At 40.1% G+C, this 72,089-nt stretch overlaps 3 protein-coding genes across 7 annotated transcripts; 2 read left to right on the top strand and 1 right to left on the bottom strand.

Moving 5' to 3' along the window:
- Nucleotides 15,252–40,167, top strand: LOC109234118 (CBL-interacting serine/threonine-protein kinase 24-like). 5 transcript variants are annotated; one of them, XM_019399968.1, is made up of 18 exons: nucleotides 15,256–15,560; nucleotides 15,980–16,056; nucleotides 17,900–17,972; nucleotides 18,313–18,548; nucleotides 18,957–19,019; nucleotides 19,166–19,237; nucleotides 20,135–20,242; nucleotides 20,332–20,406; nucleotides 20,524–20,577; nucleotides 28,514–28,639; nucleotides 34,691–34,780; nucleotides 36,885–37,007; nucleotides 37,440–37,487; nucleotides 37,595–37,714; nucleotides 38,722–38,838; nucleotides 39,338–39,394; nucleotides 39,495–39,569; nucleotides 39,680–40,167. In XM_019399968.1, exons 4-18 carry the CDS (start codon nucleotides 18,384–18,386, stop codon nucleotides 39,773–39,775), a joined length of 1,389 nt encoding a protein of 462 aa, XP_019255513.1. In that variant the 5' UTR covers nucleotides 15,256–15,560; nucleotides 15,980–16,056; nucleotides 17,900–17,972; nucleotides 18,313–18,383; the 3' UTR covers nucleotides 39,776–40,167. The 5 variants fall into 5 exon arrangements, with proteins under 5 accessions (XP_019255510.1, XP_019255511.1, XP_019255512.1 ...); XM_019399965.1 differs by having other exon boundaries at nucleotides 15,252–15,560; nucleotides 20,332–20,577; XM_019399966.1 differs by lacking the exon at nucleotides 15,980–16,056 and having other exon boundaries at nucleotides 15,252–15,560; nucleotides 20,332–20,577.
- Nucleotides 41,553–48,594, bottom strand: LOC109234695 (EPIDERMAL PATTERNING FACTOR-like protein 8). Its single transcript, XM_019400761.1, has 2 exons — nucleotides 48,483–48,594; nucleotides 41,553–41,788 (listed from the first exon to the last, which is right to left on the bottom strand). Exons 1-2 carry the CDS (start codon nucleotides 48,592–48,594, stop codon nucleotides 41,553–41,555), a joined length of 348 nt encoding a protein of 115 aa, XP_019256306.1.
- On the top strand, nucleotides 50,157–52,538 carry LOC109234694. Its single transcript, XM_019400760.1, has 4 exons — nucleotides 50,157–50,546; nucleotides 50,601–50,872; nucleotides 51,032–51,168; nucleotides 52,390–52,538. The coding sequence occupies exons 1-4, from the start codon at nucleotides 50,157–50,159 to the stop codon at nucleotides 52,536–52,538; spliced, it is 948 nt and encodes a 315-aa protein (XP_019256305.1).

Raw genomic sequence — 72,089 nt, 5'->3', positions numbered from 1 at the left:
ACCGGATGTCGACTTATGTGTAAACAACCTCGAATTTGAATTTTTATGGTTCAGTTAGCTCCGTTAGGTGATTTTGGAGTTATTAGCGTGTCCGGATTGTGATATGAGGCCCGTAGTAGAATTAGGCTTGAATTCGCGAAAGTTGGAATTTCGGAATGTCTGATCGAGGGTGGACTTTTTTATATTGGGGTCGGATTGGATTTCCAGAAGTTGGACTAGGTTCGTGGTGTCATTTATGACTTGTGTGCAAAATTTGAGGCCAGCCGGAAGTGATTTGATAGGTTTCGGTGTCGTCTGTAGAATTCGGAAAATTCGAAGTTCATCAGGCTTGAATCCGCGAGTAATTCGTGTTTTTGATGTTGTTTGAGGTGATTTGAGGGCTCAACTAAGTTCGTATGGTTTTTTGGGTCTTGATGGTATGTTCGGTTGAGGTCCCGGGGACCTCGGGTGAGTTTCGGGTTGTTAACGGATCATTCTTGGACTTTGGTTGATAGCTGATGTCTGTTGCTGCCTTCTTTCCGGTTTTCACTTACGCATTCGCGAAAGGAGCCTCGCATTCGCGAAGAGTGTTTGTGCGCTGGGGAGATTTTTTTCTTCGCGTTCGCGAAGGAGAGGACGCGAACGCGAAGGTGTGGTTGTGTGTACATCGCAAGCGCGTGAGTGGTGTCGCGTTCGCAAAGAGGAGTGAGGCAGCTGGGGACCCCCAGCTCATTGGTCTACGCGTTCGAGAGGAATGGGTCGTGTTCGCAAAGGTTAGAATTTGTAAAGCTTCGTGTCCGCGAAGCGTTGGTCGCATTCACGAAGAGTAAAGCTGAGGGGCAGTATGAGCTGGTCTATGCGAACGCGAGAGGACGGTCGTGTTCGCAATAAAGGCGTGTCTGGCAGATTTGAATGATTCAAAATGAGGGTTTCGAAATCATATCATAAAATTGAAGTAGCAGCTCGGTAGAAGGCGATTTTTGAAGAGATTCTTGCGTAGGTGATTGGGGTAAGTGATTCCTATCTAATTTTGGTCAAATTCCATGATTATGTCTTTAAATCCACCATTTAATTTGTGATTCGGGGTGGAAATTGGGGAAAAAGAGGAAGTGTTCTTGAGATGGATTTTTTAGGTTTTGAATGGGATTTTGCTATCGGATTTGAGTAAATTTGGTATGGTTAGACTCGTGAGTAAATGGGCTTTCGGTTTTTGTGACTTTTGTCGGATTTCTAGATGCGCCCTCGGGTCGAATTTGGGCCAATTTCGGATATTGGCTATAATTTAGTACTTTTCTTGTGGAATTGCTTCCTTTAGCCTATATTGATTGTATTGTACTGCTTGTGGCAAGATTCGGGACATTTGGAGGACGACTCGCGAGGCAAAGGCCTTTTGGAGTAGAGTCTTGCTCGCACTGAGGTAAGTAACAGTTATAAATCTGGTCCTGAGGGTATGAAACCCTGGATTTTTGTGTCATGCGATTATTTTGGAGGTGGCGCACATGCTAGGTGACGGGCGTCTGGGCATGCATCGTGGGGGATTGTGACTTGGTCCATCCCGTGAAACTATAAAGTCGATTAGCTTACTGTTAACTACATGTTCCCTCTGTTTTATGGAAATTTGACTTCAATTCATGCTAGAAATCATGTTTAGGCCATATGATATCACTTTTGGGAGCCATTGAGGTCGTGTACTTGTTGATTTAGCTGCTATTTGTCGTCATGTACTCAGTTGTGATTTTACTTGCGTATCATATCTCTGTCTCTTCTTGTTCCTTGTTGATACATGTTATTATCTCTGTTTGGGCTGATTTATATGATTTCTGAGAGCCCGGGGGACTGGAGAGGTTAGTGAATGAGATAGGGCCTGAGTGCAAAGTTGTGAGCTATGTGAGTGTATATGGATCGGGTTGCACGCCGCAACAAGCCTGAGGGCTGAATGTGTATGGATTGGGTTACACACCGCAACGATCTTTATGGCTACTTGTATATTATGGATCGGGTTGCACGCTGCAACGAGCCTTATGGCGATTTATATATTGGATCAGGCTGCACGCCGCAGTGATATAGCGCTTGGGTTGAAGGAGCCCCTCCGGAGATTGTACACCCCCAGTGAGCACAGGTACCTATTGAGTGTGAGTAATGAGGGCTGAGAGCCGAGTGATTGAGCTGTTGAGGGGAGTTGAGAGACTATTGCCCTGAGAGGTTGTACTTGCTTTCACATGTTGTTGCACTTAGTTGCTGTCTATCATTTGTTTCTGAAATCTTTCTAGAATATTCTGTATCCGATTTTCTCTACTTGTACATGAAACTGTATAAAACTATTTTGACTTAAATTGCCGGATTTGAAAGGATGTCTACTCCTTATTGAAATTACTGAATTTGAACTATAATTGTGTAGCTCGTCACTATATTCAGTTCCTTATTTATTATTATTACTTACTGAGTTGGTTGTACTCACGCAACACCCTGTACTTCATGTGCAGATCTAGGTGTTTCCGGTCACGGTGGACGTTGATCTCGTATGTGGTTGAGTATTGGAGATTTACGAGGTAGCTACCGACGTTCGCAGTCCTTGTCTCTCCTTCATTGTTATCTTCTCTTTTTTGTATTGGTAGTTTGACACAGACTCTTGTAGACATTGTTTCTAGGCGGCTAGTTGTTTAGATGCTCATGACTTTGTAACACCCCGATGTTGGGGCTATCTTTCCGCACTTGTATTTTAAGTTTAAACCCTGTTTTCGAAACTTGGCATTTATTTACGAACTTTTGGTTTATCTTTTGCACAATATTGAAAGTGTTTTGAAAAGGTCGGCTTGCCTAGTAACATTGAAAGGCACCATCACGACAGGTAGGGTTTGGGTCGTGAAAAGTTTGTATCAGAGCCTAGGTTACATAGGTCTCACGAGTCATGTGCAGGTTTAGTAGAGTCTTGCAGATCGGTATAGAGACATCTGTACTTATCTTCGAGAGGCTGCAGAACCCTTAGGAAACTTCACATTCTTGAACTCTTGTTGTGCAAATATGTTTACTCTGGAAACTAAACTTCAGTTATTCTATTCTCTCACAGATGGTGAGGACACGTACTACTGGGCAGGACGGACAACCACCAGTACCACCAGTTAGGGCCGCGGGAGGTCGAATTCGCGGTAGAGGCTGTGGTAGGGGCAGCACCTGCAGATCCACCCATTGCCCCAGTTCAAGATGAGGTCCTAGTTGTGGATGCGCCGGCGGGACCAGCTCAGGCACAAGCTGTGCACATCGTCATTCTAGGCCTTTAGGAGGCCTTTGCTCATATTCTAACCGTGTGCACCAGTCTTGCTCAGGCGGTCTCTGTTTCTACTGAAGCAGCCACTTCTCGGGCCGTGGGAGGTACTCAGACTCTTGTGCATCATTTGTCGGCCGCAGGTGATGTAGGGACTCCAGACACCGGAGTCACTACCAGCCCAGCCGGTTGTAGGTCCTCAGGACTATGTGGTTCCTGTCATGCCTGATGATAAGCAGCGTAGATTGGAGAGGTTTGGGAGGCTGTAGCCTCCATCTTTTAGTGGTGCAGAGGGAGAGGATGCACAGGGCTTCTTGGATACCTGTGAGAGGATGCTCCGTTCTGCAGGTATTCTGGAGACTAATGGGGTCTCGTTCACTACCTTTCAGTTATCTGGAGCTGCCTTCACCTGGTGGGAGGCTTATGAGAGGCGTAGGCCGGTCGGTGCAGTGCCGCTTACATGGCAGGAGTTCTCCATTCTCTTCTTGGAGAAGTATGTGCCATAGTCTCGTCGAGAGGAGCTGCGTAGACAGTTCGAGTAGTTGCGTCAGAATGATATGACTGTGACGCAGTACGAGATGAGATTTTCTGAGTTAGCCCGTCATGCTGTTTGTTTGGTTCCCACAGGCAGGGAGAGGATCAAGAGGTTCATTTATGGCCTCACATTTCAGTTGTGAGTGCTTATGACCAGAGAGAGGGTATCTGGTGCTACGTTTGAGGAGGTTGTCGACATTGCTCGGCAGATAGAGTTGATCCGCAGCCAGGAGCGGGTTGAGAGAGAGGCCTAGAAGTCTCGTGGATCGGGTAGTTATTCCGTACTTGTATTTTGAGTTTAAACCTCATTTTCGAAACTTGGCATTTATTTACGAACATTTGATTTATCTTCTGCGCAATATTGAAAGTGTTTTGTAAAGGTCGGCTTGCCTAGTACCATCGATAGGCGCCATCGAGACAGGTAGGATATGGGTCGTGATACACTACTTCGTCGAGGTTAGGCTCGGCACTTACAGAGTACATGGGATCGGTTGTACTCATACTAACCTCTGCATGTCTTGTGCAGATACTGGAGTTGGTCCTAGCACTGTTCAGTAGCTTCTGCTCGGATTCAGTCGCTGATGGACACTTGAGGTACGGATGCACGGCGTCCGCACCCCTGAAGTCCCCTTCCCTCCTATCTTTACTGTTTTATTGAGTTTCAAAATAGTGTATTTTTTCAGACCATATTTGTAGCACTCTAGATGTTCATGTACTCATGACTTCAAGTTTTGGGTTAAGTTTAGACTTCGTTGTTCGGTATTTTGTTTACTCTACTTCGGACTTATATCGTTATCATTGTTAATATCTTGTTATAAATTGTTAAAATCAATTAATTTTCGGCTTCATATCGACTTGTCTAGCAAGTAGATGTAACCATCATGACCCTGAGGTTGGGATTCTACGTCGTGACAAGTTGGAATCAGAGTATTAGGTTACTTCGGTCACACAAGTCATGAGCAAGCTTAGTAGAGTATGGAGGATTGGTACGAAGACGTTGGTACTTATTTTCTCGAGGCTATGGAATTTTAGGAAAAATTTTACTTCTTTCTTTCTCTATCGTGCGATTTTGTTTTATCATTGACGTTTGAATTATTCCGTTCTTGCTCTCTCGTAGATGGTGAGAACACGCACAACATCTACAGTGAGGCTGGATCCAGAGCCCCCTATTGTAGCTACTACCAGGGGTAGAGACCGAGGTCGAGTCAGAGATAGAGCTCAGCCTAGAGCTCGAGCAATAGCACCCATAGTAGAGCCTCAGATTGATCATGAGGAGGAGATCCCACCTCAGATCGTACCAGTCGGACCAGCTCAGGTACCGTAGGGATTAATAGCCACTCTAGTGCTTCATAACGCTATAGTCCTCTTGGTGGACCTTATGGAGAGTGTCCAGACCGGTTCATTTTCAGTGGCACCAGTCGTCTCTCAAACTAGGGGATGAGCACAACCTCTTGCTACTCACACTCTGGAGCAGATGGCTCCCCTATCCCAGCAGCCTAGCCAGTCGGGGTAGTTTAGCCGGTTGTTGCCGCCTAAGCCGGGGATAGGCTCGCTATGTCTTCTGAGGCCTTTATGAGGGTGGATAAGTTTACAAAGCTCTTCCCGATTCACTTTAGTGGTGCACTTTTTGAGGACCCACAGGATTACTTGGACTGTTGCCACAAGGTATTGCACAACATGGGTATTGTTGAGACTAATGGGGTTGACTTTGCAGTATTCTAGATGGTCGGTTCTTCCAAGAGATGGTGGAGAGATTAAGTGTTGACCAGACTCGCTAGTTTTCCTTCACTTACCTGGGATCACTTTTCACAGCTATTTCCAGAGAAGTTCATTCCTTTCATTCTGAGAGAGGAGTATCCCCTCCACTTTCAGCGCCTTTAGCAGGGTGGCATGACTGTCAGCCAGTATGAGACCCGATTTGTGGACCTAGCTCCCCCTACCATTGTCTTACGCCCTACTGAGAGGGAGAGAGTGAGGAGATTCATTGATAGGCTCACTTTCAGTATCAGGATACAGATGGACAAGAAGACTGTAGATGGTATTTCTTTTCAGAGGGTCGTAGAGATTGCAAGGCGGATCGAGATAGTCCGTGGTCAGGAGAGGGGGCGGTATCAAATAAGAGGCCTCGTTGTTTTAGAGGTTTCAATGACGCCTCATCTGGAGGCAGGGGTAGTTTTGGTAGAGGCCATCCTCCCAAGCTATTTCAATCAGCACTTCAGGCATCCTACGGTGTTTCGAATAGTCGTAGTTATGTATCTGGTCCTGGAAAGCTAGCCTGCAGTGCACCATCAGCTCCAATTAGTACGCCTCTGATCTAGAGCTACCACGGTGGTTATCCAGCCCGTCCGGGTCAGTCTCAGCTTCAGCAGCAGGGAGGTGTTTTGCATGTGGGGTACAGGTCACCTTAGGAGGTATTGCCCAAGATTGTCGAGCAGTATGCCACAGCAGAGTTCTCGTGTCATGGTCCCAGTACCACTTGCTTCACTGCCCGCTCATCTAGCTAGAGGCGGCGGCAGGTAGGCTGCCAAAGGTGGAGGTCAAGCCATTAGAGGTAGAGGTCAGGCCGTTAGAGGTGGAGGGCAGCCAGCTAGAGGCCGTCCGAGAAGCGGAGGCCAGGGTAGTGGGGCCCATCCCCATTTTTATGCATTCCCAGCTAGACCTGAGGCCGAGTCATCTAGCGCTGTTATCACAGGTATTGTTCCAGTTTACCATAGAGATGCTTCTGTTCTATTTCACTCGGGTTCTACTAATTCCTACGTGTCATTCTATTTTGCTTCATATCTAGTTGTGCCTCGTGATGCTTTGAGTGCTTCTGTGTATGTGTCCACCCTTGTGGGAGATTTTGTTGTTGAAGACCGTGTCTATCGCTCGGGTGTGATTATTATTAGAAGTCTTGAGACTAGTGAAGATCTCCTACTTCTTGATATGGTAGACTTTGATTTTATTTTTGGCATGAATTGGCTGTCACCATATCATGCTATATTGGACTATCACACTAAGACGATAACCTTAGCCATGACCGGGTTGCCTCGATTAGAGTGGAGAGGGACTCCTGGCCATTCTACCAGCAGGTTTATTTCTTATATGAAGGCTCAACGTATGGTCGAGAAGGGATGTCTAGCTTATTTGGCCTATATCCGTGATTCTAGTGCGGAGGTTCCTTCCATGGATTCAGTACCAGTTGTGCGTAAGTTTCTAGAGGTGTTTCTTGCAGATCTATCGAGAATGCCACCTGATAAGATATTGACTTCTGTATCGACTTGGCTCCAGGCACTCAGCCCATTTTTATTCTACCATACCATATGGCCCCACCTGAGTTGAAAGAATTGAAAGAGCAGTTGCAAGATTTACTTGATAAGGAATCATTAGACCTAGTTTCTAGCCTTGGGGTGCACTCGTGTTGTTCGTGAAAAAGAAGGATGGTTCAATGAGGATATGTATAGACTATCGACAGTTGAACAAAGTCATTATCAAGAACAAGTATCTGTTGCCGAGGATTTATGACCTATTTGATCAGCTTCAGGGTGATAAAGTATTTTCGAAGATTGATTTGCGGTCTGGCTACCATCAGTTGAAGATTAGGGCATTAGATGTCCCTAAGACAATTTTTCGGACTGGGTATGGGCATTATGAGTTCCTAGCTCTTTTGATGTAGAAATTATTATAAATTGAGTTATTGGATTGTTTATGTTAATTAAAACTGTTTGAGAATCGGGTTGCACGCCGCAAAAATGATAATCGATTGGAATAGTGGAATAAGAGAGGATTATGATATTGATAATGATGATATGGTGGGATAGGGTTACGCGGCGCAACGGATTTTATACTTGGTACTTGATATTGATAAATGATAATATGGAGGGATCAGGTTGCGTGCCGCAATGGATTGTATACGTGGTACTTGAGATTGCTAGACGGATCGAGATGGTTCATGGTCAGGAGAGGGGACCGGTGTCTGATAAGAGACCTCGTCGTTATGATGGTTTTAGTGGTGCCTCATCTGGAGGCAGGGGTACTTTTGGTAGAGGCCATCCTCCTAGTCCATTTCAGTTAGTGCTTCAGGCATCCCATGATGCTTCGGGTAGTCGTGGTCCTTATGTATCTCATCTTAAGCAGCTAGCCTATAGTACATCATCAGCTCCTATTAGTGCAACTCTGATCCAGAGTTATCAGAGTGGATATCCAAGTCGACAGGGCCAGTTCCAGGGTCAGCAGTAACAACACTCGAGGGCTGGTTATACTTGTGGAGATCCGAAGCACCTTTCTAGATTTTGCCCCAGGTCATAGGGCGGCATGCCACAACAGAGTTCTCGTGCTATGGTTCTGGTACTGGTTGCTTCATCGCCAGCTCAGCTAGCTAAAAGGCGGGTATCAGGATGCAAGAGGTAGAGGTCATGCCATTAGAGGTGGAGGCCAGCCAGCTAGAGGCCGTCCGAGAGGCAGAGGTTAGAGTTGTGGGGCCCAATCCCATTTTTATGCATTCCCAGCTAGACGTGAGGCCCGTTCATCTAACACGGTCATCACAGGTATTGTTCCAGTTTTCCATAGAGATGCTTCAGTTCTATTTGAACCGGGCTCCACTTATTCCTATTATTATCTTACTTTGCTTCATATCTGCTTGTGCCTCATGATTCCTTAAGTGCTCCTTTGTATGTGTCCACGCTTGTGAGAGATTCTATTGTTATAGACTGTGTTTATTGCTCATGTGCGATTACTATTGGGAGCCTTGAGATTAGTGTAGACCTCCTGCTTCTTGATATGGTAGACTTTGATGTTCTTTTGGGCATCGATTAGCTATCGCTTTATCATGCTATATTGGACTATCACGCCAAGATGTCGACCTTAGCCATGCCGGGGTTGCCTTGATTAGAGTGGAGAGGGACTCATGGCCACTCTACCAGCAAGGTTATTTCTTATGTGAGGGCTTGGCATATAGCCGACAAGGTATGTCTAGCTTATTTGGCATATATTCGTGATTCTAGTGCGGAGGTTCCTTCCATAGATTTAGTACTAGTTGTGCGTGAATTTCCATGGGTATTTCCTGTAGATCTTCCGGGGATGCCACTCGATAGAGATATTGACTTCTGTATTGACTTGGCTCCGGGCACTCAACCCATTTCTATTTCACCATACCGTATGGCCCCGCCTGAGTTGAAGGAATTGAAGGAGCAATTTCAAGATTTACTTGATAAGGAATTTATTAGACCTAGTGATGTCATTTGGCTTGACAAATGCCCCAGCAGCGTTTATGGATTTGATGAATCAGTTATAAGACCTATTTGGATTCTTTTGTGATCATCTTCAATGATAATATCTTGATCTACTCCCGCAGTCAAGAGGAGCATGGGCGGCATCTTCGGGTGGTACTTCGGACCAGGGTGGTACTTCGGACCCTGAGAGATAGGTAGTTGTACGCCAAGTTTTCAAGGTGTGATTATTGGACTCGGTTGCCTTTTGGGACATGTTGTATTTGCCGATGGCATTAAAATGGATCCTAAGAAGATTGAGGCAATTTAGAACTAGCCTAGACCTACTTCATCTACAGAGATTCGGAGTTTCCTAGGTTTGGCAGGGTTATTATCACCCGTTCGTGGAAGGGTTTTCATCCATTGCAACCCCATTGACTAGATTGACCTAGAAGGGTTCCCCATTCAGGTGGTCCGATGAGTGTGAGTTAAGCTTTCAAAACCTCAAGACTGCTTTGACTACAACCCTAGTGTTGGTGTTGCCCAGAGGTTCGGGATCCTATACTATGTATTATGATGTATCGCGTATTAGGCTTGGTGCAATATTGATGTAGGATGGCAGGGTGATTGCATACGCGTCTCGGCAGTTGAAGGTTCATGAGAAGAATTACCATGTTCATGACTTGGAGTTGGCAGCGATTGTTCATGTATTAAAGATTTGGAGGCATTACCTCTACGGTGTATCGTGTTAGGTATTCACGGATCATCGGAGTCTGCAATACTTGTTTAAGCAAAACGATCTCAACTTGAGGCAGTGGAGGTGGTTAGAGCTGTTAAAAGACTATGATATCACCATTTTGTATCATCCTGGGAGGGCCAATGTGGTGGTCGATGCCTTACGTAGAAAGGCTATGAGTATGGGTAGCCTTGCATATATTCTGGTTGGTGAGAGAGCTAGCATTAGATGTTCAGTCATTGGCCAATCAGTTCGTGAGGTTAGACGTTTCGGAGCCTAGTCGGATTCTTGCTTGCACAGTTTCTCGATCTTCTTTATATGAGCGCATTAGAGAGCGTCAGTATGACGACCCTCATTTGCTTTTCCTTAAGGACACGGTGCAACACGGTGATGCCAAGCAGGTTACTATTGGAGATAATGGGGTGTTGCGGATGCAAGGTCGGATTTGTGTGCCCAATGTGGATGGGCTTCATGAGTTAATTCTTGAGGAGGCCCACAGTTTATGGTATTTCATTCATCTGGGTGCCACCAAGATGTATCAGGATTTGAGGAAGCATTATTGGTAGAGAAGAATGAAGAAAGATATAGTTGCGTATGTGACTCGGTGTTTGAATTGTCAGTAGGTGAAGTACGAGCATCAGAGGTCTGGAGGTTTACTTCAAAGAGTTGAGATTCCCGAGTGGAAGTGGGAGCGTATTACCATGGATTTCATTGTTGGGCTCCCACGGACTTCGAAGAAATTTGACGCAGTATGGGTCATTATGGACAGGTTGACCAAGTCGGCAATTTCATTCCAGTGGCAGTTACCTATTCTTTAGAGCGGTTGGTTGAGATTTATATCCGCGAGATTGTTCACCTGCAAGGTGTGTCAATGTCCATTATTTCTGATTGAGTACACAGTTCACATCACATTTCTGGAGGGCCGTACAATATGAGTTAGGCATATGGGTTGAGTTAAGTACATCGTTTCACCCCCAGACGGACGAACAGTCCGACCACAACATCCAGATATTGGAGGATATGCTTCGCGCCTGTGTTATGGATTTCAAGGGTTCTTGGGATCAGTTCTTGCCACTTGTGGAGTTTTCCTACAACAACATCTACCAATCAAGTATTCAAATAGCTCCTTATGAGGCATTATATGGAAGGTGGTGTCGTTCGCCAGTTGCTTGTTTGAGCCAGGAAAGGCTCGGTTGTTGGGTACCTATTTGGTTCAAGATTCCTTGGAAAAGGTCAAGATGATCCAGGATACAGCTCATTCTAGGCAAAAGAGTTATGCCGATTGTAGAGTTTATGATGTTGCATTCATGGTTGAAGAGAGGTTTTTGCTCCGGGTTTCACCCATGAAGGGTGTGATGAGGTTCGGAAAGAAGGGCAAGTTGAACCTTAGGTATATCGGATCCTTTGAGATTCTTGAGAGAGTTGGTGAGGCGGCCTACAAGCTTGTATTTCCACCTAGCTTATCAGGAGTTCACCTGGTGTTTCATGTTTCCATGCTCCGAAAGTATCACTGTTATCCGTCCCATATATTATATTTCAGCTCAGTCCAACTGGACAAGGATTTGACTTACGAGGAGGAGCCGGTGGCCATTATAGCACGGCATGTCCGGAAGTTAAGGTCTAAGATTTATCCTTTTGTTATAGTGCAGTGGAGAGGTCAGCCGATCAAGGCAGATACGTGAGAGTCCAAGTCCCATATGTGAAGTAGATACCCACACCTTTTCACTAGTCCGGGTACCTTGCTATGTCTGTTAAAGGACACACGTTTGTTTTAGAGGTAGAGAATGAGATGCCCCGATAGGTCATTTTGAGTTTTAGCCTCCATTTTCGTATTTCGATCCCTTGATTAGCTCCTTTAGTGCTTATCGATTTACATGCACAATATGTGTCTTATTCCAGAAAATGTTTATGTGAAAAACTAGGAAAAAAATATGAATTTTAGCCTTAAAAATGATTTGAGTTGACTACGGTCAATATTTTGTGTAAACGGATCCAAATCGGTATTTTGACGATCCCGCAGGGCTTGTATCGTGATTTTGGACTTGGGAGTATGCCCGAAATTGAATTTGGAAATCCCTAATTTGTTTTGACGTGATTTGTTTAAAACTAGTAATTTTGAGGTTTAAAGAATTTCGAAGTTTGACTGTAGGTTGACTTCATAGCTACCGGATTTGGATTTTGATTCCGAAACTTAGTACAGGTTCATTTGGTGCAAAATAGAGTTGATTTGATAGGATTTGGACGCTTGGTTATGAATTTTAAAGTCCTTGAGTTTCTTTGAAAAATCCATGCATTTTGATGTCTAATTCGTAATTCTAGGTATTATTTTGGTGTTCTGATCGCGCGAGCTAGTTCGTATGATGTTATTACACTTGTGTGCATGTTTGGTTTGGAGCTCGAGGGGCTTGGGTGAGTTTCAGATAGGCTACGGATCATTTTTGGACTTAAGGAAGTTGCTAGTTTGCTGTTGTTGGTGTTTGAAGCTTTGTGCTTCGCGATCATGAAGGTACTCTCGCGATCGCGAAGGGGAACTTGGGGTTGACGTGGATCCCTTCATCGCGAACGCGATGGCATGGTCGTGAATGCGAAGAATTAGAGGGTTTTCCCTTGGCGAACGCGACCAACCTCTTGCGAACGCGTACAATTATGGGGCCTGGGAAGGGAGCTTGACTGTTACTCTTTGTGAACGCGATCATTGGACCGCAAACGCAAAGGCAGGGGGAGTAAGCCTTCGCGAACTCGAAGTGTGACTTGAGAACGCGAATGCCTTTGGCTGCTGCTGCTTCGTGATCGTGTCAGGTCCTTCGCGAATGCAAAGAAGACTTGATGTCAATGATTAAATAGGCCCAAAGTCGGGATTTATCCCGTTTCTCACTATTTTCAAGTTTGAGCTCGGCCTAGAGGTAATTTTGAAGATGTTTTTCATCCCAAATTCATAGGTTAGTAGATTTTAACTTGTTTCCTTATATTTTCATAAACACCTATTGATTTTAACCTTTAATCTATATTTTTTCATGGTAGAAATTGGGAATTGTGAGGAATTGAGATTTAAACCTTAAATTGAGATCGGATTTTGAAACTAATCACATAACCAGTACCGGGGTGAATGGGTAATTGGGTTTTGGTCCGAATCTAGTGTTTTGACCAAGCAAGCACGGGGTTTGACTTTTTTCAAAAATATTAAAGATTGAATCTTATTCACTCGTGGGTAGTTTCTAAAGCTTATCTTGAGTTATTTGAACTATATTTGGTTAGATTTGATTGGGTTGGAGGTTAATTCTAGAGGAAAACCTGCGATTGAGCATTGATTTAGTTGCGGGGTGAGGTAAGTGTCGTGGTTAACCTTGACTTGAGAGATTCGGACTTGTTTGTCTATTTGGTACGTGTTTTATGTATGGGAACAACGTATATATGAGGTGACGAGTACCTATGTATTGTCATTGAGTTAAAGTATGCGGGTGAAAATTGATTCTGTATATTATATTATTTCATTAATTGTGATATTCATGGTTAGGTTAGATTATTACTTCTTTGATTAATCGTTTTGTATTTATTGCTTATTTCAAAGTTGTTGAATATTTTTGGAAGTTGAAGTTTGATATCATGGCACCATATTTGAAATTAAATTATCCTCCGCATTGTTTAATATTCGAATTCATATTATTGCATGGTGAGGACGAGAGCAGAAGCACGAAGGATGATGTCGTGCCATTTCATTATTATTACATGGTGAGGAAGAGAGTAAAAGCACGAAGGGTGATATCGTGCCATTTCATTCATATTATCATCATTATTACATGGTGAGGAAGAGAGTAAAAGCACGAAGGGTGATGCCGTGCAATATCACTTTTATTATTGTTACATGGTGAAGAAGAGAGCAAAAGCACGAAGGTTGATGCTGTGCCATTATATTTATATTATTGCATGGTGAGGAGGAGAGTAAAAGCGCGAAGGGTGATGCTGTGCCATTTTCATATCATTGATCTGACTGATTTCCAGTTTTGATGATTTACTTGGTGATTTCGTGATTTCATACTTGTCATACTTATTATATCTTCCCCTTTTCGCATGTCCCCTCCCAGTTAGTTCCTTATCATTTTCTGTTATTAATGCTACTTTATATACACTTGTACAGGTTTATTTACGTAGATATCTTGTCATAGCCTCGTCACTACCTTGTCGAGGTTAGGCTCGACACTTACGGAGTACATTGGGTCGGTTGCACTCATACTACACTTACTACACTTCTTATGCAGATACTGGTATTGGTCCTAGCGGTGCTCAATAGCTTTCTGCTCGGATTCAGTCACAGTTAGAGATTTGAGGTATAGTTGCACGGCATCCGCAGCCCTGAAGTCCCCTTCCCTCCTGTATTTACTATTTGATTGAGTTTCAAAACAGTTGTACTTTGTTCATACCTTATTTGTAGCACTCTAGATACTTTAGGCGCACTCATGACCCCAAAGTTGGGATTCTGGGTCGTGGCATACTCATACTATACTTCTATATATTTTTGTGCAATTCGGATCCGAGTACCTGTAAATCACCCGAGGGAGCTTGGGAGATGATGCGGAGATTTTGCTGTGAGATGCCTTTGCTTGAACCACACGTCCTTTTTTTTGGTTTTCGCACCCGATATCCGGTACCCGCATTGGAGCCCGACTATATCCGGATACGCGCCGCATAGGGCCCTATTCGGGGGGAAGCGCTCCCTACCAAGGATTTTTTTCATACCCAGGGCTCGAACTCGAGACCTCTGGTTAAGGGGAGAGCAGTCCCATCCACTGCACCACATCCTTTGGTGGTGAATCACACGTCCTAAAAGACATTTTTATGTGCCCAATTTAACTTGCAATTTAATTTTTGTGTCGCAATTAATAGATCATTAAGATTTTATTGTCCAATTCACTAAAAATTCGATGAATGCAAAGTATACTAGGATTAAATTGAGCCTATAAGCAAACCCTTATGACATTGACATTCGATGTTGAATTCTTAAATGGGAAAAATGTGAAGTTTCCCATCTTTTGAACCTTCATAAGTGCTTAAACGAGTGCCTAAGTTAAACCGAGGCACAGCCGGACCCACACGAAGTAGCAAAGTCGTCAGGGGAAATGAGAAAATCAAATTGAAATTTTTTAAAGCATGTAGCAGCATCGGCCAGTGCTGAATAATCCATTTCCTTTTTAGTTTGTGACCTTTTCTAAATTTAAGAAATAATTTTAACTTAAATTTCCTATTTTATTCATAATAAGAAATTTTATAGCCATACAAATTTTATGGCATATTACCTCTTTTCATTTTTTTGAGCCGAGGGTCTTTCGGAAACAACCTATCTACTCTCGCGGATAGAGATAAGGTCTATGCACACACTATATTATCGGATCCCACTAGTAAAATTTTACCGAGTTGTCGTCCTTGTTGTTGTTGTTATAGACACACAAATGATATAACATATTTAATGCAACAAGTTTTAGTGATCTTCTTAAAACTTGTTTCATAATTCATATAAATTAAAATGGCCAGAGTACTTTTTATTTCACTTTGTTATATTGAGTAACATAGTTATATAAGGTGTCACCTTTAAAAATATCATTTTCTCCCTTCTTTCTTTTCTGTTCTTCTGTCCTTTTTAAACGAAGAAATCCACTTTTCAATTTACTGGTATAGATTCATACAAAGTAGGGAAAACGAACAAGAAGAAAAATGATATTTGACCTGTTAAAATTAACCACTTTTTGATTCATTTCTAGTTGACGAGATTCGCCAGTTCAAAATTCTCCAAATAGCTCGGAGTTCGGATTTCTCGCTTTCCCGGCGACTGCTCCGCCGCCTGTTCTCCTTTTCCGGCTATGCTCCCCCCGTAAAATTCTCCTCTCATTTACTGCTAAATTCATTATTATGTTTACTCTTTCACCATTCAGTCCATATAATCTCCTTGTATTCGCATAGCTATTCAAATTCATTTCCGGTCAAATTTGGATGCATCAATTTTATTAAGATTGTTATATTATTTATGTTGGTCAAACTTTAGATATCAGTTCAATATAATGTCTGTGTATGTTTTTTTAGATCATAAACAGTTCAGTAAACATTGAAGAAGCTTACGATCAGTTTAATTTCTTTAACCTTTTTCAGTAGAAGTTGGAACTGCGACATTTTCTAGGTTGTTGTTTAATTTTAATCCTTTTTTTCGTTGTTTATGGTTTATAATGAGCTAATGTACCAGTTGGTTCAGTTAATATTGTTGATCAGTAAAAACTTTTTTTTTTTTTTTTTCAGTTGAAACTACAGTTTTTTGACTAGCTTGTGCGGACCTCGACTATTCCACCGGATATCTGCTCCTCCCACCATCACAGGTACTGGATAACTCTATCCACCAAAGCTAGGAAGAAATTACATAGTATTTTTCGTTTCCACTTGGATCTGAACCTGGTACCTCGTGGTTCTTCTGTCTCTTCATTTACCACTAGGCGACACGGTGCGAAACTGCAGCTTTTTTGTAACAATCTATGAGTAGCTACACAACTCATTTCATCTGCCCATCATGTAACAATTAAGCAAACTCAACAAAACTCAAATAGAAATACATGCCATAACCGCCACATCACATAGTCAGCTGCTACTCTACAAACCCGATGGTAGAAAGTATCCCATATAACTATAACTCTTCTGGGTGACACACCCGTATGATGCCTTGATTTGTATAAGCAAATCTGACCCGCCGTAGAATACACATTATTTATGGTTCTACCAGTAGACACCTAAACTGATTCCACATTCTTCTGAAGTAGTAATAAGCCTTCCACAAGCCAACAAAGACCCATTCTAACTCTCACTTATCAACACACAACTGCGAACATATATATGCAAATCCGTTTCATCCCAGTCACTAACTACACCACTTGTGATCAGCTAGATAAGCTTAAACCTCGGGAAACCTAATGCATTGAATCTACGAATCCTTAAATCTCTATAGTCTTTACTCAATTTGTCCATTATCCCGATACACAAAAATAATTCCAACAACCTCTTAAACCATACTCCTCAAATCAAGATCTCCGAGAAGGATATATTACTACACCTAAGCAGATCACAACATACCAAATACTATAATCCACAAGCTTGAATAAGCACAAATCTTCTCAAGTCACCCACCAAAGATGCCTACAACCAACTTTCTGACTATTGACCATTACCAAAGTGATAGTCTCACCTCTAGAAATTCAATCTCTAAACTCCAAAAGTTCAAGATTCCTCATCCTAATGAACATGCCTGCTCAAACACAACTCTGAAGTCACGCCTGCTAGCATCTCCAAAACCCCTATATCCACAGATCCTTCTATGTCAGGCAGCTAAAATCTAAACCTCAATGACTGACCATCACATAATTGCCGTAACGCTTAGTCGAATTATCCATAGACCCCATGTGTAAGCATCCTCTACAACACATTCCCTTTCTTGGTGATACTGGATGGTGTGCCACATGGGTACTTTCCAGCTTTTCGAGGGCTGTAACAAGGGTTCCAAATCTAGCCTATTGATTTTAGCTGGTCACTACGAGCTGACTCGTCGTGAAATTCACTTATTCTTAGAAAAATGATGTGTGCTAGCCTTCCCTACCATCAGTGTATCCGCTTCCGGAGCTTATTCTTTATAAACTACAAATAGTACAAAGGAAAAGACAAGGCTGCTCCCAGATCGACAGGGGGTTCATTGCTTTGATTCATTTTCTTTTCTTTTTTCGCTCCCCCGGGAAAAGACTTGTCGGAAATCGCTGGTGGTTGGTCCGGAAAGAAATGGGACTTTTTGGGCGTAAAAGTGCTTCTCTTACGATATTTCGATTTGGATGAAAAGAGTAAAGTTACAATATCTATATGTTGTTCAAAACTATCTTACTTTGAAAGGGGTAGTCCCAAAACATCGTAAAGGATTCAATAAACGTCTTGAAACTTAGTAACACAAAACAATTCACTGAATGGTTGTTGGCTCTACCGGAGGTGTCTGAAATCAACAATGTGTAACCGCTCTGTACTACTATGCCCCATAAGCAACTCAAATCATCTGCGCTAACTCAAAGCTGTTTAATTTTAATCCCTTTTTTTTTTGGTATCATGTTTATGGTTTTTAATGAGCAAATGTAGCAGCTGGTTCAATTAATATTGTTGATCAGTTAACTTTTTTTTTTTTTTTTTTTGCAGTTGGAATTGCAATTTTTTTTCTTGCGCGGACCACGACTATTCCACCGGATATCTGCTCCTCCCACCACCATAGGTACGGATAACGTTGCCCATTAAGACTTAGGATGGGAAGAAATCACCTAGTGTTTTTTGTTTGCGCTTAGATTTGAACATGAGACCTCATGATTCTTCTCTCTCTTCATTGATCACTAAGCCACACCCTTGGGTTCGAAACTGCAGCTTTTTTTTGTCGGTGATTTGTGTCGTATTCTACAATTTTATATGTATGCATAAAAGCTGATAAGGTAGTCCTTATGTGTGAGTTCGAGCCTGTTTTGAAGATTCTCTAGATAATTTAATTTAAATACAGTAAAATGTTCTACAATTTTTTTTAATTGTTTATTTCTTCATTTTGCCTATGACTACATTGATAGGTCTTCACAAGCTAGTGGTATAGTTGGTTCAGTTAAAGAAGTGACTCCGTCTGTCGGATGAGAAGTGAGAGATGAAGAAAGTCAAGAGAAAGCTTGGGAAGTATGAGCTTGGCAGAACTATCGGCGAAGGTGCTTTTTCCAAAGTTAAGTTCGCGCAGAACACTGAGACTGGCGAGAATGTTGCCATCAAAGTCTTGGCGAAAAGCACCATTCTCAAGAACAAAATGGTTGAGCAGGTATTGCAATATACTTTCTTTTCTTATATTAGGTCTAAGTTTGAGTTTATTGCCTTTAAAGATCAGAATTTGAGAAAGCAAAGTTTTTTCAGAATTGACAAATCAATCTTTTCAAAGCCAAGTTTAGATTCATGAATCTACTTTGTCAATCTTGAGTTAACTGCTTGATGAGTAACCCTGTCTCCCAGGAAGTGGATGGATCCTAAGTCTGTGCTTTAGTTGTTTGACTAACTTGAGGTACTTAAGAAGTAAAGCATTTGCTGTATCATTTTCTTTTTGACTATCTATGCTTTGTTAAAGATGATTATCTGGCTATGAGGACTTAATATCTTGGAGTTTTCTCCTCGTTCTTCATATTTTGCCTCTTTTTCAGGTCAATCTCTTGACTTCTTTGGTCTGGTTTTGCAGATCAAAAGAGAGATATCTATAATGAAAATTGTCAGACATCCTTGCATAGTTCGGCTTCACGAGGTAAAATAATTCAAGAAGCCTAGTATGAGTACAACTCTTTCTCTATCTCTCCCTTTCCCCATCTGTCTGTAGTATGTTAAATTTGTAGTTTCATTTTCTTAATTTTTCTATTGAGATGTTTATTGCTTTTGTATATTCATTTATAGGTTTTAGCTAGTCGGACAAAAATATATATCATTATGGAGTTTGTCACTGGAGGAGAGCTTTTCGACAAAATTGTAAGATATTTCCAGCATTTTTTATATATATATTGACTGAATATCTACTCCTGGCTTGGTGTTAGTTATTCTTAGTGTTTAGCGATATTATACCTTGGTAAAGTTTTGTTGGATAATGCTTCATGATCTATAAGTAAGGGCTATTTTCGAATCTAGATTGATGTAGATTTTGGGAGTTAATCAAATCAACTGAGTGAATCCTAATCTGTACATACAAAGTAAAGATTCGGGGATTATCTTCCTAAGAGAAAATAATAGAAGCACGGATCCATTATCATGATCTTCATAAAAGCTATTTGACAAGCTACCCATATATAGATCTTTCTTCTGTGTTAGCATGCATACTTGTGCTTCCGTTTTTTCAATAAAGGTCCCAGGATCCCTTCTCTAACAACTAATAGTTTTTGAGATTGTGATACGTTTTCTATTGTTAATCCAAAAGGTTCATCTTCAAGAGTTTATACTAGTTTTATCTTACCACTCTAATTTTAGTCTTTGGTTAATGGGTGGAAATGATCAATTTGTTAACAATAGTTTAGCTTTATTTCCGTCTTTCAGAGAGTTCAAGGATGTTTTCTAGCTAGTCAAAGTCCAGTGATTGAATTTTTTTTCATCAGATCCGGATAGTTGATATGTAATACCTCAGACATGCTAGTTCTAAACATTAGTACACAATGGTGGTTGCAAGGAGTACCAAATAGATCTATACTGTTGGGTACATGCTGATTCTTAGTCGGTCTTCCTTTAGGTGTTTCCATTTTCACTAACTCTGGTACTGTTCATGGACCTTTGAACCTTTTCTTTCTTATCCGCCTTCTTCCAATGTTGATTATTAAGAAGTGATTTTTTATCTTTATCATGCCTCTGCCTTTCATGATAGTTTTGCTGGATTTGTAGGTTCATCAAGTTAGGCTCCCTGAAAAAGAGGCTAGACGATACTTCCAGCAACTCATAGATGCCGTTGCTCACTGTCATAGTAAGGGTGTATATCATCGGGATCTGAAGGTCGGCAATTGCTATATGGGGAATTTGTTGTGGGGATATCCAGTTTTAGCATTAACCATTAACATTTGTTGCTCTTCCTTGTTCTGTAGCCTGAAAATCTTCTTCTTGATTGCCAAGGTAACTTGAAAGTTTCCGATTTTGGACTTAGTGCATTGCCTCAACAAGTAAGTAGAATCTCATTTTTTAGTTGCATTAGATTGGCAGAGCATACTATTGTTTTCTTGATTTTCCTTGCGAAAATGAAAGCTTCTAAAACGGCACTTTATCGAGATTTCAATCAGGGAGTTGACCTCCTTCATACCACTTGTGGGACTCCAAATTACATTGCACCTGAGGTACGATGTTTATCTATTTTGAATTCTTTAAATCCGTTGTGACAGTTTGATGAGTGTTGCTTCCTATTTGGGATACCCAAAAGATGATTCCTCATTTAATTGGCCTGCTAGCCTCCATAATACTCTTCTCATCTCAAATTATTTAAATTTTAAATTGATTGGTTATTCTCATGCTAAATTTACTACTGGGTAGAGATATGATGTCATTCCTGCTTTAATGATGCCATGCGATAATGCTGTCATCATGTATTGCTTTAACCTTAAGCTTGAGAATAGTATGCTTGCTGAACAAACATTTTCAGCTTCCTTATGAGAAAGTGGCGGGATTTGTTAGCATAATTTCCTATGTGCTTGTTGCTTTTCACATTCTTTTAGTCCTTTACTGAAACCTAGAGGGTGTTTGGATTGGCTTATTTTAAGTGCTTATTAGCTTTTAAGCACTTCTTTAGTTTGTGTGGTGTTTGGCAATGATACAAAAGTGCTTAAAATCACTTACTTTTAGGCGTAAAAAGTACAAAAATAAGCCAAAAGCCAAAAGTTGGGTATTACCAACTTATGGCTTTTGGCTTTTAGCTTAAAAGCTACTTTTTATAAGCCAATCCAAATACCCTCCTAGTCAGTCTGTCAATGCTTACGACAACCTTGCTCGTGTTTGCCGACTGGGATTCCATATCAGCTTCATTCCTTCTCAATATCATAGGGGTCATCTGTGGGATGTATATTTCTTTGTAGGATTACTTAGTTTCCCTGCTGTCTATCTCTAGGAATGCACAATTTCTCTTCTTTGTAAAAATTAAGTCTTAATTACTCCTCTCAACTCTATAATATACTATGGATGTGTATATATATAAATATATATAAATCTTCAATCAATTCTAAAGAGTGCCATTGACATGTGTTCTGTCTACAAGGAGCTTGAATTACGGTGAAGCCAAGAAGAGCATTCGTATCATTCATTTTACTTTGTCCCAGAACTTATTTACCTCTCATGGCTAATCAACTTTCATTTGTTTGTAGATTTTGAGAAGAAGAAAAGGCTTCTTATATTTCTATATGTGTTTACATCCCATGAACAAAGAAATTTATACAAAGCTCTTAATGCTAATTAAGGAAGTAAAATAAATCTATACAATCAATCCAGCTATCAAATCAAATAAAATCAGATCTCCTAAATATAATCAAATCTCCTGAAATCATGCTAATCAACAATCTCCTAAATCAAATCTCCTTGAATCATGAACAGTCCCCCTCAAGTTGGTGCAAAGATGTCGCACATGCCCAACTTGCAACTTAAAGTATGGAAAGTTAGCTTGTTGAGACCTTTGGTAAACACATCAGCTAAGTGTTTTTCTGATAGCACATAAAACAAACTTAAGACACCAGTTGTAACTTCTTTTTGATGAAGTGTCGATCAATTTCCACATGCTCTGTTCGGTCATGTCGGACTGGATTATGAGTTATGCTGATGGTAGCCTTATTTTCACAGTGCAAGGAAAGTTTTCATTTTTCAGACGGTCTTAATTCCTAGAGTAGCTTTTGTAGCTAAAGCAAGTCGCAAACACCCTAGGCTATAGCTCTATATTCTGCCTCTGCACTTGATCTAGCAACTACACTTTGCTTCTTGCTTCTCCAAGTAACCAAGTTTCCTCCTACGAGCGTATAATAATCGGATGTAATTCTTCTGTCATCTAGAGATCCAGCTCAATCCGCGTCTTTAAAGGCTTCTATTTGGATGTGATCATGTTGGAGAAAAGTAGACCTTTCCCTGGAGTAGATTTCAGATACCGCAAAATGTGAAAGACAACTTGCATATGAGTATCTCGGGGATCATCCATGAACTGACTCACCAAGCTAACTGAATAGCCTATATCTAGTCTAATGTGAGAGAGATAAATGAGTCTTCCAACCAACCTCTGATATCTCTCCTTATCAACTCACTCTCCAACTCCGCTTTGTAACTTGTGATTGCTTTCAATGGCGATTCTGCGGGTCTGCAACCTGTCATACTAGTTTATTTCAAGAGATCCAGAATATACTTCCTTTGAGAAATAAAGATTCATCTTTTTGATCTAGCAACCTCAATTCCCAAGAAGTACTGCAATTTTCCTAGTTCCTTGATCTCAAATTCATGTGGCAACAACTTCTTCAATCGAGCCATCTTCTCTTTGTCTATCTCTTGTCATTACTATGTCATCAACATAAACTATGAGAAGAGTGAGTTTACCCGTTTGATGTCTTATGAAGAGAGTATGATCAACATTGCTTTATTGGTAACTATGGCTGTCCAACGGGACGGGTTGGCCCGGCCCATCCCAGTCCCGGACCACTAAATATTAAACGGGACTGGGCCTATATTAAACGGGACATGGGATGGGACGGGCTGACCATTTTGTCCCGGTGGGCCGGCCCCTTAAGGTCCCGACCCGTCTCGCCAGCCCGCGCGATTTTTTTTCTTTTTTAAAAAGAGCTACTGGCCAACGGCATTTATTAAATTACACTTTGGCCTTATTTTAACTATAAATACCCCCATCCTTCTTCATTTTTCTCACAAAAATCAATCATTCTTTCTCAAATTTCTTACATTCTATCTATATTCTTCTATTAATTTTCTCATAATTAACTACGTTTCAAGTATTTGGGCAAGTTTTTGGAGCAACTTTCAAGCTTCAAATTAGTTCGTCAAGTATTTGGAGTAATTTTTAGGCAATTTCTTCAAGTTTCAATATTTAATCACGGTGCATTCGTTCCATCTTCGAATTTTAATATTTAATTTTTGCATATAATTTTAGTGTTTAATTTTTGTGTTTACTTTACGTGTTTTATTTTCGTGTTTCAATTTTGTGTTAACTTGTCTAATTTCTTTTCGTATTTAAATTATGGCTCCTAAAAAGTATTTGGCATAACCAACCCATTTAAAAAAAGTGGTAAAGATGCTAGTTGTAGTAATCCTAATCCTGATCCTTCTCCTAGAATCAGAAAACATATAGATAAAATGACTCATGTTGATGCAACTTCATTTACTCAACCCCTCGTATTTTATAATATTAATTCGGGAGTACAACTAGATCATGAAATTTTACAAAGACAATTTGGCAATGATATTTTTAACGAGGAAGAAAAATTAGATGCAGCACCCACTAGTCCAGCAACACAAGCTCAAACTCAGAGTCAATCTCGGTTTGGAGCTTTACCCCCGTACCTCCTGTAAAGGGTAAGGCTAAGGCTGGACGTACGAAAACATCACTTGTATGGAATTCTTTTGAACATGATAAAGTCAATTTAGTTGCTACCTGTGTAAAATGTAAAGCACGATTTGCACATGAAAAATCAGGTGGGACGGGGTTTGACCAGGCACTTACTTAAAACACACAAACCTTTATGGATACAAGCTCAAATAGATGCCGGAAAAATATCAGATCCTAGCAGCGGTACTGGCGCTCCTACTGGATTTGGCGGGAGTTCTAATTTTGTCTAACGACAATTTCAACCTACTTCTGGTACTATATTACGTCCTTATAACAAAGATAGAGATCGTGAAAATTTAGCAAAAATGGTCGCTGTCTGTGGCTTACCTTTTACTTTTCTTTCTCACCCTGCTTTTGTGCATTATATACGAGAAACTTATAGTCCCGCTTTTCAAGGTTTTCCTAAGACCACAGTTAGAAATGATGTTTTTAAATTTCAAACTGAATATCTTTAGTATATTCGTTGTGTATTTTTTCACTTAGTTTGTGAAGTGTCTATCACATCTGATAAAGATCGTAGTCCTAATGGTAATGATTATTTAACTGTTACATATCATTGGGTTGATCATCACTGCAACATGCAAAAACTTATTGTTGGTTATAAATTTGTTGATTCAAAACACACTGGAGCATATATTGCAACTATTGTTCTAGAAATACTTGAATTTATGGGCCCAATGATAAAGTTTTAACTATCACATTAGATAATGCTTCTGCTAACACCACTGTAGCAAATAGCTTAAAAGCTAGAATTTGCCCAATTAATCCAGAAATTTTCCATGTTAGATGTGCATGCCATATTTTTAACTTGGTTGTAAAAGATGGTATTAATTTATTTTTTGATGCTTGTGGTAAAGTACAACATGCTTGCGGCTCTAGTTTTCGTGCTAATAAAGCGAGTAGAATTCGTGAGTTTGAAGAATGATGTGCATATGCTACTAAGAGGTCTAGTTCAAACAGAACCCTTCCTAGAAGGTAGCTGCGTAGATAAGGTGTTATTCAAAAGACTTGTATTTGTATGTGAAATTTGAAACTTTTATTAATAAAATAAAAGGCTTTAGCCTTGAAATTTTTATGAATTGTCTTACTTAGTTACTTTATAGCTTGAGATTATATTAAATAAATTATAGGTCTATTATAATTACTAAACTATTTCGTTACAAGTCTTTTATTTTAATATTTATAATTCTTTACTTAGTTTCTTTATAATTTATTAAGTTTTAAGTTTATTATAAAAGTCAAAAACACTAGCCGTTGCAAACTTTAAAAACTTAGTCATTGTCAACTTTAAAAAAATAACCGTTGCTATCTATAAAAAGAATAACCGTTGCCAAATTTAATGCTTAAATGTTTAAATGAATTTTTTTTTTAAAAAGGCCCACTTAGGGCCTACGTCCCGTCCTATCCCGTCCTATCCCGCCCTGTTTGTTAGTGGGATGGGATGGGCCTACCGGGTCGTCCCGTTTAAAGCTCGTCCCGTCACCGTCCCGGTTAAAGTCCGTCCTGTCCCGATAATTTCGTCCCGTCCCGTCCCGTCCCATTGGACAGCTATCTTGGTAACAGAAGGAGATCATTGCTTTGCTGAATCTATCAAACCAAGTTATTGATTCAGTCCGTACAAGGCTTTCTTCAATCTGCATACCTTTCCTTGACTTTGTCCAGTATCAAATTCAGGAGGAATCTCCATATACACCTCTTATTCTAAGTCTCCGTGAAGAAATGCATTCTTCACATCAAACTGTTGCAAGTCCCAAGCAAGATTAGCTGCACAAGATAAAAGAATTCTAATATCGTTCATTTTAGCAACAGGGGAAAATGTCTCTTGATAATCCACTTCATAAGTTTGAGTGAATCCCTTAGCCACCAATCTTTTTTTGTATCTTTCAATTGAACCATCAGTTTTGTGCTTCACAGTGAAGACCCATTTGCAGCCAACCAACTTCTTGTCGGGTGGTGAAGTGACAAGTTCCCAAGTCTCCGTTTTTAACATGGCATTCATTTTTTCAATCATAACTTGCTATCATTTAGGATCTGCAAAAGCTTCCCTCCAATCTAGGAATAGACACAGAAGAAATAGACAAGGCAAAGGCTCTATAGGAGGGAGACAAAGAATTATTGGAGACAAAATTAGATAAAGGGTGTTTGGTGGTGCAAGATATGACTCCTTTTCTGTGAGCAATAGGCACATCTAACTCATTAGGAAATGTAGATGACTCACCAGTAGAAGAAGGTTCAGCCTCGGTAGATTGCATGATGGTTTTTTCTGCTCTATTTCTCCTTTGAGTAAGTTTTCAAATCAAGCCTATCCAAAAGCCCAATAGTCTCCCCTGAATTCTTTCTCCAATTTCACTTTTCCCTGTGACAATGTCATCAAGAGGTCCAGTAATGGAACTAGGTAGAATCACCTCTTCCTCCTTACTACTCTCCCCCTTAAGAGGTGATGAGGTAATACTGTAATAGGGCTCAGATTCTCGAAAGGTACCATCCATGCTAACAAAAAATCTCCTAGGGGGAAGATGATTACATTTGTAACATTTCTATGTTGGAGAATACCCAATTAAAACACACTTTATAGCTCTAGGATCAAGTTTCCCAGAATTTTTAGTGTGGACAAAGCAAACACACCCAAACACCTTTGGAGGAACAATATATTTATTCATACCCTTTAAAGCTTCCAAAGGACTTTGAAAATTGAGAGGTTTAAGTGGCATTCTGTTGATAAGGTAGGCAGCCGTTAGAATAGCATCCCCCAAATAAGATTTTGATAGATGCATGGTGAACATAAGAGATCTTGCTACTTCTAACAAATTCCTATTTTTTCATTCAACGACCCCATTTTGTGCACTAGTGTAAGGACAACTAGTCTGATGGACTATTCCATTGGACTCCAAATAAGCACCAAATCTTTTATCCATGTATTCGCTGCCATTGTCAGTTCTTAAGATTTTTATTTTGGCATCAAACTGAGTACAAATCATCTTATAAAATGACTGAAAACAAGAGAAAACTCCACTTTTGGCTTTTAACAAATATACCTAAGTTATCGTAGTGCAACAATCAATGAAAGGGAACAAACCATCGAGGCATCGACTACCGGACAAAGAAACAGTTTGGTAGGACCTCATACATCAGAATAAATAGTAATAAACAGAGTTGTCCTTCTATTATCACTCATATAATAAGAGTTTCTAGTATGCTTGGCATATTCACACGCATTAAGAACAAAGATTTAAATCGAGTCCATGAAAACAAATCGGGATATAACTTCTTCAAAATAAAGAATGATGGGTGTCCTAACCGTTTATGCCGTTGTATTATTTCTTGGTTGACATCCTTACTTTCCCCAAAAAAGGCTTGACCAAAGTTTTGAATTCCATCTAATATATACAAGTCATCACGTAATCTACCACTGCCGATCTTTTTTCCTATTTGAAGATCCTGAAAAATACAATGATCGGGAAAGAATTCGATTTTACAGTTTAGAGCTTTGGTGATAGCACTAACAAATAAAAGATTGACAGGGAATTCAGCGACATGGAGCACGGATGATAGTTTAATATTAGGAGTACAAACAACAGAACTTGTTCCAGAGATAGGTGTTAAAGAACCAGTGGCTATTTTAACATTATCTCCTTTGAGACACGGAGAATAGTTTTGAATGCCTTTAGAAGAGCATGTCATGTGTCTTTGCACCAGAATCAACAATCCAAGAATTAAGGTGAGCAGGAAAGGCAGTACCTGATTGCACGTGATTGGATGTGGCACCATTAGCGGAGTTAAGTTTGGCTATGAGGCGACGAAGAAGCTAAGTTTCATCTGAAGACAAGATTTCTCTAGAAACCGTCTCCTTGAATGTCTCCATAATTTTGCCCAATTAGAAGGAAATCTTAAGAAAATTGCTCAAAAATAATCTGCCTTGCTGGAAACCAAATATGTCTCGATGGAACCTGAACATCGATGAACGGAAAAATCAAAATTGGTAGGGACGGGCTTGGAATGTTCTAGCGACCCCAATAGAAAAGAAAATTCCAAAAACAAACCTGACCAGAAGGAGTTTGTGTTGCGGGCAGCCACCAAGAGAGAGAAAACTCGACCTGTTTGATAAAAACGGAACCCTAGTGCTGTGAGGGAGATAACTCACCTCAAAAAGGAAGCAATGACTCTGATACCATGTAGATTTTGAGATGAAAAAAAGGCTTCTTATATTTCTGTATGTGTTTACGTCCCATGAGCAAGAGAATTTATACAAAGCTCCTAATGCTAATTAAGGAAATAAAATAAATCTATATAATCAATCAAGCTATCAAATCAAATCAGATCTCCTAAATATAATCAAATCTCCTGAAATCATGCTAATCAACAATCTCCTAAATCAAATCTTCTTGAATCATGCTAATCAGCAATCTGCTAAATCAAATCTCCTTGAATCATGCTAATCAACAGTTTCTAAGTTGAGGGTGAATCTGAGTTTATAGTTCTTTTCAGAGTCCTGTTGTAATATGCTGTAATGTGTGTCTTTATCCATCTTTTCATGTAGTATCGTAATTTCTGTTGGTTGTTTAATATACAATCCACCGGGATTCTGTCAATTTGTGAACACAGTTTGGATTGCTTGAAACCTCTTTCTTCAACAAAATGCAATTAAGCTCATTCTGCTGTATCTGACATATTAATTTTACTTAATGCTTCAGGTGTTAAGTAACCGAGGTTATGACGGTGCTGCTGTTGATGTATGGTCCTGTGGTGTCATCCTTTTTGTCTTAATGTCGGGATATCTTCCATTTGATGAAGTAGACCTTCCTACCTTGTTTTCAAAGGTAGATGCCGTCTTGCATATGTAATGAGATAAATGGTTCATAAATGTATTGTGTGAAGTTATTTTGCTTTATGCTTTATACAGCGGGAAGATTCTAACGGGTTTTAAGGGATTATATTAGGGGCAATTGTTGCTCTGTTTCATATGGATAAGTCTGAGGATTCTAGGTTCTTCCTCTAGAGAACTCCTATTTGTTTTGATAGAGAAATTATAGAGTATAGTTACATAACTGAACTCAACTAGTTTTGATATAAGGCATAATTGTTGTACTGAGGGCTAATAGGTTGTAACATATATGAAGTCTTCTTGCCATTTTCTTATTCATTTCTTTGACCTCTATCAAGCATCAACTGCTAAGAGTAGTTGAGAATTGTGAAGGGTAAGCTCTATGTGATTGAGTGAGTCTCGAGGACTGGCTTTGCCAGGTGATTATGGTTTAATGACTTTCAGTTTGTGTCTCCATGAGTCACTTACTTCTTTGCTTATTACTTGCTATTTATCTGTTACCCCCTCTGTCCGATTTATGTGACGGTGTTGACTAGACAAGGAGTTTAAGGAACGAACGAGACTTTGACACTTAATCTAAATATCTGTAAATTATCAAAACTTCCCTTGCTACCAACAATTAAATGAGAGATGATAAGGGCTCAACATGTCCTTTTATCTTTCTCTCTCCTGATGGAAAATCAGTTTTTATTCAGGTAGGTCCTAACATGTCATGTCAATAAGGGCGGGATAGAAGTACTATCATTTAGGGGTTGTTTGGTTTGAGGGATAAGGATATTTAATCCTGGTATAAACTTCGGTATTACTTATACCACATCTGGTTTCCAGTATAAAACTTTGCATTAGTAATATAATGTCTGTATAGCTAATACACTTTTTGTTTCTGGTATTAAGCTCCGAATGAGTTATGGGAAGGTTAATATTGGAAACCGAATGCCGTCTTACTAGCATAAGTGTAACTTATATGTGAATCTGTATCATTTTATATGGGATAGAAGGAATACATGTAATAGCAATATATAAGAATATCTAAAGGCATAATGCCTTTAAATTGATAATCCTTACATAACAATCCCCGCATTATTATTCACCATGTGAGAATGCACGGGAGAAAAATCTATTATTGATTAATTATGACAATGATACAATGAACCCTATATATATACAATACATGTCCTACTCCTAATACATATGGGATTAGGGTTATTTACTACTATTTATACAATGAAACTAACACTCCCCCTCAAGCTGGTGCATATAAATCATATGTACCGAGCTTGTTACATATATAACTAATACGAGGACCAGTGAGGGACTTGGTGAAAATATCAGCAAGCTGATCCTTCGACTTCACAAATTTTGTAGCAATATCTCCCGAGAGTATCTTTTCTCTAACAAAGTGACAGTCAATCTCGATGTGTTTAGTTCTCTCATGGAGCACTGGATTTGACGCAATATGAAGAGCAACTTGATTATCACACACAAGTCCCATCTGACTAATCTCACCAAATTTCAACTCCTTGAGCAACTGTTTGATCCAAATTAGCTCACATGTGGCCATAGCCATTGCTCGATATTCTGTTTCTGCACTAGACCGAGCAACCACATTCTGTTTCTTGCTCTTCCAAGACACCAAATTTCCTCCTACTAAGACACAATATCCAGACGTAGAACGTCTATCAGAAGGTGATCCTGCCCAATCAGCATCTGAGTATCCAACGATCTGCTCATGGCCTCGATCTTCAAACAATAAGCCTTTGCCTAGAGCTGATTTTATATACCGAAGTATGCGGACAACTGCATCCCAATGACTATCACAGGGAGAATCCATAAACTGACTCACAACACTCACAGGAAAGGAAATGTCAGGTCTAGTCACTGTGAGGTAATTTAATTTACCAACCAACCGCCTATATCTTGCAGGATCGTTAAGAGGCTCCCCCTGTCCTGGCAGAAGTTTAGAATTCGGATCCATCGGAGTGTCGACAGGTCTACAACCTGTCATTCCTGTCTCCTCAAGAATATCTAAGGCATACTTCCGTTGTGAGATCACAATACCTGAGCTAGACTGAGCGACCTCAATACCCAGAAAATACTTTAATCTGCCCAGATCCTTAGTCTGAAAGTGCTGAAAGAGATGTTGCTTCAACTTACTAATACCTTCCTGATCATTGCCGGCAATAACAATATCGTCAACATAAACGACCAGATAAATACAGAGATTTGAAGCAGAATGTCGATAAAATACAGAGTGATCAGCTTCACTACGAGTCATGCCAAACTCCTGAATAACTGTGCTGAACTTACCAAACCAGGCTCGAGGAGACTGCTTTAGACCATAGAGGGACCGACATACAAGGCCACTAGACTCCCCCTGAGCAACAAAACCAGGTGGTTGCTCCATATAAACCTCATCCTCAAGGTCACCGTGAAGAAAAGCATTCTTAATGTCCAACTGATAGAGAGGCCAATGGCGAACAGCAGCCATGGATAGAAAAAGGCGGACTGATGCAATTTTAGCTACGGGAGAGAAAGTATCACTGTAATCGAGTCCAAATATCTGAGTATATCCTTTGGCAACAAGACGAGCCTTAAGTCGATCAACCTGGCCATCTGGACCAACTTTGACTGCATACACCCAACAACAACCAACAGTCGATTTACCTGAAGGAAGAGGAACAAGCTCCCAAGTAACACTCGTATGTAAAGCAGACATCTCGTCAATCATAGCCTGTCGCCATCCGGGATGAGACAGTGCTTCACCTGTAGACTTAGGAATGGAAACAGAGGACAAAGATGACACAAATGCACAATGGGATGATGAGAGACGATGGTAACTTAAACCGATATAATGAGGATTAGGATTAACTGTGGACCGTATACCTTTTCGTAGTGCAATCGGTTGATTAAGAGGAGACAAGTCCGCAGTATTAGCAGGGTCAGGTGCAGGACGTGAATCAGCTGGGCCTGATGCTGGGGGCGGACGACGATGATAAGTCAGGAGTGGTGGAGCTGTAGAAGGTTGAACTCGACTAGGTGGTGGCACTGGAGCTAGAGTTGGTGGAACTGGACTAGGTGGTGGCACTGGAGCTAGAGTTGGTGGAACTGGACTAGGTGGTGGCACTGGACTCGGTGGTGATACTGGAGCTATAGGTGGTGGCACTGGAACTGGAACTGTAGGCGGTGGAGCTATGGAGGAAGATGAATGGGAGATAGGGACTGAATCCCCAAAAGAAGGAACAGGTAGCACCTCAGAAATATCTAAGTGATTAACTGGACCTGTGAAGTATGATTGGGTTTCAAAGAAGGTAACATCAGCAGACATAAGAAATCGATGAAGGTCAGGAGAATAACATCGATATCCCTTTTGCGTTCTCGAGTAACCCAGAAATATGCACTTAAGAGCACGGGGAGCTAACTTATCTTTTCCTGGAGTAAGGTCATGAACAAAGCACGTACTCCCAAAGACACGGGGTGGAAGAGAGAACAAAGGTAAGTGGGGAAACAGGACAGAGAATGGAACTTGATTTTGGATAGCTGAAGATGGCATACGATTAATAAGATAACAAGATATAAGAACTGCATCCCACCAAAAACGGAGCGGAACATGAGATTGTATGAGTAGGGTACGAGCAGTTTCAATAAGATGTCTATTCTTTCTTTCAGCTACCCCATTTTGTTGGGATGTGTACGGACAAGATGTTTGATGAATAATCCCATGGGAGTTCATAAACTGCTGAAATGGGGAAGACAAATACTCTAGGGCATTATCACTATGAAATGTGCGGATAGAAACCCCAAATTGATTTTGAATTTCAGCATGGAAGGTCTGGAAAATAGAAAACAACTCAGATCGATTTTTCATCAAAAATATCCAAGTGCACCTGGAATAATCATCAATGAAACTGACAAAGTAGCGGAATCCTAAGGTAGAGCTACCCCGACTAGGACCCCAAACATCTGAATGGACTAAAGTAAAAGGTGACTCTGCTTGATTGTCAAGACGCCGCGGGAAATGGGAGCGGGTATGCTTACCAAGCTGACACGACTCACACTCTAAAGTGGACAAGTGAGATAAGCCAGGTACCATTTTCTGAAGTTTTGACAAACTGGGATGTCCTAACCGTTTATGTAATAAATCTGGTGAATCAGTAACGGGAGAAGTTATTGGAGGAAGACAAGATGTGAGTCCATGTGATTTTGCAAGGATAAGTCCACCGGTACCAATGATCCGCCCTGTACTGCGTTCCTGTATAAAAACAAGGTCATAAAAAAATAAAACATCAGATTTAAGTGATTTGGCTAAGCGACTAACGGCTATGAGATTAAAAGGACTACCAGGAACATAAAGAACCGAGTCTAAAGGTAAGGAAGGAAGTGGACTTGCTTGACCTATTGTAGTTGCCATGGCTTGAGACCCATTGGCCATTGTGACTGTTGGAAGAGATTGAGAATATGAGATACTAGTGAAAAGAGATTTGTTACCAGAAATATGATTAGATGCACCTGAAACAATGACCCAAGACTCAGAAGGTGAAGATTGGGGGACACCAGTCATGCTACTATTTGTTGGAACAACGGAGGTTAATCCTGAAGATGTCTGTTTACGTGCTTTGTACTGAAGGAACTCAATATAATCCGGTAAAGAAACCATCTGGATTGGATTTATTGCATTTAATCCAACGGATTGTGAGTTAAAGGCTTCAGGTACGAATTCCATTATAATATCGTGCCGGAAAAAGCAGGAAATTGTTGGGGATCACTGTTCACGCCGAAAAAATCACTGTAGCTCACCGGAGAATTCCAAAGTTGTCGGAATCTGTCCGAAATAGCACCAATAGACTCGGAATTGTAAGGAGATGAAGCTGTTCTGAAGAAACTTTTTCAAAATCTGACCGGAAGGGGTCTCACGCGCCGGCGCGTGGGACAGACGCGCCGCTGGTGGCAGAGCTCCGACAAGCGCGTGACGGCGCGTGGCTTGCTATTTTCTGGTGATTTTTTCTGGGGTTTGGTCGGATCTCTCTTTGGAACCTTGTGGTGGTGTTGGATTTTGCACAACACTGATAATTAGTGACTTTGACGCAATTAGTCACTTAGGTCACCGGAAAATTGCACGGTGACTGAGTTCTTTCTTCCCGGATATCGCTGGAATGACGCACAACGATAAATTTCTCACGGTTGCTCTGATACCATGTGAGAATGCACGGGAGAAAAATCTATTATTGATTAATTATGACAATGATACAATGAGCTCTATATATATACAATACATGTCCTACTCCTAATACATATGGGATTAGGGTTATTTATTACTCCCTCCGTTCCAATTTATGTGAACCTGTTTGACTGGGCACAAAGTTTAAGAAAAAATGAAGACTTTTGGAATTTGTGGTCCTAAATAAGTCAAAAAGGGGCCCAGAGTATTTGTGTGGTTATAAAAGCTTCTCATTAAGGGTAGAATTGTAAGTTTAAGCTAAATTGTTACCAAATTTAGAAAGGGTTCATTCTTTTTGGAACGGACTAAAAAGGAAATAGGTTCACATAAATTGGAACAGAGGGAGTACTATTTATACAATGAAACTAACACACCATATAACAATCCATGCATTATTATTCACCACTAACAATCTCTACATTACTATTTACTAGTGAAACAACCTTTGTATTATAATCTCTGCACAATTAAATGCAAAACCAAATGACCCTCATAGTCTCCAAATATGGAAAAGCGTCAATTTCTTGGGACAAGCTAAAATGAAAATACTGTTACATAAAATGGGTAAGGCTGCGTAAAATAGATTCTTGTGGTCCGGTCCTTTTCCGGAACCCGCGCATAGCGGGAGCTTAGTGCACCGGGCTGCATGCATGAAAATGGGATAGAGGAAATATAATTTGTTCATTTGTGTTCTTCTTTTAGTTATTTCCATTTCAATTATTTTAAAATTTTATGTAGTTGCGGAACTGAAAATTTTCGCTGCTTCCTCATTATTCTGAGCATTGCTTTTGTGCTCCATGAAATTTCTAATTGGCTTTTCTATTGATGCAGATCAATGCAGCTGATTTCTCCTGTCCTTTTTGGTTTTCTCCTGGTGCAGTGTCACTGATAAGAAAAATTCTTGACCCAAATCCTGATACTGTGAGTGTAGAGATCACCATTCCATCTTATAGTTATGGTATCACATTGCTTCTTTGTCGCTCAGAATAGACTTGAAGATGGTAGGCCACCTAGAATGGAGATCTCCCCCTGCACTACAGACATGTTGTTTACGTAACAACAACAACAAGCCCAGTATTTTCCCACAAGGGGGGTCTGGGGAGGGTGAGATGTACGCAGCCTTACCCCTACCCTAGAAGGACAGAGAGGCTGTTTCCGATAGACCCTCGGCTAGAGAACGGATGACAAAAGTAATGGCAACAAGATGGAATAACAACGAGATAAAAATACTGAAATCAAGAAAGCAGTTAAAATCTAGGTAATAATAGCAATCTATGAATAAAAGGATAACATACAACACTAATGCTAGCAAACTGGGAAAGACAAAAGAAATACGCTCGACTACCTACTAGCCTTCTACCCTAATGCTCGGCCTCCACACCCTCCTATCTAGGCTCATGTCCTCAATCAACTCCAGTTGCGCTAGGACCCGTCTAATAACCTGGCCCCAAGACTTCTTAGGCCTACCTCTATCCCTCCTGATACCCACTGAGGTTAACCTCTCGCACCTTTTGACTGGGGCTTCTATACTCCTCCTCTTAACATGCATGAACCATCTCATCCTCGTCTCCCGCATCTTTTCCTCCACAAAAGCCACTCCCACCTTATCCCGAATAACTTTATTCCTAATAGTATCCAACCTGGTATGCCCACACATCCACCTTAACATCCTCATCTCAGCTACTTTTATCTTCTAGACATGAGTGTTCTTGACCGGGCAACACTCTGCGCCATACATGATACAACATAGTTGGTCTAACTACAACCTTGTAGAACATAGTTGAAATTTCGTCCGGAGTAGTGCGTCCTTCTTATTGTGTTTTGATGAACCATTGACTAGACTTCATCTTTTGTCCAATAAAAAAAAAGTTAAAAATGACCCACAATTTATGGACGCCTTAAATACTAAATCCAGCAAGAAACTTTAGCTAGATGGAGATGGTTTGATTGTTAGAGATGCATTTCGTGTCTATTATAATTCATCCTTCATGCTCTTCTTTCAATTCTTTGTCCTCCTTATGTTTTCAGCTTGTTATTAAACGTGCTAAAGCTTGACTCTATATTGTTCTTTCTGATCTCTTTAGGGAAACTAAATTAAATTATTACTGTGACTTGTGAAGGATAAATCTCTGAAGAAGTTTACCATGGTTTTTAATGCTCAAATATGTCTTTCTTGATCCAGTAACCTATTTCCAGACCACTCTACTATTGATCACTCACAAATCTGAATTGCTGAGGACAAAGCGGAAGTTCCCTTTCTTCCCCAAGCAAACTTGTGCTGGTCACCCCTTTCTGCCGCTTCTTTCTGCTCTTTTTTTCCCACCTAAACCTTTGTTCATTTTCTACCAAAGCTATATCACATGCTTTAAATGATGCTCACTGTTATGCTTATTAAAATTAGCAAACTAAGTACAGAATACCCCCACTTGAAGTGAAGTAGAATGTTTGTCATATCCAAGTTATTTTTATCAAGAGGAGAAGATATGCAGTTAATGGACATGATTGATTGAATGAAACAATTAGGATGTTGTGATACAGAAAAATGAAATGCTGTCAAAAGATACTGCAAACTTGCTTAGCTGCTTTCTGCCTGGATAATCTATGAAAATGTAATACATCTGGAGGGTGAATTCTCTTCTTAAAATCATTAATCACTTATGCAACACATCACTCTTTTGACGGGGCAAAGCTCTTTTTCCTAGTAAAGTACACATGAATTGTTTGGGTTTAGTTGCTCGTCTTTACTTTAAGCTTACCGATACATTACCTTCTCAAACCAAAAAAAAAAAAGAATCTCTCATGAGTTCTCAGCTTACAGATCCTTCTGATAATTGCATATGTAAGCCATACTTTATGCATGCCTACTGAGAGTTTCCTGTTTCTGTTCAATAGAGTAACTCTATTACTTTTCTCATCAGTCTTTTCTCGGTAAATTTGAGAAGTTACAGTATGATTTTTGCAAACTAGAGCAGTTTTGATGTTTCTATAGCCACCATCTATGTTAATCAGAACCATATAAATGCAGCGGATCAAGATTAAAGGGATAAAAAGAGACTCTTGGTTCCGAAAAGACTACTTGCCCTTCAGGGTTAAAGATGACGAACAAGTGAATCTTGATGATGTCCGTGCTGTGTTTGACGATATTGAGGTGGAATTCCATTTTATTATTATGGCATATTTATCAACTTTCATTGTATATTTTGGATGATAAGTATAATACTCCCTTTCAATCTATGTGTCCTACTTTCCTTTTTAGTCCATTTCAAAAAGAATATCTCTTTCTATCTTTGATAAGTTTTTAGTTCCAACATTTACATTTTACCTCAAGGTTCAAAGGTTTTTTTGGTATGTTATACACACCTTTAGTTGAAGACTACAAGATTCAAAAGTCTTCTTTACATTCTTAAACTCCATGCCTAGTCAAACTAAGACACAAGATGGAACAGAGGGAGTATTGAATTTAAGAGAATTCTTATAGTATCAAGATAGATCCAATGATAACTGATGACTCCGTATTGCAATATCCTCATCTATTCTGTGTGGCTAAATTTAATATGCTGTTGCATCTTCAATTTTGCAGGGGGAACTTGTAAGCGAGAAATCTGTTAATAGTGATAGTAGCCCCTTGGTAATGAATGCATTTGAGATAATGATGCTTTCTTGGGGAGAAATTAGCAATAATTCTCATCTATGCTGTGCCTAAATTTGATATCTCTTGCATCTTCAATTTTGCAGGAGGAACTTGTAAGTAAGAAATCTGAATATAGTGAGGGCGGCCCCTTGATAATGAATGCATTCGAGATGATCACACTATCTCAGGGGTTGAATTTAGCAGCCTTATTTGACAGGCGTCAGGTACAGTGATTATTTCAGTGAACAAAAAAAGGTCGAGCAAACCTTAGTTTCGTGTCATGCAGTCTTTCTGTTTCTTCCTACTGCATATATCTGTTGTTCTTTCCTTCTCTTTTCTTTTTCCTGGTTTTTGCTTTAAACTTTTCATTTGTGCAATAAGAGAGGGGGTTGATGGAAGCTGCAAAGGTTTCTTCTATAATTTCTTTAGTGTAGTGTTTTCCTTTAAGAAGCAAGCTAGTTAGCCTCTCTCTGTGCGTATGTTCTTTTCTACTTTTTTCTCCCTTTTTTTGTTGATTGGATACATGCGACATGAAAACATGCTTCGTAGTGACCAACCATTTGTTTATACGTCGTCTTTCATGATATATACATGATATATGACTGTTTATTTGTTAGGAAATAATCTGTCTATGATAATCTGGAATAGCTCATAATCCTGGGAAGTCTAGTTAGTTTTTGAGTTTCTCCCCACTTGGAAAAGGGGGTTCGCCTAGTGCTTCATCTTTCTAGACAAGGTTTTGCAACTTCTTATGCTAACTGAGAACAGTTGACTTGCTTCATTTTTTTGAAATTGGTAACAATGTATTAATCAGCAGCACAAAGATAGCTCAGGAAACCATATTTACAAGTAACTATATCCTGCTCGGCTTACAGGGATTCTATGACTTCTATGAGCGATTCAGCTTGTCAACATACTTTCTTTACGTCAAAAGTGAGATAACAAAATACAAATCATCTTAATCTTCTGTAGTGAGCAGCATCTATCTTCGAAATACCTTGCTTTCCATACTGTCCACCAAATGCATGCTGGGACAATTTTCCGCCATTTCTTCTGTCTCACACTGCCACTTGCATTGTCCCAGCAACTCAACAGACCCTTTGTAGTCCTAGGCACACACCGTTTGAGTCCAATCATGCTTAGGAACAGCTGCCATAGTTGATCAGAAGCCCCCCAGTGTAAAAATAGATGACTGGTACTCTCTGTTAAATGACTTGATTCATTCTTACAGGATTATGTCAAGCGTCAAACTCGATTTGTTTCCCGCCAACCAGCTAATATCATAATATCAACTATCGAAGCAGCAGCATGGTCGATGGATCTCAAGGTCACCACACATAATTACAAGGTAAATATTCTTCACCTCCATATGATACAGTCGGATTCATTCTTTGTTCTAACTACTAATAGAATCGAAGAAATGCTATAATAATAGACAAACTCCAAGTGAGCTTGCTGAAATTGCTGTTTCCAAATCCAGATAAAGAAAAGGGTTGTAATAAGTTAATAGACGACTAAATCATTAAAGTTTGATGTTTTACACTGTAGGCACAAACTCTACGTTTGACTTTTTAAAGACCTCGTATCTTTTGACAGTTAATTGTTACCAAATGTGAGCTTCCCTCAGACATGCTTTAAGATAACAAACTTATCCCGAGTAGCACATTTCATCTTTCTGCAAATTAAACCCAATGTCATAACGCTAATAGGTTTCTGTCATTGATTGATGATTTTCTGGGCTTTTGGGTTTTTAGATCACTTTTTCTTTTAATCTCAAAGGTTGCATGGTGTGAGTTTCTGTTTCCTTGAAGCTGGTTTAATTTTTGTACTGTTATATTCTTTTGCAGATTAGACTTCAAGGCGTAAGGGCAAATAAGGCTGGTCCATTTGCTGTTGTACTGGAGGTAACTTGTGAACTAAACTACTCATGCAGCTGCTCTTTAGTGACGTTTTATTACCCGATTCCTCTTTCATTTTTGACTGTTTTTTCCTTTAATTTGAAAGGTTTTCCTAGTTGCGCCATCCCTTTATATGGTCGATGTTCGGAAGGCTGCTGGGGAAACCCTTGAATACCATAAGGTCTGCTTCTATCCTTGTAACTTTTGCTAAAGCATTGCATCACAATCATTAAATTTAGATTTTCTAATGAATTGCACAAAGCTCAGAACAAGCCATTAATCTTTTTGCAGTTTTACAAGGAATTCTGCCAAAAAATTGATAATATCATTTTGAAACCAAAGGAGGGCATGGGAAACTCTAGTCTGGCCAGAACAATGACTTGCTGACCCAAATAACTGCTAAATGAAGGGGGAAATGAACTGATACGTGAGTTACCTCACTAAAGTAATCCAAGAGAGAGGTTCAGTGGAGAGAAATGAGACAAACCCCCCAACTCAGTGTACCTGTAAGCAGTATTATATGTTAACAAAATACTTGAAGCCTGCAATCCCCTTTTCTCGTATACCAGATTGTTGTGTTGGTATAATATGTCTGTTGTTATAGATGTTTTTCTTGAAGTGTTATCCAGATCCCCCCCCCCCCCCCCCTTTTCCACCCTGGGTCCTCTTGGCCCCTGCAAAATCTTTGTAACTGCATACCCTGTTGTTAGTGTTTTGACTTTGTATATATTTTCTAGTGTTTTCTAGTGTGAACTATTCATTTTAATAGTTAGTTCAACTGAATATAAATGACTTTAGCTGACGACCGTAGAAGGAGATGGATCCACTGCATTGGCCACTGGTTCCTCCATTGTTTGGTTTTGTGGACAATAATTTTTGGGATTAGTCACTTGTTGAATTTTAGGTAAAGTTGTCATGTGACCAGGAGATTACGGGTTCGAGCCCTGGAAACAACCTCTTGCTGAAATGCAGGGGCGTACAATCCACCCTTGCGGTCTGGCCCTTTCCTGACCCCCGCACAGCGGGAGCTTACTGCGCCAGGCTACCATCTGGTCACTTGTTGAATCAGTATGATATTCTAGGGTTTGATATTGATTCTTCTAGTAACTGATAAACATCTTTAGAACTAGTTATACCTTTTTGTGAATGCTATTCATGCCCGTAATGGAACAAAGTAGATGGTTTTTTCCCGTAAGTAAGAGGTTTAATAATAAGTACTTTCATCTTTTAACCTACTGTTTCGGGTGCGAGTCATACTGAGTAGGAATAATGGACGGTTGTTAAAATAGAAAAGAAGCATTCCACTATGTAATTTCCCCCATCTTAAAATTCTATCTTCTCTCAAAGAGCAACTTTTACACAAATATCTTTTAAAATTCTATCTTCTCTCGGGGTTGTTTGGTTTGGAAACAAGTTATCCCATAATTAATTTTCTCGGAATTAGTTATTGCGCCTTCCCATGGGAGAAAAAAAATACTACAATAGATAATTAATTCCGGAATTAATTATACCTCAATTTTATCCCAACTAAACATGGGATAAATTCATCTCAAATTTAATTTCAGGACTAGTTATCCCTTATCCCTCTCACCAATTGACCAACTTTTACCCCAATTAAAGAAATGTTAGACAGAGGGGTGTAATCGGCAGATAACACTATTTCACGGATTAGACGTTCTTTACATGCTTTATCTATGTTTTCTGATCATCTATCACAAGTCAAATAAAGTGAAAAAATACACACACACACAGCAACTTAGACAAGTTCACACTAGAAAATACTTTACCAGTGTACCTTCTTCTCTAAATTAAAAAAGAGAGTAAAAGAACAATAAAAGAAATATACATGTCAAGTTATTGACCGAAAGTTGAAAGGCTCGCGTAATGGGTAAAGTTATTGCCACTGGCCATGAGGTTAGGGGTTCGAATCGTGGAAACAGCCTCTTGCAGAAATACAGGGAACAACTGCGTACCATAAACCGTGTGGTTCGACCCTTCTTCGGATCCCGCGCATAGGGGAGCTTAGTATATCGGGCTGTCCTTATAAGTTACTAAGTGAAAGTCGTGTATAAAATGATTGCATTAACACCAAGAAATTGTTTACAACTTTACCTTCTACTCTAAGTTAGAAGAGGGCAAAAAAGAATTACTATTAAATGACATATCAAGGTTGAAAATACTTAGTTCCACATTTGCATTTCCATGAGAGGAGATAATAGCCTTCATCTTCTCTAGTGTATAATGTCTTTAACGATTTGCTAACTTTCCCAGAAGTAGAAGTATGTGGAGGAATGACAAGTACAGCCATGCATGGTCTGCAGCCTTTGCATCTATTTACACACTTTGGTGGACTTGATCCCAACATTACCATTCTCATTTGCTTCCTTTCTCCACTTCTCCCTATAAACAACAATTTCAATTTTTTCAGATAAGCTCACTACTAAAAAAAAAAATAGGAATTAGCGATGGATAAAATTGTAGCTAAACAGAAATATTTGTTACTAATTTGATTTAGCGACAAAATATCAAAAGAATTAATAATTTGCCCAAATCATACTATAAGAAAATACTACTCAATTAATAAGCAATATGCAGCTTTCTAAGTGCCTATCCCAAGACTAGTAGATAAAGAAGATTAAGAGATAAGTACCCTTTACAAATGCAATGAATGAAAGAAAAAGAAGAATTCTATGGAAAAAAATTGAAAGAGAGAGACAAGAAGATTATGATCGGTTTTTCCTTAGGTTCATGTTTTTTTTTCCTCTCTATTGTTTTACCTGATATAGAAGGAAGGAATGTGAGTGAATAGATGAGCATCAAAATTACAGAAATTTTTAGTCCTTTTGAGTAGGACATATTAATGGTTGATGAAACCATCACTAATCTTGTCCCAAGCTTTCACAACATGAAAAATCAAACTCCCCCTTTCACACAAAGTGTGTTTTGAGTGTTGGGGAGAATTTAGTAGTGTCTCACTCTGTATATCTATATGATTTTGTGATTGTTTCTAAAAAGACAAAAATAGAGCTTTATGAACAAGAAAGGGGCCCCAACACTTCCATAAGGTGTGCCAGGTCAATGAAACTAGTGAAAATCAAAGTTCAAATTCTAAGAGAGAAAAAAAAATATTGTATAACTGCTTTCAAAATAATAGTGAAAAAAATATTATATATATATATATATACACACACACTCACACATTCTGTATGTTATATACAAAAATTATGGAGTATAAATTTTATATACTTTTTCAGCTACCAAATATAAATAGTTTTTGGCACGAGATGTTAGGTGATTTTGTCGTATATGCTTAAACTTTGATAGATAAAGTTTAGTATAGGTACTGGTGGAATGTACCAAATACCTAATAAAATAGTTGAGGTGTATGCAAGATTTATCGGACATTATGAGGGGGACTCAATGCATGCAAATGTATTATTCAGCTGTCAATAAAGTGGGTAAAAATTAGAAAAAAATCAAGATTTAAATTTCAACAATGACAAAAAAATGGATCTTTACACAACTAGCCGGTTATATTAATTGTTTACTCTTTCTAGCAATATACATAGATTATACATTGATTATACACATCTAATACATAAATTATGCATATATTATACATTCATCGGCTATAGTTTAAGTGGTAGGGAAGGCAACTATTTGGGTTAATTCTTTACAAAAAAAACTTGATGGTTTCTTCTCATTTGTCTAATGTTTGGCTGACAGAGTTATTTTAATACGTGTATTGATAGGATGCAATAGGCAGCAACAACAACAACAACAACAACGGCCCAGTATAATCCCATAAGTGGGGTCTGGGGAGGGTAATATGTACGCAGACCTTACCCCTAACTCGAGGGGCAGAGAGGCTGTTTCCGGGAGACCCTCGGCTCAAGAAAGATAGGATGCAATAGGCATCAAATATAATAGTCGACGTATGCACAAATTGATCAGAATTATTATAAAATAAAAATAAAGGGGGGCCATCACAAAAAAACTTTGATTTCCGAATTGAGAAAACAGTATTAATTTTCAGAGTGAATGACAGGAGTGAGAATTTGAAGCAACAGGTTCTCAAATTATTGAAGTACTTTTTTTCACATAGAATTGTCCAATCCTCACTTGGATTCTTGTTTCTTTCCTTTGATTGATGTCTTCTTTTTCTCTTTGCTATTTCTTTACCATACAAGGACATGACATTTGACTAAAGATAGCAAAATTCAGCTATTTTTACAACTGGCTATATATTGGAGTATGATGTAAGATTACAATATAACTGTACAGTTGTTTTTTTCTAGCTTTTATAAAAGCATACAGTTTTAAACAGTAGTTTTGAATGTTGTCTCTATTTTTGTAATTTATTTTATGATATACTAAAATATTGCATGTAATTATTGCAGGCTTTCAAAAGATGTCTGCTCATTTTACCCAATGCTAGAAATATTCCAACATTGCTTAATAGTAACTATTTGGCTTCAATGTTGGAGACAAGGGATTTTAGATACCCTTACACATTTTTAAGTTTTTTTTTAATTATTCAGTACTTCGGGTTAATTTCACGTATGATAATTGAACTTTACTTAATATAAAATAAAGTCATAAAATTATATGTTTCACATTAAGTAATTATACTATGTGTGAATTGATCAGAAAATACATATGACCGGAGGGTAAAATTTCTGACACCGGGTTATGACGTGTCACTTGTCATGTTTGTGCTTTTGCCAGTTTGTGAATTACACATAAGAAGATGAGAAAATATATTAGCATGCGTAAATTTTAGCTAACCGTATTTTAAAATCATTAAAGAAAACAAATTAAAAGATGCAAGCTCATTTACGCAATGCTATAAATATTCCAACCTTACATAATACTCCCTCCGGTTCACACTAAGTGACCATTTTATTTTTGATACAAACATAAAGGAAATACGAACTCTTGTTGATATTCCAACATTGCTTAATAGTTAGTAGTACTTGATTTATCAATGGTTCTCTTGTTGTTCATAAAAATGGAAAAGCATTTTTGGCTGCAGTGGTGGAGACAAAGATTCTCCCTTGAGAAAATTCTTTTAAAATTTTATATTCCATCAATTTTAATGAGTGATTGAGCTTAGCTATAAGGGAGTTAATTTTATCCATGGTCATTGAACTTTTGTGTTTGTTACCCAAAAGTCACTTTTCTTTTTTTTGTTACATAAAAATCATTCAACTTTGTGTTCATTACACAAAAATCACTTTTCTTTCTTTTGTTACACAAAAGTCATTTTACTTTGCTCTAATTATCACAAAAGTCACATTTGTACTTGAAAAGTCTATTATGCCCTTGGTATTATATAAACGCCTTCATATTTATGTAATACATTCTATATTATATACTATATAATATATTTTTAACTATGTATTTTATTTATAAATAAAATAACTTAATATTATTTTATTTATTTATTTTATAATATATTCATATATTTAATTTTTTCTTAACGTTAATTTTCAAAATATATTAGTAGCGTTATTAAATTTGTCAGTAACTTTAATATATCTAGTAGAGAAATAAATCGGCAAGTATATTTTCGTGAGAAAATTCGCAGGTAAACAAACAAAGAAAATGAGGAACAAATCATATGTTAATCTGAAGGAAAATCCCTAGATACTACATGCGATTTTAGCTGGGGATATTTTCTTGGGGATTTGCCCGGGCAATTGATTATTTGGGAAATTACACTACTAGAAATTCGAGAAAAATCGTCTAAAAAAATCGACCAAAGTTGGTCGGTAATGGCCAATAACCGTCCAAAACGCGACTATTAACGTGTGGCCAGTATTTTGAAGGTCGGAAGGGCATACCGACTAAAGTTGGTCAAAAATTACCGACCAACTTTGGTCGGTCAATTAAATTCAAAAAAAAGAATTGCTGAAAAAATGTAACTTTTTAACGCTACTGATATATCTTAAAACTTAAAGTTAAGAAAAAATTAAATAGACGAATATATTATAAGAATAATAAATAAAATAATATTAAGTTATTTTATTTATAAATAAAATACATAGTTAAAAATATATTATATAGTATATAATATAGAAGGTATTATATAAATACGAAGGTTTATATAATATCAAGGGCATAATAGACTTTTCAAGTAAAAATGTGACTTTTGTGATAACTAGAGCAAAGTAAAATAATTTTTGTGTAACAAAAGAAAGAAAAGTGACTTTTGTGTAATGAACACAAAGTTGAATGATTTTTACGTAACTAAAAAAAGAAAAGTGACTTTTGGGTAACAAACACAAAAGTTCAATGATCATGGATAAAATTATCTCGCTATAAGGTATAAGCTGCCAATTTTAGACATATTGAATTAAATGTTGGGCAACTTACATATTTGGCTGGTCAGTCAATATATATATATATATATATATATATATATATATATATATATATATATATATATATATATATATTTATATATTTCCTCTGTTTCAGTTTACCTTTATAAATTACTTATAACTACAAAAAATATATGTGCCTCATTTTATACCACAAGTTCAATTCTTTTTTTTCTTAAACTCTGTATCCTGTCAAATAGTATATATGTTACTATTATTTTTGGAAACGGCTATACTGTGTAGTTTTCCTTAAATATTGTGCTAATAACGATTTGTAATCATAATGCGCTCAACTTGGCGAATTAATTTGTGCAAGTCAAGATTAACATATTAATAGTTATTAACTATAAAGGAGAATACAAATTGATAAAATCATAATCATAACTATTTTACTGTCAATACACTATTAACCTCTTATTATGGTTTTAATTCACACCTCTCATATACAAGTAATAATTTCTCCCGACAATATCCCAATTCACAACCACAAAACTGTTTCGAAAATTTGTCCAAGAAATGACATCTGATATGCATCCCTATTTTTTGACTTTCTGAAAAGGTGAAGCAAGATGCGAAGTTCACAAAGAATAATAGTTAGAACAAATCGCTAAAGAAATGGTAACAAGGTGGACCTACAAATCCAGTCCATTGAATCAAATCTTTGAAAAATGACATTGTATAGTCATTCTCAAAATAATAACCAAAAAATATATATATTTTGAATATTTTTTGCATATACATTTATGTATGCTATATACAAAAAAATATATAAATTTTATACCTTTTTCGGCTACTGCATATAAATAGCCTCGGCCGTGAGATAAAATTAATCTTTTCCTTGAATCTTTGCATTATACGGAGATGTCAACGATGATATGCAAGAAAAAAGTACAGTAAAAATATATCAATTCATCTCTCCATTTTCTGTGAAAGGGGGGACAGAGAGCATAATTTCCTTCCTAACGGGGGATCTTTTTCTTTTTCTTTTTTGTTTCGCATTTCTCCAAAAAAAAAGGGACTAACTCTAAGGATGCATATATTTAAGTAAGCAAACCAATAGGAGGAAAGATTACAGCTGGTCTAGGAGTCGAAAGAGCTCAACTGACTTAAAGCTTGTTTGGCCAAGCTGCCTGATAATAGGCTAGATTCATGTAGTTTAGCAACCATTTACGCCCTAACTTGGCTATGCTTCACTGTTATATGAAGATTAACTGTCAAAAGATAGCTCTAATTATGAATTTGTGTTTTGCAGGAGCAAGTCTTGATTATGAGGAAATAGGACAGTGTTTGGAGCTAATTTAAAGCAAGGAAAGCCACTCGGAGGTGAATGCGCGTGAAAGAAGAAAGAAAAAAAGAGAAGAAAATGTTGATCCCAGGAGTGCGGGCCAAGCGCAGCCGCGCTCGAGCAGTAGAAGCCTGGCAGAATGGATTCCAATATGCGCGGTCCATGCGCACCCGCGCTAGTTCTTCGAGGAATTTTAATATCAGGGGTAATTTTGGAATTTCGTGGGCATCCAGCTCGCCCAAAAATAAGAAAAGAAGGTTTTTATAGTTTTGTTGAAGGCAAGAAGAGGCAAGAGGAAAGGAGGAAAATTCGGCATCGATTCTATCTTTCTTCCTTTTGTATTGATCATTGATTATGAATTTTGTTGTTGTGATTATGAGAACAATTATGCGTAGCTAATTATTTAGTCTAGGGTTGATGGAACCAAGTGTTAGATGAAGTTTTAACTCAGTTTTGTTATAATCGAGTCGGGTTTATTATATCATTGTTCAACTATATTTTGTATGGTGATTAATTGAATGGGCCCTTGATTAATGTGTCTAATCGTGTTGTGTTGCTTGAGAAAGAATACTAGGTTAGATTGTTGTTGAACAACACCACTTTTGGGTAATTGAAGAGATTCATTACTTGAATTTAAAAGTGGGGTTAGAAATAATGAAACTTTGGTGGAATAATTCAGAGCTGCATAAATTATTAGCTAGAGTAGTTCGAGAGAATGCTCTAGTAAATTATCATAGTTGATCGAGAGATAATTGCGGTAATCCATAGCTCATAATCCTCATAGAGTATTACGGCGAGATTATAGCAAAAGAGTTAAGAATTAATCTAGCAATTGGAAAAATCAATGCCCTAGATCTCTCTACCATTGAATTATCTTTAATTTGGAATATTGTTAGTTTTAATATCATTTTGCTTTAGTTAAACAAATCCCATTATTTATTGATACAAATCTTGCATCCGGGAATTGTTTGAGCTTGCACTAGCATCACTAAGAGTTGTAATAGATAGGTTAGTTCCCTGAGGATTCGACTCCAGACTTGTAAACCGGATTATATTTGCAATAACCGCTTTGTCTTTTATAAGGCATAGTTGGGCGTGATCAAATTTTGGCGTCGTTGCCAGGGAACTAGCGTGATTATTTATTACAACTTAGAAGTAGTGCTAGAATTATTAGTTTAGATCAATTTTCTATGGTGTTAAATAATTTTTCATTGAAATTCTCACGTTTGAACTCTTGTGTGATTCAGGTGTATGCCTAGAAATTCTTCGAGGACTGGTGAACTGCTTGAAGGACTCTCAGACCCCGAGAAAACATTCAGGGCATTAAACCGTGACAACAAGAAGAACAAACAATCACAACAAACACACCAACTCGCAATTGAAATGGACAACAGGGAAAACATCAATGCAAATGATCGGGCACCTCTTGTGCCAAACGAAGGAATGCCAAATGAAGTAGTGGTGGTACCTCTTGTGCCAGAAGCTGCACTATATGATTGGGCACAGCCAACAGCTGATAACCTGGCCATCGCCATTGCTGTGCCCCAAATACAAGCGGAGACATTCCAGATCACCAACAACATGCTGCATCTTCTACGGAATAAGGGATTGTTCTCCGGGTCACACATTGAAGACCTTCAACAACACCTGAAAAATTTTCTATCGATTTGTGTGACCCAAAGGCAGCCAAATGTGACCCCAGAAGCCATCAAGCTGTTACTGTTCCCGTTCTCTGTGACCGGGGAAGCTCAGACTTGGCTTAATTCGCTCCCAATATATTCCATTGCCACTTGGGAGGAATTAGTCAAGCATTTCCTGAACAAGTTTTACCCGCCCAACAAGACTGCAAGACAGATTGATGAGATATTGCAGTACAAGCAGAAGCCCACTGAGACCTTGCAAGAAAGTTGGGAAAGATTCAAAGGGATGCTAATGAAGTGTCCCCACCATGGTATTCCAGACCAGATGCTCGGCCAGAGATTCTATATGGGGTTCTATATGGGGTTAGCAGACAATTTAAAAGCCAATGTAGATGCTTCAGCTGGGGGTGCATTCTTGAGCAAGACATTCGCAGAGTATAAAATCCTTCTTGACAAGATGGCCCAGAATTCGGGGTGGATGACGAGAGGTACGACCCTGACACCAATAGTGCATTCAGTTCCTCTTGACCCCAAATAATTCACATGCAGAGAACATAGACACACTCATGACTCAGATGAGTATACTGACAAAGAAGATTGATGAGATGGGTACAAAGCAAGTGCATATCGTTGACACAACAAATGGAGGACTGTGTACACCTTGCATTAATCAGTCTTATGTGTGTTCATGGAGTGGAGAAGGTGATAACCAAGGGTTAAGAGAGGATATGAATTATGTCAATGATTTTGGGGGTCAGAGGCTAGGAGGACAACAATGGGGGCCAGCACCCAACCAACAATACAGACCGAACATGCCACAACCTGGGAGTATGCGGCCCCAAGGCCAAATGGTGCCATATCAGAGACAACAGGGCTATCAACAGCAGCATCAGCAATAGTTGACATATCAGCCACCTCATCAGCAACAGGACAGCAACATGGTAGAAATCACGGGTATGTTGCAACAACTCATTGGAACAAATGGTAAGATGCAGGAAAAGTTGGCAGCGCATGACTCAGCAATTAAGGGTATTGAAACTCAACTGGGGCAGCTGTCCATGGCCTTAAAAAACCGCCCCCAGGGAACATTGCCAGCCGGCATGAACATTAACCCCAAGGAGCAAAACCCAAATAAGCTGATGGTAGTAAGTCTCCGGAATGGGAGAGATTTAGACAGGGAGCAAGAAGTTGCTCAATCCAGAAGAGAGACTACACCGGCCACTCCATTTTCATTAGAGATAGATGAATCAGCAGAACTCACTGAAGTGGTGGTTGAACAGGCTCAGGTTGATTAGGGTAAGGCTAAAGAAAGTGAACAAGTTGCAGAACAGGTGGTACCTCTTATGCCACAAAATTCCAACAAAGAACAGCCAGCAAGCAATGGACAAAGAGTGATGCCTGCACCATTCCCTCAGAGACTGGCAAAACAAAAGAAAGAAGATCAATACAGGAAATTCATGGAGATGCTTCGTCAGATTCAATTGAATATACCTCTGATGGATGCTTTGAGGGAAATGTCAGTCTATGCAAAGATGATAAAGGACCTGATGTCACAGAAAATTGACTTTCAGGACCTGTCCACAGTAACTCTGACACAGACATGCAGCGCGGTAATGACAAGACACATGGCTCAAAAGATGTCTGATCCAGGTATCTTCATTATTCCGTGTACTATTTGGAGTTATGCTTTTGCAAAAGCATTATGTGACTTAGGATCCAGCATAAACTTGATGCCTTTGGCAATATATACAAAACTGGGCATTGGCAGAGCTAGACCGACTTCGATGCTGTTGCAACTGGCTGACCGCACAGTTAAAAGACCGATGGGGATTCTTGATGATGTGTTGGTACAAGTGGGAAAGTTTGTATTCCCTCCAGACTTTGTTATTCTGGACTACCAGGCAGATGAGGAGATACCCATCATTCTGGGGCGGCCATTCTTATCCACTGGGAGAGCATTGATTGATTGTGAAACTGGGGAATTAAAAATGAGGTTGAAAGATGAAGAAGTAATATTCAACGTTCAACAATCCATGAGGAGACCCAGTGAATATGCAAATTGCTTACTAGTGGAAGCTGTGAATGTGATCCTGTATGAAGAAGATGAGACCCTGAATGCCAAAGATCCATTAGGAGCTTGCTTGACAAATTTAGATGAGATGGATGGTGAAGGGTTGGCAGAGTGGGTCATGGAACTCGAAGGCCAAGGATTCTAGAAGAGGGAACCTCAGTTCGAGCCCCTTTATTTAGAAGAGAGAGCTACACCACTTGCAAAACCATCAATAGAGGAACCACCACAACTGGAGCTGAAACCGCTTCCAGCCCACCTCAGGTATGTTTTCTTGGGTCCCAATTCTACTTTTCCTGTTATTATATCATCTGGTTTGCTAGCTGTGCAGGTAGAACAAATACTAGAGGTGTTGCAAGAATGCAAAACTGCCATTGGTTGGACCATGGCAGACATAAAGGGTATCGGCCGGGCCTTCTGCATGCACAAGATTCGTCTAGAAGAAGGGCACAAACCTTCCAGGGAACATCGACGAAGGCTGAACCCGAATATGAAAGAGGTAGTGAAAAAGGAGGTAATCAAGTGGCTGGACGCGGGCATTATCTTTCCCATCTCTAATATCAGTTGGGTAAGCCCCGTCCAGTGTGTACCGAAAAAGGGTGGAATGACAGTTGTACAAAATGAGAAGAATGAGTTGATCTCAACTCGTACAGTCACAGGGTGGCGGATTTGCATGGATTATAGGAAATTAAACGTAGCCACCCAAAAGGACCATTTCCCCTTGCCCTTCATTGACCAGATGTTGGACAGGTTAGCTGAGCGATCCCAATTTTGTTTCTTGGACGGATACTCGGGGTACAATCAGATCTCAATAGCCCCGGAAGAAAGAGAGAAAACATCCTTCACATGTCCATATTGCATCTTTGCCTTTCGGAGAATGCCCTTTGGACTTTGCAATGCACCGGCCACATTCCAGCGGTGTATGTTAACCATTTTCACCGACATGGTCGAAGACATTATGGAGGTGTTTATGGATAATTTCTCCGTGGTAGGGGATTCATTCGAAGATTGTCTTCACAACCTTAAAAGAGTGCTCAAACGATGTGTGGAGACAAATTTGGTGCTAAACTGGGAGAAGTGCCATTTTATGGTACAAGAAGGCATAGTGTTGGGACATAGAGTTTCCAAAAAGGGTATTGAAGTACACCATGCAAAAGTTGATGTGATTGAGAAGCTCCCAGCACCCACTTCAGTGAAAGTAGTGAGAAGTTTCCTTGGGCACGCCGGATTCTACAGGCGGTTCATCAAGGATTTTTCAAAAATTGCTAACCCCTTATGTAAGCTGCTTGAAAAAGACCAGCACTTTATGTTTTCTAATGATTGCAGGTTAGCATTTGAGGAGCTGAAGAAGAGATTGGTGACTGCACCCATCATTGTTGCACCCAACTGGGAGCAACCATTCGAGCTGATGTGCGATGCCAGTGATTATGCTATAGGAGCGGTTTTGGGTCAGCGCAAGGAGAAAATTATGCACCCAATTTACTATGCAAGCAGGACGCTTAGTGGTGCACAGCTGAATTACACGGTCATGGAAAAAGAAATGCTCGCTGTAGTATTTGCCTTCGATAAATTCAGGTCATACCTGATTGTCTCAAAAGTTATTGTTTATACTGACCATGCAGCCATTAGGTACTTGATAGCAAAGAAGGATTCAAATCCCCGCTTGATTCGCTGGGTTCTGTTGCCACAAGAATTTGACCTGGAGATTCGTGACCGAAAGAGGACAGACAACCAAGTAGCAGACCACCTCTCGAGGTTGGAAGGGGCATAAAAGAGAACGGAGGTTGAAGATATCATTGAGACATTCCCGGATGAGCAATTACTTGCTGTGACAATGGAGGAGGCACCATGGTATGCTGATATTGCTAATTACTTAGCATGTGGTATTGTACCTCATGATCTCTCCTCAATTCAAAAGAAAAAAAAATTCGTGATTGTCGGGCATATTATTGGGATGAACCTCTATTGTTCAAAATATGTGTTGATAACATGATCCGGCGGTGTATCCCCGAGCAAGATCAACCCTCTGTTTTGCAGGCTTGCCTATGGTAGACACTTTGGAGGAATTCGGACAGCAATAAAGGTGCTGGAATCAGGCCTGTATTGGCCTACATTATTCAAGGATGCCCATGCTTGGGTCAAAAGCTGTGATGAATGTCAAAGAACGGGCAACATATCCCGTCGTCATGAGATGCCAATGACCACAATACAAGAGGTGGAAGTGTTTGACATGTGGGGGATCGACTTTATGGGGCCTTTCGTCAGCTCATACGGTAACAAGTATATACTGGTTGCCGTTGACTATGTCTCCAAGTGGGTCGAAGCAGTTTCTCTCCCAACCAATGATTCGAAAGGGGTGACCAGTTTCCTAAAGAAAAACATCTTCACACGTTTTGGCACCCCCCGAGCCATAATCAGTGATGGTGGCTCTCATTTTTGCAATAGAGCGTTTGCACGCCTGTTGGAGAAGTATGGAGTTCGCCACAAGGTAGACTCACCATACCACCCACAAACAAGCGGGCAGGTGGAAGTGTCCAATATGGAAATCAAAAGTGTCCTCTCAAAAACAGTGAATGCAACAAGAACTGATTGGGCAAAGAAGTTGGATAATGCATTGTGGGCATACCGCATAGCCTTTAAAACTCCAATTTGTATGTCACCATACAAGTTGGTATTTGGAAAGGCATGCCACCTTCCAGTTGAGCTCGAACACAAAGCACTGTGGGCATTGCGGCAGCTAAACTTAAACATGGAGACAGCGGGCACCAACAGAGTTAATGGGTTGCATGAGCTTGAGGAATTTCGGTTCCAGGCATTCGAGAGTGCTAGACTATATAAAGAAAGGATGAAACTGATGCATGACAAGCATATCTTGAATCGAAACTTCAGACCCGGAGAATTAGTGCTGCTATATAACTCAAGGTTGAGGTTGTTCCCGGGTAAGTTGAAGTCCTGATGGTCAGGACCGTTCAGAGTGGTGCAAATGTTCCCAAGTGGAGTTGTGGAGATCGAATCTGAAGATGGGACGAACAAATTCACAGTGAATGGGCAGAGGTTAAAACATTACCTTGGAATGACTGAAGAAAAAGGGGACAGCGTGGTGATAACGTTGGAGGAGCCCCAATACACAAATCAGGAGTGATGACATGAGCATGCGTCGTGCCGCGACGTTAAATCAGGCACTGCATGGGAGGCAACCCATTGACTTGTTGTAAATGTCGTGCCACGACATTACCTAAGGCGTTGGTTGGGAGGCAACCCAACGCGTAGTGATTTTAGTGTAGTTAGAACTGTTATTTGACTGGTTGTAAGTACTAACATATGCAGGTGAGCTTAGGCGAATGATAAGTCCATCTGAAGCTAAAGGAGTGGTAAAAAAAATTGAGAAATTTCGAGGCACGGGTGTGCGGCCGCGCATGAACCCCGCTCAGACCGCGCATATGGCAAAGTATTCTGCCTCAAGTTTCCGCCCAGGAGCGCGACTGCGCTCAGACCGCGCATATGGCATAGTATTCTCTTTCACAAGCGCGGTCGTGCTCGGACCGTGCTTGTACCGTTTCGCCTGCCACTTGATTTTCAGCAAAAAAAAATTATTTTTTTCTTTTACTTCTTTTATTAATTGTTTTGTCTTTTAATTGTAATATACTAATTTATCCCCCCCCCCCCCCAAACCTGATATCTCTCTCCCTCTTCTATTCTACTCACGCCCAAACCTAAACCCTCACTCACAAATCAAAACACTCACCTCCCCTGTTCTCCCCCAAAGAACCCCAGCCCTAATACTCCCAAATTCACGATCCCAGCAAACCCAGGCCACCCTATTTTCTCCTCTAACTATCACCTCACATCTACTAACCGCAATCCCATCAGGTAAGGTTTTGTTTTTGGGAATATTTGTGTTATTGGTGATGTAGTAGCTTTTCTTTCTTTTCTTTAGTGGATTTTTTTTTAATTTTTGTAGTGCTCTCTTGTATGCTAGTGGGTTTGTTGAGGTTGTTGTAAATGTATCTCTTAACATATGTGGGTGACATTGGGGCAATTGTGGCGGTTTTGGCTTATAAATTTGTTAATTGGGGACTCCGGTGAATGGTGCATACAAAGTGTTTGTTAAAATGCCTGAGTGAGTTTTTAATGTTAATTGTGATCAATTGGGCGGATGAAGTCTGAGTAACCGCCTTTGGTTCACATCTCTTGTGTTTCGCTGATGATGTTCTTGATTTCAGGTACTATGGTACCTCCCAGGAAACGCCAAACCACCGGTGCTTCATCTAGCGGCCAAGCTGGACCCTCCAGAGCGTGCGCTTCAGCTCCTGCTCGTCCTTATGATAGTAACAGGTTCGTCTCCACTGCAGCTCAGGACCGTTTTGCTAATAAGGCACCCAAGAAACCAATACCGGAGAGGGGCATGGATATAGGATTGCTCCAATATGGCTGCCCCAACTTGTACAATGAGCTGGTTAGGCATGGGCTAGAAATTTTCTTTGAAGAACCAGATGATGGGAATTTGATGGTTGTGCACGAGTTCTATGCGAACGTTAAAGAACATGTGAATGGTGTGGTCACAGTGCGCAAGAAGCCTGTGGATGCCTCTGTTGAGGCTATTCGGAGAGCATATCATCCGCCCGTACCTGTGGCGGAAATGGACGACTACTATGAAGCCTATGGTCGGCGATACACTCAATGGGAGTTATTCTTTGAAACAATTTGTGTGCCTGGCAAGGAGATTGTGTGGATGAAACATGGGCGTAAATTCCATTCAGCGGCACTCACCTTTGAAGGGAAGTGCTGGTTGTATGTCATCAACAACCGATTGCTCCCGTCCTCCAACACCACGGAAGTGAATGCTCCTCGAACTGCCTTGATTTGGTGTTTTATGAATAGTCACAATTTTGACGTGGCCAAGATTATTCATGAGGAGATGTTTACTCGTTGTCCAGTGAAGAGGTATGGTTTCTTTTTCCCTTCCCTAGTCACTAGGCTATGCCGGGCATCTCGGGTGCCGGAAAACTTGAGTGTTGATAGAAAAGTGCCGGGAGGCAAAGTTTCGAGCGGATAAGGTAACTACTGGGAAGGAGCCCGTGGCACCTGGTGGTGATGATAGTGATGACTCAGACGCATCTGAAGAGGGAGAGGATGAGCAGGAGGAAGCGGCAGCCGAGTCGCCCACCCATGAGCCAGTTACGAAAGCTGCAGGACCATCTGGGGTTGGTCGGGTTACCCGGTTAGTAGTGATCGGTGCCAAACCTGCACCACTATAGAGCGGCGAGAGCAATCGATGCAGCTTTTACCCGAATAGGTCGGGATCGAATCCACAGGGAGCTAGATTTGGGAATTGGATTCCTATCTAAACTAGCAATGTGTAATGCTCTTAATTACGCTTCAATCATAGTTGTTCTTTTGATTACTTCTATTTTTCATACTATAAGATACTAAATTTAACTAAGAATACTTGCTAAAGGGTTGTCTAATAGGTAACGAGGCACTAGGGAAGTGACTTCCCCCTAGGTGAATACTTGACGGGTTCCTAAGTCTAAGGCAAAGATGTTATGTTTGGGATCGCGATATAGCCATTTGCACGACACTACTCACTCTATACCTCTCGGTAGCTTGAGTGACTTTGCCCGAATTGACTTTCTCAAGACCAATTGGGTGTCAAAATTAAACAAGCAATGCAGGCTCAAGTCGGGTGTTACTATCTCTAGATTTAACCCTTTAATTGAGGCTATCAATCTCTTGAGTACGCCTCAATTTCTTGTTTGACTGATTTCCTAGACTTCAGCTCTCTTTCTCAAGAAGAGCCCAAGTCACTTAGGCACACATTAGTGTTTGCAACCACTAATCCAATATACAAAACACAAATCAGTCCAAATATCAACCACCCATAAACGTCTAAGCATTAAAACATAAGACCCATCAAATACCCACACTAGGGTTGAACCACAACCCTAGCTAATGGGTCTAGCTACTCATAATAATGGAAGAAAACAAGAAATTAGATGAAGAATAACCCATAATATTTAATTACAAACTAAGATAATGAAGATTCAGTGTAAAAGTAGCTACAAATTACTCAAAATGGAACAAAACAATAGTTCACGTGCTCAGCCCAAAGTCAGATTACAAAAGATGACCTAAAAATGTGAAAAGAAAGTATTTATACTAGGCCAAATTTTTTGGACAAAAATACCCCTGACGAGGTAATGTGGTCCACACAAAATGCACCGCGGACCGCGCTGAGGCTTTCTGGCTTGATTTTGCATTCTCTGAATCTGGCCACCGCGGGCCGCATAAAATGCACCGCGGCTACGGTGGCTTCAATGCGGTCCGCACAAAATGACTTGCGGACCGCGCTGGCTTCAATCTCCAAAATGGTTTGCGGCCGCGGTGAGGCTACTGCGGTCCACACAAAATGGTTTGCGGCCGCAGTGCTTGAGTTACCAAAAACTGCACCTCTCTGAATCTCATCACTGCAGACCGCACAAAATGGATTGCGGCCGAAATGGATCTGTTTCAACTGTGCTTGGACTTGTCCTTGGACTTGTGCATGTTTCACTCCTTTTTGAGCTGGTTTTGACTAATTGCCACCTTTTTGACCAAACCCTGCAAACAAGTACGACATGTAAGCCTTTGGGACTATTTTGTATACATTTTTAATCAAAACTCAAGTAAAAAGGAGTGTAAAATGAACTAGAATCCCTAGTTATCAACTCCCCCAAACTTAAGCTTTTGCTTGTCCTCAAGTAAACAAAATAAGACCCACCTCCTTAAGAGTAAATCCAAGAGAATTCAGCTGACCTAAAGTGACCTCATCTAGCATCAATTGGGCCTAACAATTGCCCTCAACTCAAATGGATCATTAACAACATTCACTCTTTTAAGCACCATGGTTTTAGTGCGACACAAGAGCATCAAGAATTGACTCAACCCATCAAGGGAACTCTTTCTACTACCTTGGCCATTGTGGAACCCAAACTCATACATCCTCAACTCTCCCTAAGCAAACCTCACTTTTAGATTGTAGCACTCAGAACGAGGATAGTGGAAACACACTCATCTCTCTCAAAGAAAGGTCACCAGTCCGGCTCTAAGTACCATAAGCTTGCCCCTTATGTGAGTCACCACTAATGTATGCTTCATTCAACTCAAGATCATATAGGGCTTTTGTGGAGATATAGTGAAGGCTTTTGGTTCAGGGTAGAAAATATTTGGTCTAAGTAGGTTCCATCTTCCCTTTAGCACTTCATTTGCTTCATTTTTGGCACACATTCTCTTGACTTTTTAAGTCATTTGCTTCTTTCTAAGGGGTTAGAGAGACACACTGTCACTCTTTCTTGCTCATTTCAAACCTTTTTCTCCTTTTTAGGCTTTCCACGCCTTTCATCACTTTACTTTTATTCAATCCCTTCATTTTTTCTATATTGCTCATTCTTTTTGACTTTTTGATTTTCTTTCTTTTTCATTGCCTCTCCTTTTCTTCATTTTGTACCTTTTACCACTTTGTTGCATTCCTCGTCTCTCCCCCCAAACTTATGCTTTTGCCATGTGCTAAGGAAAGATTGGGTGCCAAGAGAGGGTCATTTCAAAATGGGTAAAGGCTTGTATCATGGTTTTTGAAGGAAAAAGGGCTATGGCTCAAAGGGGTTGACTAGGGACATTATCATTAGAAGGCTATGGATGTTTTCAAGATATTTTTGGATCAAGGGGAGCCTATAATCACTTCTCAAGTCAAACTACACTTAGGATTTCGCCTAGACAAACATTCAGGGCAAGTTCTAGACAAATGGCACAGGACTTGGACTTCCAATTCAAATTCTCACCACACAAGCTATAGGATTGCTAAAGAGACAGAGTCGGGGGACCACAACGACCTTAGCTAAGATTTGAGCAACACAATGGCCCCGAAAAATGACTTGATGATTATCGGCCAACACAAGAGTCTCAGGGTCACAACTTCCACCATCCTATACACAACAATTTGTTTTTGACCATAGGATCAAAGGCAAATGTGTTAGGCCCAAGTGAAGCTTTGCTTGAGGCACTATTACTCACTAGCTACTATTTACACAAAAAAGAAAAACGAAAACAGAACTCAAACCCTTAAGAAGNCAACAAAAATAGAAGAATCTTGCATAATAGAAAGAGAAACAAAGAGCAACCTCATGCGTAGTAGAAAAGAAAACATACGAGCCTAGCATAGATGATCACACATAAAGAAAGAACAGAAAGAATCAGAAAGATATTTGAAGAAACTTTTTCAGAAATCCTAAAATCGAAATTGAACGATTTTGAAAAGAAAATTTGGGGAAAACCTTTAAAATGTCAAGTAAAGCCCAGACATATCACAGATCTAAGAAAATAAGCAAGTACAGAACCTCAGACGTCTTAGAGTTGCAGAGAAAAACCCTAGAAATGAGAAAGGTCTTGAGGAGAGTCAGATCCTGAGTCGAAAAGACTCATATTGCTTGAACATGCCGGAATAATGGCCGGAGAAGCCATATATCTACAGATCTGAGAAGGATCTGAAGAGGGCCATCGAAGTCGGGCTTCAAACCTTGAATAGCTTAGGTCTGATGATGAGAAAGGATGAGTACAGATCGTCCATGGCCGGAGACGCCATGGATTCCGGTGGAAACATGGTGAGATAAGGTGGAAAACGATTAGGGTTTCGGAGAGGTTCGAGAGAGTTTGAGACGAAGAGGGTTCGAAGGCGGCGTCTCAGGTGAAATGAATTAGGTCATGGGAGGTTTGGGAATTAGAAAAGGAAAGGGGAATTTATGGCTGCTGATCAAAATGATCGACGACCTGGATCAAAGGGGAGCCGGGTGGGTTTTTAAATTGGGTCAGGGGTCGGGTAATATAGGTTTAATTTGGGGCGGAATTGGGGTCAATTTAAGGTGAAAATTGAAAGGAAATGAGGCTGTAATTGAAATAGGAATGGGCTAAATGTTAAATAGCCAATTTTACCCTTTTATTTTATAAAAATAGCAATAATGATTTTAAAAGTAAATTTAAAACACTGAGCCAACAAATACTATATAAATATTAATCTAAAAATACTGGAACTAATTTTATGATTATAAAATGCTATTAATCTTAAAGTAGGCTATAATTGCAGTTATATGCAATTTAGTCTTTTAAATACCAAATAAATTTATAAAAATATGCAAAAAATCACCTTAATTATATTTTGGTGCAAATATGAGAATAAAAAATAAATTATTCACCAAAATGATAATCTTGGGAATAATTATTGGATTTTGTACTAATAAAATAGACAATAAATTGGTTTTAAAATCTTTAAAAATTAGGGAAAAATACCAACACTCTTGGGCATGCTTATATATGCATGTACATGCTATTTTGAAAGTATTTTGCATATAAAAGTACATAGGAAAAAAATTGGGTATCAACATTGAGTACGCCCCAATTTCTTGTTGGACTAATTTCTTAGACTTAAGCTCTCTTTCTCAAGAAGAGCCCAAGTCACTTAGGCACAAATTAGTGTTTGCAACCACTAATCCAACATACAAAATACAAATCAGTCCAAATATCAACCACCCATAAACATCTAAGCATTAAAACACAAGACCCATCAAATATCCACACTAGGGTTGAGCCATAACCCTAGCTAATGGGTCTAGCTACTCATAATTATGGAAGAAAATAAGAAATTAGATGAAGAATAACCAATAATATTTAATTACAAACTAAGATAATGAAGATTTAGCGTAAATGTAGCTACAAATTACTCAAAATGGAACAAAACAATAGTTCACGTGCTCAGCCCAAAGTCAGATTACAAAAGATGACCTAAAAATGTGAAAAGAAAGTATTTATACTAGGCCGAATTTTCTGGACAAAAATACCCCTGACGAGGTAATGCGGTCCGCACAAAATGCACCGCGGACCACGCTGAGGCTTTTTGGCTTGATTCTGCATTCTCTAAATCTGGCCACCGCGGACCGCATAAAATGTACCGCGGCCACGGTGGCTTCAATGCTGTCCGCACAAAATGGCTTGCGGACCGCGCTGGCTTCAATCTCCATTTTTCATAACTCTCTAAATCTCATCTCTGCGGACCACATAAAATGGTTTGCGGCCAGCGGTGAGGCTACTGCGGTCCGCACAAAATGGTTTGCGGCCGTAGTGTTTGAGTTACCAAAAACTGCACCTCTCTGAATCTCATCATTGTGGACCGCACAAAATGGATTGTGGCCGGAGTGGATCTGTTTCAACTGTTCTTGGATTTGTCTTTGGTACTTGTGCATGTTTCACCCCTTTTTGAGCTGGTTTTGACTAATTGTCACCATTTTGACCAACCCCTGCAAACAAGTACGACATGTAAGCCTTTGGGACTATTTTGTATACATTTTTAATCAAAACTCAAGTAAAAAGGAGTATAAAATGAACTAGAATCCCTAGTTATCAGACGCTTAGTGGTGCACAGCTGAACTACACGGTCACGGAAAAGGAAATGCTCACTGTAGTGTTTGCCTTCGACAAATTCAGGTCATAACTGATTGGCTCGAAAGTTATTGTTTATACTGACCATGTAGCCATTAGATACTTGATAGCAAAGAAGGAGTCAAAGCCCCAGTTGATTCGCTGGGTTCTGTTGCTACAAGAATTTGACCTGGAGATTCGTTACCGAAAGGGGACAAACAACCAAGTAGCAGACCACCTCTCGAGGTTGGAAGGGGCAGAAAAGAGAACGGAGGTTGAATATATCATTGAGACATTCCCGGATGAGCAATTACTTGCTGTGACAATGGAGGAGGCACCATGGTATGCTAATATTGCTAATTACTTAGCGTGTTGTATTATACCTCATGATCTCTCCTCAATTCAAAAGAAATTTTTTTTTCCGTGATTGTCGGGCGTATTATTGGGATGAACCTCTATTATTCAAAATATGTGTTGATAACATGATCCGGTGGTGTATCCCCGAGCAAGATCAACCCTCTGTTTTGCAGGCTTGCCATGCTTTGCCATATGGTGGACACTTTGGAGGAATTCGGACAGCAGCAAAGGTGCTGGAATCAGGCCTGTATTGGCCTACATTGTTCAAGGATACCCATGCTTGGGTCAAAATCTGTGATGAATGTCAAAGGACGAGCAACATATCCCGTCGTCATGAGATGCCAATGACCACAATACAAGAGGTGGAAGTGTTTGACATGTGGGGATCGACTTCATGGGGCCTTTCATCAGCTCATACGGTAACAAGTATATACTGGTTGTCGTTGACTATGTCTCCAAGTGGGTCGAAGCAGTTGCTCTCCCAACCAATGATGCGAAAGGGGTGACCAGTTTCCTAAAGAAAAACATCTTCACACGTTTTGGCATCCCCCGAGCCATAATCAGTGATGGTGGCTCTCATTTTTGCAATAGCGTTTGCACGCCTGTTGGAGAAGTATGGAGTTCGCCACAAGGTATCCTCACCATACCACCCACAAACAAGTGGGCAGGTGGAAGTGTCCAATAGGGAAATCAAAAGTGTCCTCTCCAAAACAGTGAATGCAGCAAGAATTGATTGGGCAAAGAAGCTGGATGATGCATTGTGAGCATACCACACAGCCTTCAAAACTCCAATTGGTATGTCACCATACAAGTTGGTATTTGGAAAGGCATGCCACCTTCCGGTTGAGCTCGAACACAAAGCACTGTGGGCATTGCGGCAGCTGAACTTAAACATGGAGACAGCGGGCACCAACAGAGTTAATAGGTTGCATGAGCTTGAGGAATTCCAATTCCAAGCATTCGAGAGTGCTGGAATATATAAAGAAAGGATGAAACTGATGCATGACAAGCACATCTTGAATCGGAACTTCAGACCCGGAGAATTAGTGTTGCTATATAACTCAAGGTTGAGGTTGTTCCCGGGTAAGTTGAAGTCCCGATGGTTAGGACCGTTCAGAGTGGTGCAAATGTTCCCAAGTGGAGCTGTGGAGATCGAATCTGAAGATGGAACAAACAAATTCACAGTGAATGGGCAGAGGTTGAAACATTACCTTGGAATGACTGAAGAAAAAGGGGACAGCGTGGTGATAACGTTGGAGGAGCCCCAGTACACAAATAAGGAGTGATGACATGAGCCTGTGTCGTGCCGCGACGTTAAATCAGGCGGTGCATGGGAGGCAACCTATTGACTTGTTGTAACTGTTGTGCCACGACATTAACTAAGGCGCTGGTTGGGAGGCAACCCAACACGTAGTGATTTTAGTGTAGTTAGAACTGTTATTTGACTGGTTGTAAGTACTAACATATGCAGGTGAGTTTAGGCGAATGATAAGTCCATCTGAAGCTGAAGGAGAGGTAAAAAAATTTGAGAAATTTCGAGGCACAGGTGCGCGGCCGCGCATGAACCGCGCATGAACCGTGCATATGGAAAAGTATTCTGCCTCAAGTTTCCGCCCAGGAGCACGGCCGCGCTCAGACCGCGCATATGGCATAGTATTCTATTTCACAAGCGCGGTCGCGCTTGTACCGTTTCGCCTGCCACTTGATTTTCATCAAAAAAAAAATTTAATTTTTTAATTTTACTTCTTTTTATTAATTGTTTTGTCTTTTAATTGTAATATACTAACTTATCCCCCCCTACAAAACCTGACATCTCTCTCCCCCCCCCCCTCCCTACAAAACCTGACATCTCTCTCCCTCTTCTATTCTACTCACGCCCAATCCTAAACCATCACTCACAAATCAAAACACTCACCTCCCCTCTTCTCCCCCAAAGAACCCCAGCCCTAATACTCCCAAATTCACGATCCCAGCACACCCAAGCCACCCTATTTTCTCCTCTAACTATCACCTCACATCTACTAACCGCAATCCCATCAGGTAAGGCTTTGTTTTTGGGAATATTTGTGTTCTTGGTGATGTAGTAGCTTTTCTTTCTTTTCTTTAGTAGATTTTATTTTTATTTTTGTAGTGTGCTCTTATATGCTAGTGGGCTTGTTGAGGTTGTTGTAAATGTATCTCTTAACATATATGGGTGACATTGGGGCAATTGTGGTGGTTTTTGGCTTATAAATTTGTTAATTAGGGACTCCGGTGAATGGTGCATACAAAGTGAATGTTAAAATGCCTCAGTGAGTTGTTAATGTTAATTGTGACCAATTGGGCGGATGAAGTTCGAGTAACCACCTTTGGTTCACATCTCTTGTGTTTCGCTGATGATGCCCTTGATTTCAGGTACTATGGCACCTTCCAGGAAATGCCAAACCACCGGTGCTTCATCCAGCGGCCAAGCTGGACCCTCCAGAGCGTGCGCTTCAGCTCCTGCTCGTCCATATAATAGTAACAGGTTCGTCTCTGCTGCAGCTCAGGACCGTTTTGCTGATAAGGCACCCAAGAAACTAATACCGGAGAGGGGCATGGATATAGGATAGCTCCAATATGGCTGCCCCAACTTGTACAATGAGCTGGTTAGGCGTGGGCTAGAAATTTTCTTTAAAGAACCGGATGATGGGAATTTGATGGTTGTGTGCGAGTTCTATGCGAACGTTAAAGAACATGTGAATGGTGTGGTCACAGTGCACAAGAAGCCTGTGGATGCCTCTGTGGAGGCTATTCGGAGAGCATATCGACTGCCCGCACCTGTGGCGAAAATGGACGACTACTATGAAGCCTATGGTCGGCGATACACTCAATGGGAGTTATTCTTTGAAACAATTTGTGTGCCTAGCAAGGAGATTGTGTGGATGAAACATGGGCGTAAATTCCATTCAGCGGCACTCACCTTTGAAGGGAAGTGCTGGCTGTATGTCATCAACAACCGACTGCTCGCGTCCTCCAACACCACGGAAGTGAATGCTCCTCGAGCTGCCTTGATTTGGTGTTTTATGAATGGTCACAATTCTGAAGTGGCCAAGCTTATTCACGAGGATATGTTTACTCGTTATCTGGTAAAGAGGTATGGTTTCTTTTTCCCTTCCCTAGTCACTAGGCAATGTCGGGCAGCTCGGGTGCCGGAAAACTTGAGTGTTGATGGAAAAGTGCCGAGAGAGGCAAAGTTTTGAGCGGATAAGTTACTACTGGGAAGGAGCCTGTTGCACCTGGGGTGATGATAGTGATGACTCAGACGCACCTGAGGAGGGAGAGGATGAGCAGGAGGAAGCGGCAATCGAGTCGCCCACCCATGAGTCGGTTGTGGAAGCTGCAGGACCATCTGGGTTGGTCGGGTTACCCGGTTAGCAGCCTTAGAGCAGGAGATGGCAAGGATGCGTACCACTGTCGCAGACTTGGGGACGCGAGTTGATGCTTTGGCCACCCAGAATGCTAAATCGGAAAAGAAAATCATGGGTTGGCTGCGTGCTTTGGGTCGGGCGTGTCACCTTGACCCTAGCATTGTCTCCGATCAAGACTGAGCTGTCAGGGAAGTTCCTTTACCTCGCATTTAGTTATTTTTTATGCCATAGGGACATGCCATCTTTTTAAGTGTGGGGTGGGGATGCTTCATTTGTATGTTGATATATGTTGGTATATAGTTTGATTTTGGTATCTTTAGCTAGTTTAATTTTGGTCCTTAGTTAGTTGTCTAAATAGGTGATTCGACTTGTCCCGATGATGGATATCACTCGACGGGTTTCTTGAGGGTCTAAGTCGATATGAAAAAAAAGATTTTTCTTTTGTAGGTAGTGTATCAATTCTCCCTTGGTTTTTCTTTGGACCAAGGTCCTTTTTCAAGGGTTTTGCTTGAACCGGGTGTAGTTAGTTTTTGTTTATATTTTTTATTTTGGTATTTATGGGCTGTGAGGTGATATAGAAAGAGAATCCCTTAACGTTGTTACGCCTTGAACACAATAGACACTGTAGGGTGACGCTTAGTCTCAGTTGTTGATTCTTGTTAGAGTGCCTTAAATTGTATGTTCGTAACTTGACTTAAGTACTCAGAAGAGAGTGTGTTGATGAGCCAATCTGGAGTGAGTAATGTGCCATGTGTGTGTGAGATTTATTGTATTCTATGCACTGCATTTGATGCCTAGAACTTGCCCTGTGTGTTTGCAAAGCGAAATAGTAGCTTTATTCAGTCTTAGAAGTGATATAGGCGTTTCTTTGTTAAGCCAGATATATAAAGTATACCCACCTAAATGTGATGTATCGTAGTTAACCCCGTTGAGCCTATAAGCCTGTTTCTTTGGCAACCACATTACAAGCCTTACCCAATTGTTTGAATGGACCATCTTTTTTAACCTCTTTACCTCCCATGAGCACTTGAATTGTTATGAACTGTGTAAAAGTTAAAGTGTGGGGTGGTTGGTTTGGCTTTTGAGTGGAACTAATGAAATAAGGAGAAAGGTGCAGTGTTTTGAGAAAGAAATGAGCGCCGCTTGAATTATTAAAAAAAATAATAGTCCTCGATAAGTGGTGACTTGATGTAATTGTGCTTAAAGAAGTTTGGGGTATTATAAATTGAAGTAAAGGTGGAATGTTTGGTTTGACATAAGTATGGTTCTAAATGTGAAAGTAATTGTATTAAAGTGCTTAGGGAGGTGTAGTCACTATCCTACCCGTCCTTTAGCCTACATTACAACCAAACAAAGTCCTAATTGATCTTAGACTGAATGAGCTCGATTAGTAGAGTAGTACACTAGCAAGCCTATGGTGCTTCTCTGTGGAATATGAATGCCTTTCTGAGAGTGAGTGAATTTTGTCTATCTGCGTTCCTAATTGTTCTTAAATATTCATTACTTGTGGAACTACTCTTATTTGCGTTGTGAGGGCACTTGATTAGTGAAGGAAAGGTACGTCTTGACCTCTGTATAGAGTAAAGTGAGTAAGTTAGGAATATTGCATGGCACGTGAGAGTCAACTCTTGAGGCAAAGATGTTATAATCCTAGACGCAACTTTTGTGGTATGTTCTTGGTGTGATACGTTAGGGAAGTGCTTAGCAAAGGAACCTCTGTAGAGTATGGTTGATTGCTCGGGGACGAGCAATGATTTAAGTGTGGGGTGTTGATAATAGGCTAGATTCATGTAGTTTAGCAACTATTTACGCCCTAACTTGGCTATGCTTCACTGTTATATGAAGATTAACTGACAAAAAATGGCTCTAATTATGAATTTTGTGTTTTGCAGGAGCAAGTCTTGATTATGAGGAAATAGGACAGTGTTTGGAGCTAATTTAAAGCAAGGAAAGCCACTCGGAGGTGAATGCGCGTGAAAGAAGAAAGAAAAAAAGAGAAGAAAATACTGATCCCAGGAGCGCGGGCCAAGCGCAATCTTAGCGCGGCTGCGCTCGAGCAGTAGAAGCCTGGCATAATAGAGTCCAATATGCGCGGCCGCGCTAGTTCTTCGAGGAATTTTAATATCAGGGGTAATTTTGAAAGTTTGTGGGCGATCCCCCTTAACCTATAAGAGGTCCAGCTCGCCCAAAAGAAGGGGGGGAGGTTTTTTTCGTTTGTTGAAGGCAAGAAGAGGCAAGAGGCAAGGAGGAAAATTCAGCATGGAGTTCTATCTTTCTTTCTTTTGTGTTGATCATTGATTATGAATTTTGCTGTTGTGATTATGAAAATAATTATGCGTAGCTAATTATTTAGTCTAGGGTTGATGGAACCAAGTGTTAGATGAAGTATTGACTCAGTTTTATTATAATCGAGTCGGGTTTATTATATGATTGTTCAACTATATTTTGTATGGTGATTAATTGAATGTGCCCTTTATTAATCGTGTCTAATCGCCCTGTGTTGCTTGAGAAAGAACACTAGGTTAGATTGTTGTTGAACAACACCACTTTTGGTAATTGAAGAGATTCATTACTTGAATTTAAAAGTGGGGTTAGAAATAACGAAACTTTGGTGGGATAATTCAGAGCTGCATAAATTATCAGCTAGAGTAGTTCGAGAGAATGCTCTAGTAAATTATCGTAGTTGATCGAGAGATAATTGCGGTAACCCATAGCTCATAATGCTCAAAGAGTATTACGACGAGATTATAGCAAAAGAGTTAAGAATTAATCTAGCAATTGGGGAAATCAATACCCTAGATCTCTCTACCATTGAATTATCTTTAATTTGGAATATTGTTGGTTTTAATATCATTTTACTATAGTTAAACAAATCCCAATATTTATTGATAAAAATCTTGCATCCGGGAATTGTTTGAGCTTGCACTAGCATCACTAAGAGTTGTAATAGATAGGTTAGTTCCCTGAGGATTTCACTCCGGACTTGTAAACCGGATTATATTTGCAATGACCGCTTTGTCTTATATAAGGCATAGTTGGGCGTGATCAGCAGCTTGTGCTTCGCGAACGCGAGGGATCTACTGCGTTCGCGAATAGGAAGGTATCTGGGCAGAATGTTTAAGTTCAAAAATGAGGGTTTGAGTCCATAATTTCAAAATTCAATAGAGAGCTCGGGAGAAGGTGATTTTGGAGTGGATTTTCAGAGGAGTGATTGGGGTAAGTGTTCTTCACTCAATTTGGTTAAATTCCATGATTGTGTCTTGATTTTTATCATTTAATTTGGGATTTTGGGGTAAAAATTGGGGAAAATGGAAGAAAATTGGAGAGTTAATTTTAGGGATTTGGATGACCATTTAACGTCGGATTTTGGTGAATTTGATATGGGTAGACTCATGAGTGAATGGGCTTTCTAGTTTTGTAATTTTTATCGGATTCCAAGACGTGGGCACGGGGGCCGGGTTTGAGCTGAATTTGGGGTTTTTGGTCTAAATTGATAATTTTCGCGTGGGCTTTGTTCCTTTGGAATGTATTGATGATATGATTCTGATTTTGGATAGATTAAGGGCGATTTGAGGCCGAGTCGAGAGGCAAGGGCATCATGGAGTAGATTTTCGTCCGGTTCGAGGTAAGTAATGATTGTAAATCTAGTTCTGAGGGTATGAAACCCGGAATTTCGTGCTATTTTGATAAATGAGGTGACTCACATGCTAGGTGACGGGTTTGTGAGCGTGCACCAGTAGGGATTGTGACTTGGTCCGTCCCGTGGCAACTGTAAAGTTGCATATTTTGATAAACTATATATGATATCTATGTGTTTTATAAATGATTCTGTTAACATGGGCTGAATGCCATGTTTGGGGCATTGTGTTGTACTGTTTGGACCCTCAGGGTTATTTTACTACTATCCTCACGCTGTTTTGATTCGAAAGCATATCCTCAGTCATGATTTTTACCTGTTTATTGTTTGATTCAGTTTCATTACTCTATTTTTAAATATATGAAAGTTGTTTGGGCTGAGTTCCCTGATTTTTCCGCTGAAATGCCCGAGTGGCTTGTGAGGTTGATGGCTAATAGAGGCCGATGGCCTGATGGTGAGGATTATATAATTATGGATTGGGTTGCACGTCGCATCGATATATATATATATATATATATATATATATATATATATATATATATATATATATATATATATATATATATATATAGATCGGGCTGCACGCCGCAGCGATATAGCGCTTGGGCTGAAGGAGCCCCTCCGGAGTTTGCACACCCCCAGTGAGCACAGTCGATTATATAAATATATTTATGGATCGGGCTGCACGCCGCAGCGGTTATCATAAGGTACCTATTGAGCGTGAGTGCTGAGTGTGAGCACTGATTGATGAGAGTTAAGTTACCGGTGACTGAGAGGCTTGCTCGAGGGGCTATATATATGTGTGTGGTACTTTGCCCGAGGGGCTTGTTTTTATGAAATTACTATTTTCACTCTTCTTTTATACTGAGCCTCTATTGGAAATGTTGAACAATAATTTTAAACAACTCTTGTTGAAACTGGAATTTTTACAAGACGTTCAGAATTTAACTGCTGATTTGAACCTTGTTATTTCCACTGAGGTTTTTATGTTATGAGATATATATGACTTTTAAATGCTCATCACTGCACTCAGTCTTTATTTACCTTTATTACTTACTGAGTTGGCGTACTCACATTACTCCCTGCACCTTGTGTGCAGATTCAGGTATTTCTGAACCTGGTAACGGGTGTTGATTACTCAGTGGCAGGTTCATCGGAGTTAGCAAGGTAGCTTCCTAGCGATCGCAGCCCCGTTTTTACTCCCTCCCTGTTCTCCCTTAGTTGTATTCAGTGATTTTCCCGGCCATGTTGGTCTTGATGTTGTCAGACGGTTGTAGTAGATGCTCATGACTAGTGACACCCCGATGTTGGGCTTTCTTTCCGCACTATTGTTTTGTTTTAAACACTTTATAAAGGTTTATTGTTAAATAGCTTTGATTTTATCCTAAGAATGAAAACTTTGATTGGTTTTAGGATTGTGTCGGCTGGCCTAGTTCCATGATAGGCACCATCACGATCGGGTTGGTTTTGGGGTCGTGACAAGTTGGTATCAGAGCCTAGGTTACATAGGTCTCACCAGTCATGAGCAGGTTTAATAGAGTCTTCGGATCGGTACGGAGACGTCTGTACTAATCTTCGAGAGGCTGCGGAACGCTTAGGAAAAATCTCACATTCTTGAATTCTTATCATGTGAATCCATTTATTTAGCCAAAAGCGTAACTCTTTGAATTCCTTTCATGTATTTGAATGCGCACGTGAGCGCTCGGTATCAGTTGTGCATCGACGGCTCATGATTTCCATGGGTGAGGTGCGAGATGTCATTTTATCATGTTGATAATGAGCCAGTCTGGAGGACTTGAGGCCGGGTGTGGTCTATGGCTTGAGTGCTGACATTTCAATTGTGTGAGCATCAGCATTTGGGACTTATAAGTCCGTTTGTGTCCTTATTAGTGGGATTTTTTGATTGGATGACTATGTGGCGAGTGTGATTTGACGGTGAGATGTGTTCAGGTTGTTGACTGTGACAAAAAGAATTGTCTGGAAATATAGCACGAACTATTGAGTGTTTGACTTCTGCCTTAAGTTGTCATATGGCCTCGAGTTGTGAGTGTATTGAAGGACCTCTCATGTAGCTTAGTTGAGGAGTGAAGCGGACCTTTCTGTTGTGTTATGAGTTCCTAGTGATGTCTTTTGGGCTGGCCAATGCCCCAGAAGCATTCATGTATTTGAATAACAGTGTATTTCAGCCATATTTGGATTCCTTCGTTATTGTGTTCATTGATGACGTCCTGGTGTACTCTCGTAGCCAGGAGGAGTATGCTCAGCATTTGAGAATTGTATTGCAGAGATTGAGGGAGGAGAAGATTTATGCAAAGTTCTCCAAGTGTGAATTATGGCCCAGTTCAGTAGCATTCTTGGGGCGCGTGGTGTCCAGTGAGGGTATCCAGGTGGTCATACGGGTGTGGAGAGAGCTTTCAGAAGCTCAAGATTGCTTGACCACAGCTCTAGTGTTAGTTCTGCCATCAGCTTTCGGTTCTTATACCGCGTATTATGATTCCTCGAGGGTAGGTGTTGGTTGTGTTTAAATGCAAGAGGGTAAAGTGATTGCGTAATAGCTAAGATCTTAGGAAGAGCATAGAGAGATATCAGTTTGAGGCTAAGCAGGCGGGGTTATTTCCCGCGGGGTGTCCTGAGGTTGTGTGATCCTTAGGTGGTTTTGTAACAAGTCCTCTTCTACCAGTGGGTTGTATATGTTGCAATTCGGGTTTGGATCGCTTATGATTGTGGGCTTGACTGTTTCAAGGGGTGAATGCGAGATTTGCAGGTGATTTGAAATACTAGAGGGTTTGTGTTACACGAGTTTATGAAAGATTTAATTTGATTCCCTATGGCAGTATAGCGATAATAGAGTATGGATATCATGAGTTATTGTGTGATTTGATCTATGGCTTTGAGCCAAGTGGGGGAGTCTGTTAGTAATCAGATGATTGCACGATTATGTGAGGTATTGGTTTCAGTCCAAGGTATACTGGTGAATCCGTTATAACTTGTAGAGGTAGAGTTTAAGAATGACTCGAGTAAAGGAAATTCTGGATAGGGGTTGTGTTATGTTTTATGGGTGTATAAGAGTCATGGAATGACTTGAGTTGTGATTAGTGAAGGATGTAATGTGCCTATAGCAGGAATTTATTTGGTTGCATTAAGGTGGGGCTACTTCCTGGGGTGTTTGATTTCTAATGGAGCACAGGTCGTTCGGTCAGTTTGATCAGTTTAATCGAGGTTTGAGCAGAGTGGATGACTCCCGAGAATGGTTCTAATGGATTCAAAATGTATATGTAACAATTGGGGGATCTTCAGGATGTGTATTTGGCTAGGAACTGAGGTTTACATTGGAGGGTGTCAAGACTTGTGGCATTTCTATATCATTACGGATTCTACATATCAGTATCGGGAAGGTGAAGGTAATGGCTTTAGAGTCGCAGGAAGTCTCTTCAGGGTAAGTATTCTGGGTGTGGTGCTTTGGGGGATATTTGAGAGAGTATTCAGCGGCTTATGA

Source organism: Nicotiana attenuata, chromosome 11 (genome assembly GCF_001879085.1).
Source record: "Nicotiana attenuata strain UT chromosome 11, NIATTr2, whole genome shotgun sequence".
NCBI lineage: Eukaryota > Viridiplantae > Streptophyta > Magnoliopsida > Solanales > Solanaceae > Nicotiana > Nicotiana attenuata.
The sequence above is the reverse complement of the archived record's forward strand: the minus strand, read 5'-3'. Positions and strand labels throughout refer to the sequence as shown.

Bases quoted from the DNA above. Each gene is read 5' to 3' on its own strand.
- LOC109234694 (XM_019400760.1), top strand. From the start codon at position 50,157: ATGGAGATGCTTCGTCAGATTCAATTGAATATACCTCTGATGGATGCT. The intron at 50,873-51,031 runs GTTGGCAGAGTG...AGCCCACCTCAG, and splicing joins GATGAGATGGATGGTGAAGG to GTATGTTTTCTTGGGTCCCA. The intron at 51,169-52,389 runs GTATCGGCCGGG...CTGACCATGCAG, and splicing joins GACCATGGCAGACATAAAGG to CCATTAGGTACTTGATAGCA.
- LOC109234695 (XM_019400761.1), bottom strand. From the start codon at position 48,594: ATGGCGATGGCCAGGTTATCAGCTGTTGGCTGTGCCCAATCATATAGT. The intron at 41,789-48,482 runs GTGCCCGATCAT...TGTTGTTTATAG, and splicing joins TCCTTCGTTTGGCACAAGAG to GGAGAAGTGGAGAAAGGAAG.
- LOC109234118 (XM_019399966.1), top strand. From the start codon at position 18,384: ATGAAGAAAGTCAAGAGAAAGCTTGGGAAGTATGAGCTTGGCAGAACT. The intron at 18,549-18,956 runs GTATTGCAATAT...CTGGTTTTGCAG, and splicing joins AGAACAAAATGGTTGAGCAG to ATCAAAAGAGAGATATCTAT. The intron at 28,640-34,690 runs GTAGATGCCGTC...CTATTGATGCAG, and splicing joins TTCCTACCTTGTTTTCAAAG to ATCAATGCAGCTGATTTCTC.